Source organism: Metopolophium dirhodum, chromosome 3 (assembly GCF_019925205.1).
Source record: "Metopolophium dirhodum isolate CAU chromosome 3, ASM1992520v1, whole genome shotgun sequence".
In the NCBI taxonomy this organism is placed as follows: domain Eukaryota; kingdom Metazoa; phylum Arthropoda; class Insecta; order Hemiptera; family Aphididae; genus Metopolophium; species Metopolophium dirhodum.
In genome coordinates this window covers 12,788,565-12,855,979 of record NC_083562.1, presented here as the reverse complement: position 1 = coordinate 12,855,979, position 67,415 = coordinate 12,788,565, and the positions used below count along the sequence as shown (strand labels likewise).

The 67,415-nt window shown below is 29.0% G+C and overlaps 4 protein-coding genes and 2 long non-coding RNA genes across 6 annotated transcripts in view; 4 read left to right on the top strand and 2 right to left on the bottom strand.

Moving 5' to 3' along the window:
* Positions 1-4,104, top strand: part of LOC132940320 (dual specificity protein kinase splA) — a 19,149-nt gene extending 15,045 nt beyond the window's left edge. Inside the window, exon 3 of the mRNA XM_061007845.1 lies at positions 826-4,104. Coding sequence (XP_060863828.1) covers positions 826-1,317 — 492 coding nt within the window. The 3' untranslated portion in view covers positions 1,318-4,104. The remainder of the gene's footprint in view (positions 1-825) is intronic.
* A 4,904-nt stretch (positions 4,105-9,008) lies between these two features.
* Positions 9,009-11,602, top strand: LOC132940217 (uncharacterized). Its single transcript, XR_009664071.1, has 2 exons — positions 9,009-9,622; positions 11,236-11,602. It is a non-coding gene; the product is annotated as an uncharacterized LOC132940217 (long non-coding RNA).
* Positions 11,603-15,180: 3,578 nt separating this feature from the next.
* Positions 15,181-21,186, bottom strand: LOC132940215 (sodium/hydrogen exchanger 8). The gene is made up of 7 exons (XM_061007691.1): positions 19,818-21,186; positions 19,420-19,731; positions 18,478-18,620; positions 18,341-18,424; positions 18,116-18,259; positions 15,728-15,899; positions 15,181-15,658 (listed from the first exon to the last, which is right to left on the bottom strand). Exons 1-6 carry the CDS (start codon positions 20,857-20,859, stop codon positions 15,759-15,761), a joined length of 1,866 nt encoding a protein of 621 aa, XP_060863674.1. The 5' UTR covers positions 20,860-21,186; the 3' UTR covers positions 15,181-15,658; positions 15,728-15,758.
* A 191-nt stretch (positions 21,187-21,377) lies between these two features.
* LOC132940216 (aurora kinase C-like) lies at positions 21,378-24,885 on the top strand. The gene is made up of 2 exons (XM_061007692.1): positions 21,378-21,672; positions 22,885-24,885. Exon 2 carries the CDS (start codon positions 22,921-22,923, stop codon positions 23,848-23,850), a length of 930 nt encoding a protein of 309 aa, XP_060863675.1. The 5' UTR covers positions 21,378-21,672; positions 22,885-22,920; the 3' UTR covers positions 23,851-24,885.
* Positions 24,886-26,530: 1,645 nt separating this feature from the next.
* Positions 26,531-31,774, bottom strand: LOC132941673 (uncharacterized). The gene is made up of 7 exons (XM_061009816.1): positions 31,686-31,774; positions 31,511-31,572; positions 31,326-31,407; positions 31,115-31,236; positions 28,357-28,395; positions 27,791-27,844; positions 26,531-27,729 (listed from the first exon to the last, which is right to left on the bottom strand). The coding sequence occupies exons 1-7, from the start codon at positions 31,757-31,759 to the stop codon at positions 27,656-27,658; spliced, it is 507 nt and encodes a 168-aa protein (XP_060865799.1). The 5' UTR covers positions 31,760-31,774; the 3' UTR covers positions 26,531-27,655.
* Positions 31,775-46,743: 14,969 nt separating this feature from the next.
* On the top strand, positions 46,744-49,008 carry LOC132942130 (uncharacterized). Its single transcript, XR_009664230.1, has 4 exons — positions 46,744-46,785; positions 46,860-47,094; positions 48,012-48,176; positions 48,704-49,008. It is a non-coding gene; the product is annotated as an uncharacterized LOC132942130 (long non-coding RNA).
* The last annotated feature ends 18,407 nt before the right edge of the window (positions 49,009-67,415 follow it).

The following is a 67,415-nucleotide window of genomic DNA, read 5'->3' as shown; positions in this document are numbered from 1 at the left end:
GTTCGCGTTTCTTCCTATAAAATTTACATAATCGGTTTTTGTTATTATTATTTTTTCCATCCGTCTGGGCCCGCCGCGGCCGTCTATAATAAATTGGTACCATTAGAGCAGCCACTCAGCGACAGTGTTATATATTATAATAAAGTTACTACTTAGTTTCATCAAGGGCGTCCCCGCATCATATTATAATCCTCGAGAGATGCGGCGGCGTGTTCAGTTTACCGGCGGGTTACTGAAGCGATGGAACGTGTTGGGGAGGCGTACGTTGTCATCCCGCCACACCGCCGTCGTCATATTTGATGACATCCGTCATTCCTTTGTTGTGGTGGTGGTGGTGGTGATGCCCCGCATTGCGTGTTACAAATTACAATTATAAACATCCGTGGGAGTGGTTGTTGTCGCGCATTGTTCCCCACCCCTCCACGCACAAACAAACACTGCATTGTCACATATATATACAAAATACAATATTGTAATTTATACTATCGTTTATTATATCGTCGATATATATTATTTTTGTACGCGTATATTATAATATTGCGTGTATACGTGCGCGCGCGTCATATCAATAGCGTATACAATAGTCAATATATGTACGGATTTGAATATTAATCACGTCTGAGTTGTTGTTAGGAAGATTTCGCGTTTAGGAAAACAAATCGTGTCTTCGGCTAGACTGCAGCTAGAGCGTTGAAACCACTTAAATATATAGTAATAGTAGGTACACGCCTCACCAACTAAAATGTAGACAATAATAATAATAATAATAATAATTTGAAAACGCTTGTCGCGGGAGGTTTAATTAATAACCGTTTTTGTTTTTAGATCGGCAGTGACAACAAAAAGACGAATTCAGTAGCGGCCATTGCGGCCGCGACGTCCAAGTCACATCAGGTGGAAATGGAGAGCGGCGCAGAACACCCGTACTTCGTGTTTGGCCGGGGCTGGGCGTCGTGGAGCCCGGCCAAGACACTGGCCAAGTACGGGCTGACGTGCCAGCGACTGCAGGTGGGCGATGTGTGCGTGTCGCTGACAAAACGATCGTCGGCGGTAGCCTCTGACTCGACGACAACGACCACGACAACGCCACCGCACGGAAAACGACGGCAGCAGCATAGCGTCTCTGCAGCCGTACAACAGCAGCAACAACAACAACAACAACAACAACAGCAACAAAATCTCCACCATCTCCATCAACATCATTCGGCGGCCGTTCAAAAAGCTCAGCTGCAGCTGCAGCAACAGTCTGTGGACGACGACAAGAATAGCAGGAACAAGAGACGGTGGTCCGCCCCCGACCCAGAGCCCGGTACTTAAGAGCACAGTTAATAAGAAGAAGACAAATCTCTGTGCCTAAATGGTTTTTTTCCGCGTCTCGGCCTTTCTCAAATTTTATGAACGCGTAAACGATGTTCACGTCTACATTTATGTTATCGTTTCGCGTTGATTTTTGTATATTTATTAATATAAAATATTTGTACGCGTGAGATTTTACGGGACAAAAGCGACGTCCAAAAATCTTCTAGTCCCCTACCCCATCCTCCTTTTTCCTTCCATCAACGACGTGACATAATGTTTCGTTTTGTTTTTTGTACACTTTTATTGTTTTCGCCATGCCCAACCCGAATCGAATTGATTCCAGTCTCTCGTGGTGGTGTTTAGTTTGACAGTTTTGTAACGATTCCCAACTTCGCGTTCGCAGTAACTTTTACTTCAATATAATGTGTAATCGTAATGAGACTGAAAATTCTTGGAAGGTTTCGAGGGATTGTTTTGCATATTTCGAACACTCGTGGTACAAAAGGTATATACATTAATAATTATAACCACGCGATTTTTGGCCAGTGAGGATCAGGGCAGGAATAACTAAAAACTAAAAAAACAAAACGTAATGATAAACTTTAGGATTCACTCGTTTTCTCTCAATATTGTGGAACATATTTAAATAAAATTTGTTATGTGTAAAAATGAGAAATACCTATTTTTATCATCGTTATTTTGTTAAAAACTCAAACAAAAATTTAGATACATGTTATACATTCACTATTAAAAGTCTATAAAATGTATTTTTTTTTTCGGAAAAAACAATGTAAAAATCAATACTTATATTTCGTGTTTAACTATCTATAATAATATATGTAAACCACTTTTTAATATTAATACGCTTAAAACTAAATGCCATACATTATATTGTGTTATTATTATGTATAAGTTTGCAGTATTTCAAAAGCTCTAAATTTATTTCTGGATAGAATGATCTCATCGCGCGTAAATGAACAAATTTTTTTTCAAAAAATTTTAATTTCTCCTGTCTTTCTAAATTAAAATTTTTACGCATGTGATATTTTAAAAATGAGGTGGAAATGACCTTTTGATTTTATATTAAAATAATTATAATGGTATATATATTATAAAATAACTTAAAATAATATTACTATATACGAACATTTGACTCTCAAGACTATAGTTAAAAAATAATATATTTTTACTATGATAATTTTCTTTTAATAATTATTAATTATATACTTATAACTATTTTTGTTAAAAATCTGATAAGTTGAAGAGACTGATAAGTACATGATAATCGCGGTTGAGTTTAACCACTTAATTATTATATTTTTTCTCTCAGGTCTAAAGACTGTAGATGTGAAATTCTTTTTACCTCTCAACGATATGATATTTATTTATTTATTTTTAGCCCATGCTTTTTCATGCACATATCCTCATTTTGCCTAATGTATAAATTATAATAATAAACGTATTGATGTATGATTGAAAATAAAATTGCCGATTTGTATTTATATATTTTATTGTATAAAGTGATACAAAAATGGCAATAATACTTTGAGTTTACCAGAATGTTATTTTTATTTTTTTTTATTACTTTGCCTATATATTATATATGTATATTGTATACATGTTTATATTTTTTATGTTTTTGACTATTTGATATTTTACATGTACCGGATTAGTTACAATGTTTATTACCTTTTAAAACGTGAACTTTGATTGTATTGTGTTAAAAAATAATAATATTTTGTTGAGTCTATATTATGTACAAATCATACATTGTTTTTCTTTTTTACACTCGTTTAGACCATATATACTTATTTATATTATATCTTTATTTTAATTTATATATAAAGGTGTCCTAATAACATATGCCATAGTTGTCTTACGTATGATTACAATATAACATTATAATTTTAAAATTCATAACCATATGCGTTTGTTGTACGTTTCGTAGCATGGTTAAAATTTAAAACATGATGAGGATGTCAGTGCGCCATTTGTTTTCTCTCTCTCTCTCTAACCTACGTGCAAGTGTGCAACACAACATATTATTTGTATACAGGAGTATGCTGTTACCTTTAATATTAGAATGAATTGTGACCTATTATCAAACTTAAAGATAGGAACGTTATCTATGTTTATGCGTTGGATCTTGTCATCTTGGATTGTTTACGATGTTTCAATATTGTTATGCACTTTATGAGTAAAATAGCTACGTAATACAAATACAGATAATGTACTTAAATTTAACTTAGAATTAAGATCAATACTAGAATTTACTTTAATATTAAATATATCAACACAAGATGGCTGAACGCACATTTTCGATGTTGCGCACGGGTCAAAGAATATACTCGGACAAATGGTGTGCTAACGTCCGCGTAAAGGCGTGGGAGTGCTTGTATCAAGTTATAAACCTATGAGAGTTCGGATCGTTCAGTATATATTTGTATTTTAATTGTTGAAAAATGTCTTCTTGCGTATACTCTAAAACTCTGTTCTGTGAAGAAGTAATAGTTATCAAAGCATGTGCATTTCTCAAATAAATTTCATTTGTACATTTAGTGAACACATGCGTTTCAATTTTAAAATTATATACAATTTATATGTTAAATTAGATAAAATTATAAATGAGAAATTATAATTCATAGAAGATTGTTATTTTTGATGTTTTACTAAAAACTCAATGCCAAAAAAGTACAATAATTATATAAGCTTATTACCTATTTGGTTTTTATTGTGTTTATTTAACAATGTTTATGGATATTATATTTGTCATAACTCATAATAAAATTGATATTTAATTGATAATCCACAGTATGTAATTGTAATTTATATGAATACTATTATAAATTATAATTTATTATAATATTTTTGTTATTTTATGTGACTTATTATAATTCACGTGTATATTATAGATATTAAGTTTAATTTATAATTGACACTAATTATATTGCATACAAATTCAGTATAATATTAGGAACCTATAGTTTGCTAAATGAAAAATGTTATCGAAATACAATACAAACTGATTTTTAATAAATTGTTCGATACATTTTTTTAAATTTTAGTCTCGCTAAATAATTTTATTTGATGATTTATGTTATTATATTCACAAAGATTTTCCTATTGAATAATTACAATTGCACAACATATTTTATATTCATACAATTTTGAAGCACCTATGCATTTAAATAATTTGGAGTTGAACATAAATTATACGGAAATGAATAACGAGACGTGAATCATAGATCTAATAATACACGTCTTTTAAATATTAATTATTATTGATGTTATTAGCCCTATATTATGATAGAAAAATTATTTTACTTCGCATTTTTAGCAAACTGATTGGGTAGGTACTTATATAAAAATAATGTTCAACATAATTTATTATAAAATAAAATTATTAGTTACTAGTTTGTAGCATAGGCTAGTTAACATTTGGATTCATAACCAGATATCATGTCTTAACAGTTAATGTATTATCTTATTCATTAAAAAGTAATATGGATTGCAGTTGATTTTTGTAAGGGGGGGGGGGGGGGTGTTAATTATAAACATATTAAACAAAAAACATTATACATTATGTCAGTTTATGGTCAATAGATAATAATAATACAAATAGATTACCTATAAAATAAAAACAGTGCTTCTTTTTTGATTCAACGACAATTGTTCTATTACCTCTTCAACTGTCACTTCGACTTCGCGATGAATATTTAAAGATGCTAATCCATTTACTCATAAGATTCGTTTTTATTAACTTTAATGTAGAAAAACTTCTTTCTGGTTCACACGATGTAACCGGTAATGTTGCAAATATTTAAAGGAGCTTAAAAACATTTAGAAACAGGTTTTTATTGAACTTGTCAAGAGCGTCAAGAATACCGTGTACGCTTAGTTTTCAAAGGATGTATGCCATAACTTCACCTCTGTTTTAATAACTTCTTGATCAATGTCATTTGAATAAAAATCACTTAAATCTTTGATCGCTTGTTGATTATAATTTGTATTAGAAATGAGAAAATTAAAGTCAGCTATAATAGTTTTGTGTAGGTATTATAAATAGATAATTTAATTGTTACACTAAACTGTCCCTAATTAGAAGGAATACATTTATTTTAAAACATTTTTCAAGATCATCTGTATGATAATTTGACATTTTGACCTATGTATTTGTCGTTTAACCATTCTAGGAATGTTGATTTCCAAATCCACTTTCTTTGATATTTCTGTTAGTTCTTCAAAATACTAATGAAACCGTACCTCACAATTATTTCTTATACTTTGAATTTCAGAAATTATAATGTCAATATGGTTTAAAGCTTGAAATAAATCTATATTTTTTTTTATAAATATACATAATATATACAAAAATGTTTTGTGTATTGAAATACTTTATAAATGATAATAAGACTTACATTGAATTCTGATATTTGAATAGCTGAAAGTAACTTAGGTGCTCTTGATTTGAAGGCAATATAATTTCTTAGTAAAAAGATACCTATAATGACTGGTTGAAAATCATAAAATACATCCATTGAGTATTTCAGTCCATCGAGTAAGACATAGTCTTTTTAATTGTTTTGTACAAATATAAACTCAAATTGTCGTTTTGGAGTATTGAGAAATGCATATAAATACTTTACATTTATACTATAATATATGATACGGCTCAAGGAGGTGTCTAAACCCCAAGCACTCCCTTTTATATGCCACTGATGGATTGGATGGCTTAAGTTTTGAATTACTTTAACTGTTTAGGATTAACAGGTACCGACGTACGCATATTTAGTACTTAGGATGGTTCTGGTTTAATGTTGGTTATCGGTTATGATTTATCAGAAAGTTATTTTTAAACTTATTTGGTAGATTTTATATTGAGTTTCAGCTATTCAGCATATTAACATGACATTATTTATCATTAGTCATTAATGTTTTCTTTTACAAAAAATCTTTTATTTTTAAACTAATAATTTTATAAAATGTTGATGATTTTTCAGAAATTTAAATCATTTTTTATGTTCCTAACCTGCAGGGGTTGGACCATCAGGTCATCAGGATACCCCCGGTTGCGCCCACGGGTGATTATAAACTCCGCCAGAATACCGGTTAGATAAAAGGGTAATGAAAAGATCTAATGTGTAAACGGGCGGTGGTAAACTCTCCCGATTGAATGGTAAACTTTCCCGAGTTGTTTTTAAATGTTTTTTGCTACTCTATGAATTGGCTTTACTGCAGAGATTGTGATTGTTATTTTAAATTTTTATTGTCAATTGTATTACTGCAGTTAATCTGTATTTGTTATTTAAATATTAATTATTTATACCTTAAGTGTTAAGTTTTTTTTAAATCAGTGTGTTCCAATTATCATAAAAAGTAGTATTTTGACTAAAATATTGCTCACAGCAACAATGATTTTTATTATTAACTGAATTATTTTAGTGTTTCTAACTCTGTAATACGAATAATTCCCCATGCTCCTCTAGCTTAGAAGTACTGAAGAAGACCTGGGAGAGTTTACATATCATTAATATCGGGAGAGTTTACAATCTCCCGTGTAAACTCCGCCGCAGTTTTATTTTCTTACCTTAAATGGGCCATATACCTTCATATGGAAACTCTGCCAGTGTTAAAACCTTGCTTATGTAAAACTAAATTTTATATCTCAACAAAGTTAACTCAGAAATTCATAATAAAAAAAAATATATGATGTTAGATAACACTATAAATAGTTATAATAATGGATTTATATTACACTTAATAGTTAGAATATCTACAAATTGTATCACATAATTTTAGTTCACAGTTCAAAATATTATAAGTTATAACATATAACGTGATAATATGACATACCTAGTATACCTACATATTTTAGATTCTGAGCGGAGCAAGGAAGCTAGTGGTTTTACAAAGGTGTTTTTTTTTTTTTTCATATCCTGTATACAAAATTTCTACCAGAAGAAGTGCTTCGATTGCAACATATAGTACCTTATCTTTTAGCAAATTTGATCAAAATGGTACTTTAGAGAGGTCATTTTTCAATTTTCTCAATAATTATTAAATGCCACAGAAAAAACTACTGACAAATTACGAAAAACCGCTTAAAATGGGATTTTAATTTCTAACGATTTGTATATCACCGTAGCAACGAATAAAAAATTATAATATTATAATATTAATTCTACTTAAAGGCTATACCCACGGACTATGATTAACTTATGTAAATCTTAGTCCGTGGCTATACCTAATAAATAATAAAAATTTAAAAAATCCATATTGATAAACCGTCTCCGCTCAGAATCGTTTTTCTTATACAAATACAATGATATTATATCATTGAATTCAAGTTTAATACAATCCATTATACATTGTCCCACTTGTAACCTACTGTACAGCAGAGTAACATCCACTTACCCGCTTTTTTGATTATTACAATTATATATCATGATTTATTAACATAATACCTACTGGCCATTACAATTTGTATGATTTGTAATTATTATATTTATTTTTATTTAGTTATTTAATGTTCATTTAATTTCAACACATTCACGAGACCCATAGAACTTGCAATATAAAATGCCTAGTTTTTACTCCTTAGAATGGATTACGCTCCAGCCCCCTTTAATTGTATACTGTTATACTTGATTTTTTTCACTGGTGGAGTTTTGATAAACCCAATTTTACCTGTTTTATTTTCCTGGCGGAGTTTACACTAAAAAAAGGTACTCGTGGCGGAGTTTACATGCGCCCGCGCCCACTTACCTGTGGAATCGTGTATTTTGACCCAATTAAATTTTGCCCTGCACGGCTGCACCTGTATTTGCAAGGATGTATGTTTGTAGCTTTTATAATCAAAAACTACTTGACCGAATTTGTGAACATTTCAAATTGTTCTTAGAGATATCAGGATAGTTTAGAGAGTAGTTACTAGTTTGAACTACTTTCGATTTATACCAAGTGCTATATCCAATCTGCTACAGTCGAATTATCTGTCTCGGTCGAATTAGTTCACAAATACAAGTATAACAACACCGATTTTCCAAAAACTAAATCATTGAGACTGTTGGAGCCTGGAAGGTGTTTATAGCTTATTTATCATCTCCTATAGGTAGCTCACATGTGAATTTTTTTCGGCTAACGAAATAAGATTATTTTTTTGGTTTATTTAGATGGTTGCCATTGGTTACATATATTATATTACTATTATAATTATTAGTATAAAATATATGGCATATATATTTTTTACAAATATATTCATAAAAAGACCAATCTTCGGCACAGGAAACTCCGGGCAGAACAGCTATAAGGCATTATGGTAGGTACCCACCTATACATAATAACGACAAAAGAACAAGACGAAGGGAAATAATAAACGATAGGTATCGCTAATAATATATATTATATTTCGTTTGTACCTACATACATTTTTTTTTTTTTTATCAAAAAACCAATATCAATGCCAAATCCTATAGTTATTGCATGTGTTTCATTTATATATAGGTATACCTAAATAAAGTAAGTATTATTATTTATAAATAATATTATGTACACATATACAATATACGTAGATACACATGTATATATAGGTAGGTACACCGTACACGATTTCAAGGCTAATACACACGCACTTAAATTGTAAGTACGTTTGCTCGTACGTAAAATTTTAATACGGACATCTGCCTATATAATATTATTAATTATTAAACTGTACGCGTATAAAAAACTGGTCAACGCGGAAGAACATGCGCGCAAACATGTAATTTTTAACCTAACTCAATAAAACCAGTACAGTTTTATGTAATATCTTAATATAATATAATATAGGTATTATATATAATATTATATGTCCGGGTTCTGTAGTGCTCTGTGTTTGAACTCTGTAGTTTGTCGTAGTGCGCCATAGGACGAAGGTGTCTGAACGATACACATTTTATAATATTATACTATTATATAGGTAAATTGCAGGTGTGATTGCCACAAAACTATCGTTTTTTGTATTAGGGTCATTATTGTATTATTGGCTTTTTCATCGGCTTAAAACCATATCGATACACAACGGGTAAACTACAGAAAAACTTCACCGTCGAATATAGAATATCAATAATATAGAATGACAACCAAAATCGATTCATCCGCAAAATTTATCGATAGATTCGTCGATTTGGGCTCGAGGATTCTAAACTGTCAAAAGTACCTGGACGTGAAAAAAATTTTCAACTCAATTCTGGAGATTTTATTAGCTTGCGCCAGTAGCTGCTTCCCAGCGATAGATTCGTTCACCGACGACGAAGACGACGATACACAAACAGAACTAAATAAGGTAATGGAAAAGATAAAAGGTAATAAATACACTCTTCCACTACCAGGGAATGTTCAGTATCTAAAATATAAAAATGCCTGTATAGTAATATTTGTAAAAGCATGACGTAGGCAATGTAGAAATAATACGGTCCATTAATTAATAATTGCTGTCACATTGCGTCATAAACTCATATTGCGACATTACTCAATGGTATCCGATTATGTTTTTTTTAAACGTGAACCATTCGGCGGCACTTTGTAATCTCCGTCGACTATTTTGTTGTTGTACAAGACAAATTATTTTACGGTTAATTTGAAATAATAGAACACAACAATTAATGTTTTACTAATTCGTAAGGTTTTAAATTTCTTTTAATGACAACAAATTATATTTTATATTTCATAATCTGAAACAGAATAGTTTACCTAAGATTTAAAAATTTAAAATGTCAACGTGTATAAGTAAATATATTATCATACAAATATAGGTATTTTTCCCTATTTGGGATTTTTATGAGGGTTTCAATTGTATGGGTCATATTATTCATAATTTTGATATTCTTATTAATATTTTTGTATTAATGTAAATTTCTTTTATAAAAATACTATGAAAAACTGATGAAAATTTCAATAATTTATATTTTTACATTATATTATAAAATGTATGGTTATAGTTACAACGTGAAATGATTAAATATAAAACTTTTAAATTATGAATGGATAATTCATGCTATTTTAAAAATTGCTTATGATTTATTCTTTTTTAATCTACACATTTTTAATGCATAGTTTTAGATTTTTAGAGCATATAACTGCATGTCTTGGTACCTACTTTTTAAGGCACATTTCAAAGCATACTTTGCCAATTTTTAGTGCATAATTCAATAATTGGATGCTTATTTAGGAATTTTTCAGAGTTTGAACTAACAAGACCTGGACTGATAACAATTTAATAACATTTTTATTTAAACTTAAAAAGCAATATATTATATTTATAATAAAATATACATAGTAAAAAGTAAAAACTGCTAGTAAGTAGGAAAGACAATTTCCGATATGAATTTTTCGTATTCAATTTTTTTTATTTTTACAAGATATTTACAATCTATTCATAGAACAATAAACAAATTAGATAAGAGTAATAAAAAAACATGAGTAATATGACGGAAGAAGCCACCCATTGATGACACTACCTATTTTGTTTAGTTTATTAGGGGAAATTTGATCTAGGAATCAAGCATTTAGCAGGTCACGACACCACGTATTCAATAACTTATAATTTAATTCAAATTTAATACATCCATTACTGGATTGTGAGGTGAACTCGAGACTCGACAGCAAAACCTACTTGCTCACTGGTCTTTCTTCTTTTTTTTGTCGTGAAATGGGAATAAATACCTAAACCAATTTGTTACTAGAAACCCGGAAACCACCCTCAAAGTTGAAGATTAAAGCATTTTTACTGCTTCAAAAGGTGATGATAATCACTAAAAATCACCTATCATTGTAATAAGTACATCTTTAAAGCGTAAATTTAATAAACCACTGTACTTTAAACGTGCCATGACTCGTGTATTTTGATGTATTATCACAATATAATTTATAAAATTAATTTTATTGTAATTGTTACAGATTAAACAAAACTGAAAATGTACCTACTAAAGCAGTCGACTAGAAAAAAATGAAAAATTCTTCGGATGAATGAATAAAACCGATTGTTTCCTGATGTTTTATGTATTATGTATTTTTAATAAATTTTAAGTTATTATTTTGTAAATACCTTAGCTTTATTCTTCATGAAAATTACCTGATGATTTTAGAAACCCAACTACTTAAACAATACTATATGATTGCTGTATTTCTAAACAATTGTATACTGTTCATTACAAAAATCATTTTACTATAATATCGAAATTTTTAAAAATTATGACCCCCCCCCTTAACCATGTCTGTGAAGCCGCCCTGTATGATATAGATTATAGAAACAATTTATATTCAATGCGTTTACTAATTTACTATCTGGTTGAACGAAGATATATTATAAGTAGGTGTATCGGATATATTATAACATTATATAATATTATGTTATATGTATAAGTAAAGGAGAAGGATATAAAGATTAAAGAATGACATTTTAAAGTCCGCCCAGGCCCCAGAGTATCACTGAATTGAGGTCATCAGCGAATAATAGGAAGTGACAGTGACATATTATATTTTTTATGTCATTGATGAACAGCGCAAAAAGTAGGATGGAGAAAAATGACCCCTTGTGTTACACCCGAAATAGTATTAACTATACTGTAGAGAATGCTTCTTGGATTTAAACAAATTTATTGTTTACGGTCATATAAAACAAAAGTATAGCATTGTTGACCAAATCGTACTCTTTGGAAATATCTGTATACAGGAATTTTACTTATGAGTAAGGCCAACAATTATATGCCCTAGAAATCTATAATATATGAAAATTACCAAAATATGCCCTTAAAATATGCTCTAAAAAAAATGTAATTGTAAAAAATGATTAAATGATTTATTTTTTTTATGTATTATACAATTTATACTATAATACAATTATTGCCAATGAATAATGATGTACAAAAATGTTTGGTATTAAAAAATATTAAAAATTTAAGTAATAATTAATAAATAATAAGTTAAGTAAAAACATGAGAGATGTAACTATTGATACGACTAGTGTTAAAAGTTTTCACTTTTACCTCTTTTCATAAATGAGTTGAAATACCCATAATAAGGTATATGAGTGAAACAAATTAATATTTTGTAATTCCCGAGTTTTTAATATCTTAAATATGCTCCAAAAATATACTAAATGCTAAAATATGCTCTAAAAATGCAAAAATATGCAAAGTAAAATTTCGTATACAGTCCCGTTATAGGTTATAAAACAAATTTTGGTATAAACTAGCTATTTTTTTGACCAAACAATAAAAATATGCAAATGCATACAAGTGTTGGCCTTACTTATGAGTTATGAGTGATCAATGAACGCATAAGTACCTAATATATTAGTTATTTAGAAAATAAAATGTTGAAACTTGCAACTTGATATGTAGATCTGACATATCACCTATAGGACAAAACCAATGCTGCTCGTCTATTAGGATAGCGTTAACTGATGGCTGAATATTGTGCATGGCAAGAGATTTGAAAAATGTACCTACAATGCTATATGACTAAGTATCGAAATTATTCTACAGTTTAAGACATCAGTAATATCCCCTGACTTGAATACTGGTGCAACTACATTGAGTAGTCACCCAAAAAACATTTGGCACATTTTATAAGCAGACGGAAACGTGCAATTACTAAATAAGAAGCCGTCGTAATTTATAATTTGCACCCCCAACGCAGATTTACTGAGCGCCACTAAGTTCTGAAGTGTGTTTTAGATTCTGAGCGAAGCGATGAATGTATTGATTTTACAATAATGTGTCTTTTTTTTAATTTTTAATTTTTATTTTTGTGTCTGTCATCACCTTTTAGGACAGTAAAAATGCTTGGATTTTCTTCAACAATAACTTTTCTGATAGGAAAATGAATCTAGTTAGTACTTTGGGGGGGGGGGGGGGGGGGGGGGGGGGTTCAAAAGTAAAAAATTCCCAGTAATTTTCAAAAGCGACATGAAAAACAAAAGAAAAAATAAGGAAAAACGGGAATTTTTATGCAAAATCTGTTTTTGAGAAAATCGATTTTGGTTTTTGGTGTAACTCGTAGGCACATGAAATTTTGACTGGATGTTTATATAAGCATTTTTTATACACCATAACATTTTCCAAATATTTTGATTTATTTTGAGCTGTTTACGGACATTTTCAGTTTCCATTTTTTTTTAGTTTTTTTTTTCTATAAATATCAATAAAATTTTATGTGTTTGGTAAAAAAATGTGAACATTTAATGCAAGTCTCCTGATATATTGTTACAACAACAGTTGAAAAATATTAAAAATACATAGGCACAATTTTTTTTATAAGCATTTAAAGTTCAAATTTTGACAACATTTATGAAATTTATAATTTAATAATTATTTTGTAGTTAAAAATTTAATAAATGTTTAACTTTTATAGCTAAAGATTGAAAGTTTAAAACAAGGCTCCACGTAAATAGGTGCCCCGATTTTATACCTATAATATGCAATGATTTATCATTGAATTCAAATTTGACACATCCATTATAGTACACCACTCAATGGTGATGTACAATCAATTTTCATTATCCCAATAGCTTATGTTAATTATTTTAAATGAATTATTAAATTCCAATGGCAAAAATGATAATATAAAATATGCATTTAAGTCTTAGTGATTACTGATTTATAGGAAATCTTCTTGGAAATACCAGATTATATTTGATTATACCAGATTTGATTTAATTTTTTCAAATAATTGTGAGGTCTGGAAGTCAGAAAAAAATGAGATTATTAGATTCCTGAACTTGTAGATTTAATATTGTTATTAATATAAAATAACTTATAGTCATATCATATATCACAGATAAATAAAGTCTATATAAAATACAATATTTACAATACCAAAATCATTCATTTTTATGATTGTAGACACTATATTACATCTATAATTGTGAAAGCTTTGTTACTTTGCATTATATTATTAAACTGTATATAAATTAAATTGTTGTTTATTCATAGAGCCAAGATGAGCCGTAGACACCGGTGGGGGGGAGGAATTCAAACCCATTCTTACAACATGGAAAGTATATAAATGTATTAATTTATTTATTACATAATATGTAATTATTATGATAATCCCCCTCCCCCCAAAAAAAATATTTAATTCCTGTCTACGGCACTGGAGTCAAGATGAATTATATTTCGATAATACACATAATTATGTCACAAATATGAAATAGATAATAAATTAAAAGTATTAATGGTATTAATATTAATCTTAAAACTAACAATCACGCATGTATTCAACAATTTACTGTAATCTGTTTAAGCTTAAGCATTCATAATCATTACAAATATAATTCAACAAAACAAAAAATATAAATCATTTTGTTTTTGATAATGTTTATTTTATATCACAATAGAATAATATATCAACAAAATAATATGATACATTATTAATACATTATATTGAAAGTAAACTAAAATAAAAAGGTAACATATGAGTAAAAGTACTGCCTATTTGTTTAATTTGCTTTAAAAGTCAAAATAAGGAATTTATTTTTGTTACTTCTAACCAGAAAAAAAGTATTTACAAAAATATCTGTAAATACTAAAAAAAAAAATGAAATAATGCAATAACATTTTATAGTTTATAAATATCATGCATACTCACTTATATAATATTATGATAGTTGGGAAAATACCCTAAATAATGTATTTATATTTTATTAATTGTAACAATAAAAAATATACATGTCATTCAAGCAGAAGCCCAGGAAAGTAGTTATGATATATTTATGTTTGTGTATTAATAAAAGAGCACTTACTAGAATAGTATACTTGTGTGCTTATTATAAGAAGCTCATTTTATACATCATTATAATATAATTAGGTATAAAAAAATAATTATTAAATGGCACACACAGGCATTTTTCAAAATATATATATTATGTAGTTATTAATTTCAAGGCAGTTACTTTCATCATATAGAAATAATTATAAATATAAGATAAACTAAATATTTAAACGAAAACAAAAAAATAAATAGAATGTTATGAACTTTACAAAAGTACATAAATTATAATGACTATCACACTTGTTTTTAAAAATTCTAGAGTATAACATTAACAGTATAAATTTGTGCAATTAAATGTGTTGTTTATATTCAGACTTCAAGTGTTAAAGTACATTTCAATTACACCAAATTTTCCGAGTCATAATTCACAATAGTCATTATAGATTTGTGAATTAGCCATCAGAATAGTTGGAATAAATTCTGTTTATATTTGTAGTATACATTAAGTACATTGAATAGTAAAGTTGTTAAAATTATTGCGGTTGGCTGGTCGTATGTGGTAAACTCGATGCAGACAAGCTCTGAATGTCACTTAACAAATTATTACCTGTAAAACAAAACCGTTATATTTTGAAGTTTTGACGGTGTATCAAAGACTGCGTTTCCCCTCCATTACTTTGCCTCACAACTGGTGGTTGCTGTAATTGTCAACTAGATTGACGGCTAGATGTCTGGGGCTGTCCATTGTTTGCAGTCTTATCATCATCTGATGCAGTTGGTGATATACGAATTGCCTGATACCATTGATTAGTTAAATCGGTCATCTGTGTTTTACAATCTTTCAATTCCTAAAATATTTTTTTTTTTCAGTTTTTCAAACAATATTGTACATCATAAAGATTAATAATTTTTAATTAAAATTATATACAATTTTGTATACAATAATGAAAACTTCATAGTTAAATATAATTTTTAATTTACTTCTTATCTCAAAGTTAGTCTTAAATCCCCCCAAGAAATTGATGTAGCCATAAACAACCTAACAAATGTAATCCAATCTGCAGCATGGGCAGATATTTAGGTATATATATATATATATATACTATATTTCATACCAGAAGGTCCTACTAAAATACAGTATTCAAATGTTGTTCAATTCCCAAACATATTCGTAACCTTATATCCAATAAGCGTAGAGCAAGGGCTGTTTACCAACATTCATGCCTTCCATCCTATAAATGTATCTATAACAATTTATCCAACTCGCTGAAAAAAATACTTGCTAAACATAAAAATCAATCTTTAGAAAACCATCTCTCAAACTTATCACCTAATAATGGCTGTCTCTGGACAGCTACCAAAAGTTTTCTAAAATACAAACCTCCGCTCATTCCCATAAGAAATCCCCATGCTGGATTTGCTTCAACTAATGTTGAAAAAGCCAAACTATTTAAAGAACACCTAACTGAAACTTTCATACCTCACCCGGATATAAAAATAGCTTAACATACTGACATAGTAAATCGTTCACTTGATATCCCTCTTCCTATCTCTACTGGCGACGTAAAATTTACAATTCAAAAATACAGTCTCAAGAAATCTCCAGGGTTCGACCTGATAACTGCAGAAGTGGCCAGGTCCCTCCCTAAAAGAGCCATTGTTCGTATTGTTGTATATAATGCGTGTCTAAGATTTTCATATTTTCCAATGCTTTAAAAATTCTCTGTAACAATTATTCTAGTTATAAAACCTAATAAGTCTCCTGACATATCCTCCTCCTACCAACCAATAAGTCTCCTCCCCTTCTTCAGCAAAATTTTAGAAAGATTAATTCTTAAAAGAATATGTCTTTAGATATCTTCCAGTTCCATATTACCAAATACTTAATTTGGTTTTCGTACCACTCATTCCTCAATACACCAACTGCACAGACTAGTCAATGCTATCTCATTCTTCCTTGAAAAAAAAAGTTGTTGCACCCGTTTCTTCTTGGATACATCCCAAGCTTTCGATAGGGTATGGCATGAGGGACTGCTATATAAAATAAAGCCTATATTTCACCCAATCTACTTATTAATCAAATCCTACCTCACAGATCATTACTTTCAGGTCAGAGGTGGCACATCCTTTTCTGGCTTAGCAAAGATTAGTGCAGGTGTTCCACAGGGAGGCATCCTTTCTCCTCTATTATACAACATATACGCTGCCGATCAACCCAACTCTCAGTACACAACTGTTCCTTAGTTTGCCGATAACAAGGCTATTTCTATGATAATCCTCACATAGCTTCCCTCAATCTTCAACTCCACCTTGACCTCATGGCTGATTGGTATAAAAAATGGCATATCAAAGTCAACCAATCCAAATTACTTCATACAACTTTGACTGTTCGTCTTCCTCCTTGCCCTATGGTGTCTCTAGACAATATTCAAATCCCTTCCTCTCAATCGGCTAAATACTTAGTTCTTTTTTTGACCATCGACTTACATGGTCACATCACATTAAAAGGCTTGCCTTAAATGCACGACTCCGCATCCTCAAAACTCTAATTTCCAAAAACAAACATAACTAAACTCTTAATTTATAAATCCTTGTTTAAGCCTATGTGCAATGTCAAAAAATCCAACACTAATAAAATTCAAACCTTTCAAAATAACATCCTTGGTAAAATCATAAATTCTCCTCCTCATATCTCAAACCTAACTTTACACACCGATCTAAAAATTAAAACAGTCTACGAAGAAGCAGTAACTATTTACAAACGATTCTACTCAAAACTCCCATATCATATCAACCCCCTCGTTTCAAACCTTGCCACTTTAACAATTCCTGGGAACCCTCCCAGGAGGCTCAGAAGGAAATGGTGTCGAGATCTTCTCAATGAGTAATTAAAGTATAGCAATATACATTGAAAAAAAAATCATCAAGTAAGGAAGTGTTACAACTGGGTGACTCCTCCCATCAAGTTTTCTGTATATATTTTTTCTATTATCTCATATTCTTTTTGTTCCTAAAGGTGTTCCTTTTTTTTAATTGTATGTACTGTATAAAAAAAAAAAATTACTTCTTGTGTAAAACGCCGGGTGAAGAATGGTATAAAGTATTTTATGTCCATTTTAGCAAATCCACTGATTCTTGATTGGATGAAATTAACTTCCAATTCTTCTTCAGTCAGTTCTGATAAATGTTCAGAATCAATTGCTTGCCCCTAACATAAATGTGTACAAATAATTACTAACGTAATATAATAGGTAATTAAAACCAACTAATTTGTATTTTTTGAAATTACCCATTCTTTTGTTTTACTAAGAGATATAGCTTTGTCTTTTCTTCGACGGCGAGTGCTTCTCCCAGCTTTTGATGATTGCAAAATCTGGAGAGAAAAACTTAAGTATTGGTTTGATTTTTTAAGTCAAGAAAATTTACCTTCATTAGTGGCATTGTTGAACCACCAAACAACAAAGTTGTGACTAATATTATGCACAATGTAGTTGTGATTATCACATGTCTTGTTTCATTACTGAATTCTAAATGTAATGACAATGCATATGAAATAGCTCCTCTTAAACCTAGAAACAAGTTATTATTTAAAATAGAAATTATCATTAAATAGTAATTACTAATTTCCCTCAAAACAAAAAAAAATAATTAAACAATCATTCAAATTATTTTTTATAATTCATTATTTTAGCAATCGATTGTGCAATCAAATAAATAAGTTTTACACTGAACACTACAAATACACAAGAATATGAATAGGTTAGTAGAAGGAAATTTACATTTTTAAATATTATATATAATACCTAATTAAAGTGTAATTTCTAAGAAATCTATGATATGTAGAATCATTATTCATTACCAGAAAATTTAGCAAAGCAGAGAAAACTCAACTAAGACGTCACTCTAAATAATTATTGTTAAAATATTGTACTTTTTACAAAGACCAAAAAATAATAACAATAATGTGGCCAATACACTAATATAGAATAACAGAATTAAGTACTTAAGTAGCATTTGATTACTTAATAAATACAACCAATCAAAGTCATAAATTGAGAAGCCTCAGTCCCCCTCCTCTCACCAAGTATTTCCTAACTTAACCCTAACAGAGGCATAATAATTAAGGAGAGAAAGGAACAAAATTGAAAATATACTGATGATTGATAAACAAAGGCACAGCTCAAATGTTTTTTAGGAAGTTTTCTGCATATCTGATCTATTCAATTTATAATAATAATTTTATTTACCTTAATAATTATAAACGGATATTAATTTCTCAAACAATCTGCATTATTTTAATGAATTTAACTACTATTTAAAGTTAACACTTATATAAAAGATGATACTTCATATTGATGTGAAACTTACCACTAAACCACATAATAAACATCATATTTTTCGTAATTTGATGTTCTCTGAATTTATTGCACAAATAAGCCAATGGGAATATATTGCAAGCTCGTCCAATCAAACACAGAATTAAACTCCAAATTACTAAAGCCGGTTCAAAGTGTAATCTGAAACTGAATAATGCTAGTCCAAGATAAGCAAATACACAAGTTTCTGCTATAAATGCCAATGTTCTCATTGTCTGTTGCATTGTAATTTGTGTGACTGTCGACAAATTGAAATGAGTGTAATGTGACATGACAATTCCATTAAACAGAATAGCCATTATTCCTAAAAAAAAATGAAATTATTACAATTTTGAGACAAAATATAAAAAGTGAAAATACGTGAAAGTGAAATATCAGGTAATAATTTACCCGATAAATGAATGCCTTCAGCCAAGACATACGGTGCATAAGTGAACACCAACATCATAGCAAATTCTAATGAAGGTGTTTTCCTTAAGTCTACATATTTCAATAACAGTGCACTTATTAATGCAAATATTACTCCAATACCAGCTGAAGCAAAAAACATCAAACAGAACTGCTTGATGCCTGTCAGTACAGCTTCAGAAGTGCTCATAGCTGGTCCGTTGGACTGTAATACTGATGTAGTCAATACGATGGCAATTGCGTCATTCAATATACTCTCTCCAAATACTAACATATTTAACACAGGATCTACATCCAACGCATGGAAAATAGCTACTGTGGCTACAGGGTCAACAGCTGAAATTAACGATCCAAACGCAAAGCTTTCAACAAAACTTAATTTGTACGCTATCTCAGCTAGGCCAAGGACATAGATACCAGCACCAATAACTAAAGCCGATATAGTGGTGCCAATAATAGCAAACACTAGAATAGAACCGATGTTTTGAAAAAAGTTTCCCTTATGTAAATTGTAACCAGATTCAAATATAATTGGTGGTAACAAGACGAGAAAAAATGCTGTTGGAGAGAATGCTTCCTCATTGCGCCAATTAGCAATATGCTGTTCAGACATGAGATTAATAATGAGACCAATAACAGCACCAAGAAACACAATTACCACACTTTCAGGTAGGTACTGAAAATGTGTGGACAACATGAGATGAATGAGCAGTATGCCTAGAGCAAGAACACTGAGCACAAAGAAAATGGCGATTGAACTGTTGCGTTCTTCTTCAGCAGATCCTTTTTTTGGCAATACAGGCTCACCGGGTGTGACGACTGTTGATTTTTCAGTCATATTGGTATTCGTCTCATTGGTCACGACCGTCGACACTTCTGGGGTAGTTGAGGAATTTGAAACATTCTTGACTTCATTGTCAGCTGCAATCGGTGGGGAGGAATTCAGTAGAACTATTTTTGTTTCGCCATTATTGAGTCCCGTGCCGCAAAGCACAAGAAATAGAATACATATCGATGCCTTCATTGTGGACCTCTAATATCACACTCGATATTAAAAATGAATAAATAATACAGCTTCGCGAGAACGAAACGCTCGACAGACAGTGCGCAGCGATCACATATGCGAAACTATTTTGGCGCGTCTGAGAATTAAGGTGGCGATTTCCACATCGTACACTGTCATGTACAATTCAATCGACCGTTCATTTTGGGCATTGCGTATTACGATTTACAATTTTTAAGCGGAAAATGACGATATAATGACGATGGAGAACGATAAAATATGATAATTGATAATGCGTCTGACCGTGTAAAATGCAAAAACAACTATAGGTAGCCGGGTGGCGGGTGCGAACTGCGAACTGCAAAATAAAAATTCAACAGCCCTGACCCTGAGCCTAAATGGTGATAAGCAAAACAGACAAACAGTCCGTGTGATAAACGTCGAAATCCATGGATTCGTGGACCAACGGAGACACGGTATTTCGAAGGCGGCCGAACAAGCCCGTCTCATTGGCCACTGACTCAAATCGTCGTCAAACGGCTTTTTCGTTATTCATTTAAATTTTTTAAATTTTAAGTGTTCGTCCGTTCCACTTCCACAACTCACTATAAAAAAATCGTTACTCGTTACTCGCTAATATATTCTTTGCTCTATGCGCAACTTCGGAGTTCGTCAGTCCGGACTTCCACTAGGACAAGACGTGACTGTCCGACTGATTGAGCAGTCACTAATTTGTAAACACAGACATATTCTTGTCTATGGTTCAACTTAAACGTCCGAAACTTCAGAGGCCGAGTGGGAAAGAAACACGGAGTATTACACAATTTGGTTCAGGTACAGTTTCACTACTACAAATTATGAGTATTTTTAATAATGAAAACATAGACTTGTTGACTAGAGTCTATCGAGGCAGGCACTGTAATAACAACGAGACGATTGTTAAATTGTTTCGTAATAGTCATGGTCTGGACTAGAGAGGCGAGAGCCTTAATTTATTAATATCTGGTCCAGATGATAAATATTGTTGTCCACGTTAATCATTTTGCATGTCCCAAAGTCTGCTGTTTCTCATTTTTTCTTCAATTAGCTTTTCCAATCAGTGGCGTAAATTATTACCGATTAAAAATCTGACACACGATAACAGTTGGTTCAAAGTTGACCTACCAGCTGCCTACTCAGTTCTCATATTGTCCTTGAACAATGGTAAGGTATATTTGTCCAACTTTATTAAGTGTTTGAATACATTTTTTTGAATAATACGGTTTTTGTATTTATTCTAAATACACAGTAAAACTTATGTATTACGGTAACAATGGAATAAAACTTAAAAGTAACAAACCAAATTACCATTACCATCCGATCAATTAGATCATTCCTACCACAGTTAGTATTATGAAGTGGAATGACAAAGTGATGGTGTGATCTAGATATCTAGTGGAGTAAGTAGGAACTCTAAAGTTTATATGAGCAAGGAGAGGTAAGCCATCTATCAACTTGCTCAAGAATAATAAATTAGTTGACACACGTCTGACATCTGTCTGCTAATGACTGAAGCAATATACTTTAATGCTAAAGCATCACTTTGACTTTAAGCTCTTATTTATTGAAACTATAATTGGTAACAATATAATAACAATCAGACAGGCACTGAAGTTTTAATGTATTTGATAAAATTTTTCATAATTTTTCGTAATAAATTATGTAAATTTTGTAGGTTTCTTTAAACATAAATAATTTAATTAAAACAAATGTATATTATATAAGTGCAAATTTTGTTATTTTTGATACAAGATATATCAAGCTAAAGCACATTAAGTTCAAAGCCCTGCTAATAACCATTGGTCATTTAGATTTATTTTGTTCCAATATGATTGAATTGAATAATTCGAGGAATAATTAGACAATATTATATTTTATTTTATTCTTCGTCTTCTAGTAATTAATAAATAATAAATCGTCTTTGTTTTTAGATTTAACACTGTATGGCTGCTCAATAATTCTAATATTCAATTCATGGATTCTAATATATTATTTTTATTGTTTCAGTTTGTATTTTTGTTACTCTTCAATTATATTTGTATAATGGCTGTGGTTGAAGAAAAACATAAAACTGAATCTCAAAATGAAGTCGTTCAACACATAGAAAAAAAAATGAAGGAAATTTATTCTAAACGACCTTCAAATCATCAGTGGAAATTAAGTGATTTTGAAATTGGAACACCACTTGGTCGTGGAAAATTTGGTCGTGTATATCTTGCTCGGGAAAAAAATACGGAATATATGGTTGCCTTAAAAATGATGTTTAAATCAGAATTGGTAAAAGATCATATGGAACATCAAGTACGACGAGAAATAGAAATTCAAACGCATCTTACCCACCCCAACATTCTAAAAATGCTGACTTATTTTTGGGACGAAAAAAAAATATATTTAATTTTAGAATTTGCCCAAGAAGGTGAATTATTTAAAGTATTGAATTCGCAGCCGCATAAACGTTTTGATGAACCAACAGCTGCATATTATTTACGACAAGTAGCTGATGCTTTAAGATATTGTCATTCACAAAGTGTTATTCACAGAGATATAAAACCAGAAAATCTCCTATTGTTTAGTCATCATGTTATAAAGTTAGCAGATTTTGGATGGTCTGTCCATGCACCATCCAAATGTAGAAACACCATGTGTGGCACTATTGACTATTTACCACCAGAGATGGTTGACTCTCAAACATATAACGAATATGTTGATAATTGGTGTTTAGGAGTGCTGTGTTATGAATTCTTATGTGGATCACCACCTTTTGAGAGCTCAGAACAGGCAGAGACTTTTAGAAAAATTCGTGCTGTAATGTATGGTTTCAAACCTTATATGAGTGAGAGCTCTAGACATTTGATTTCAAAGCTTTTGGTTAAAGTTCCAAAATCTAGATTACCACTAACTGATGTCATTGAACATCCTTGGATTAAAAAAAATAGTGAAATATTTACTAAAACTAAGCTAAAATTAAAATAATTTTATTTATTATCTACTACTGAAGAACACAATATTTGAATACTATACTCCTACTCAAAAGAGAACATACCGCTTTCGCGCATGTCAAATGATTCGATTGGTGCGTCGATAACCACATGATCACGCTAACAATGGGAAATTAGTGGGGGATGCGCACTGGCGAACATAAATTGGTCGCCGGTATGTTCTGTTTTGAAATGTAGTATATTATATTATTACATAATATTATAGTTGTACTTTTTTCTGCAAGTATGTCATTCTTACAACTATTTTTAAACGTGATATTGTTTTCTAACTTATTAATATTTGTACATAAAATACTAATGTATAAATAACTATAATGTAAATGTTAACATCTATTTCTATTGTAAAAATTTGACATGCGTGTTAATTAATTTCTACAATTTTTTATATGACTTGTGCTGTTTTGAAAGCTTAATATATTGTATTGTAGTTTAGGTTGATGTAACATTTATAATAAATAAGTATAATATGTATTTACAAAAATAGTTTAATACATAGATATTCTGTAAATTATATTAATTACAACGATATAATTTTGATTTTGAAAAATTTTGTTTTAAAAATGTATGCAATTTGTACTTTATTTTATAATATTATATTGATAACCCTGAAAAATGTCAGTGCATTAAAATGATTAAAACAAAATGAATAGTTATTTATGTGTCTAAAGTCACTTTTTGGAGTAGTAAATGAATCTAGTTTGTATTTTAATGGGATCAAAAGTAAAAAAAAATGTCTTTCTTTATAAAAACTTAATCTTACATGTTAATACTATCTTCAATCAGAATTGTCTTTTGTCAGCAATTATTTATCATTGAATTCAAATTCATAGGCGTGCTTACGAGGGGGAGGCTGGTTCGGCACTAGCCCTCCCAGCCAACTGTTCAACAAAATGCCTGTACAAAAAAAAGTTGAGCAGTCTGTACTCACATTTTGATATTTGTTTTATATTTTGTAATTTTATAATCTTGTTTTATTGCTGTACACAAATAATAGAACATTTTATTTTTATTTGAGTTACCTATTTCTTAATTAGTGATTATATTATTATATATGCTCATCAATTTTTATAGCTACGTAACATGCATATCACAGGTTAGATGGTACTATAGTTTATTAACCATTAGTATCAAACGAGCATTGGCAATAAGTGTAAACTTTGATGATGTCATTGAGTCTTTAAAGTATTGAAACCATATGAGTGAAGAATGGATTTCTAAACACTGTTTTTGTCAACAATTTACTATGTTATGCAAGTATTTTTATTTTAATTTTAAATGTATTTTAGATCATGAAGCGATGAATAAATTGATTTTAAGTAATCAAAATAATGTTTCGATTTTCAACTTCAGTTACTTTTCCGGTAGGAAATCTAAGATTTGAAAATGTAATACAAGATTCCTCATAAGTTTTTCTACCTTTATCAAAAAAAAAAATGTCTACAAGAAAGTTAAATTACATTTTCATGAGCGTTTGAAGTTCATAGTCTTACAAGTTTGGATATTCACTCGATTTCTCGTATAGAGATTTTCTTATTTTGTTGTTATTTAAAAACGAATAAATAGATATATCAAAATGTACAGTTACAATTATAGCAGTTTAAAAATATTAAAAACACATAAGCACAATTTTTTTTTAATAAAAAATTTTAATGAAGGATGGTAATAGATATAGTTATTTAATACTTAAACTTTTTTTCTGGAGGATATCTATTATTATTTGTTAATTGTTATTAATAATAAACCAAAAAAAACACAATATTCACTTGGATTTTACACTGTATTAAACAATGAACCAAATGTTTTAAATTCATGTTTAAAACTAGTTGTTTAAAATATTGTGTCTTAAACCTAACAATCATGCTTTTGGCCGCTTAAAATTGTCTTTCTAGTAATCGAGTTTCAGACCCTTGTCCCTGTGAGCTGTGGAGTTTTGTAGTGCACGCAGTAAGGTGTCAACTATTGAGCACAATTTTCTGAATTCCCGATGGCCCAATCCGTCCCTGATTATGCTATCTCCATTGAGAGAGCATGCTGATTCTGCCCATCCCAATACGTCACCCTGACATCAAAACTGTTTCCACTATGGAAACCAAATGGGTTCTATTTGTTATTAGAAACTACTCTGAAAGTTGAAAATCAAAGTATTTCCTTTTATACTTTGTACAGCAAGACTACACGCCGTAGAACAGCAAAAATCGGCTCTTCTGCACATCCCCATGCATCACCCTGTCATCATAACTGTTTCCACGATGGTGTGGGGATACTGATTTTTGTCAGTCTGCGGTGTGTAATCCTGCTGGACCAAATGTAGTAGACAATGCTTTAATTTTCAACTTTTAGGGTGGTTTCTAATCACAAATAAAACCAAGTTGGTACTTTTGAGGTATAAATTGAAAATTCCCAGTATTTTAAAAATATAAATTACAATTCTATAATACCTATCTATTAAATTATATAGCAAAATATTTAAATAAACTACTCAGAGTCAAAATTGCGGCATTTAAATTTATATTATATATTATGGTTTATGCTTTACAAAATCTTGAGAAAACTTACAATATTATTTGAACACTAATTACCAGCTATTAATTTTTTTAAGAGCTGTATCAGTTATAATATGATATAGGTACTAATAAATAATATAGAACTAAAAATAACATTAAATTACTATTTATTCATTCAAATAAAGCAAACCAATTTATAACATTTTTCAGTTGTACATAAAAACAATTGATGCATTTATTTATAAGATGTATGTAGCAACCTTGGACGCCTATTTACTAAATACAATAGTCATTACCAACAATTAAACAAAATAATTTGATCATCTAACACTTATTGTAGGCATACAAGTAACAGTATCTAATAACAATTTATAACAAAAAAGTTAATATTAGTATACCAATTCAAATGAAGTTTTGGTCTATAATACGAGATTTTAAGTAGGTGTATTTTAAAAGCTTGTCAGTCTTTGCTATGTATTAAAAAAATAATTGAATTGATATACAAAAATAAATTCCTAGGAACTAGTTGTTTGTTATTACTTATTACCAAAGCAAGTAAATGTTGATCAGGCAAAAATTCATAATTACAATAAATTTTTTATTTTGTATGTTCCCTTTCAATTTTTTTAATATTCAAAAAACAAATAATGGATAAATGAGGAAAAAGTTGTTTTTAAACAGAAATTTTACATAAATGAGACAAAAGGCCAATATTTAAAATCAATGGGAATTAATTATTATATAATATTTTTACAAACAATAAAAAAGTAACTTCAAACTTCAACAAACAATAAGTATTGGCTTTAGGTCTCATAATATTCAAAATAATAAGGATTAAAAATAAAATAATCGCTCATAAAGTAATTTTGTTTTATACAAATTTCAGTCTTGTTCAGATAACTCACAACATAAATTTGTATAATGTGGTAATAATAATAATAATAATAATAATAAAAAATAATAATAACTATAAACAAACAAAAGTTCATTATGAGGAAACAACAATTCACTAAAATCAATACTTTTACAATAATATTTAAAAATTGGTATCTTTATAACATTGAATTCTACTACTAGGTAATACTACTTAACTACTAGTTGCCATATTTTCCCTCCTGTCCCATTCAGTGTTTAAAGACATAGATTCATTTCTACGGTTTTTGACACAATAATGACTAATCATTCGCGCAAGTGTTCATGTGTCTTTGATACATTGTGAGCTATGGGCGAGTCTGGTAAAATAATTTCTAAAAAATAATTCACTATACCAACAACTTATGGCACTGACTTAGTGATATTATTGTATAAACGTTTGATCCAATATGTGTCTAAATCAAATGCTTGAAAACCTAAAAAAAAAATTCAAATCTGATAAAAATTACAATTTTTATTTTAAGTAAGTATTTATACCATTTAGAACTTCTGCAGTGTTTTCAGGTTTGAAGTAAATAATTTTTTGTGAACCTAATAAAATCATAAAATAATATTATTACCTACAAATGTAATTTAAGAGGATGTCAGCGCACTATTGGTTTTCTCTCTCTGGCCCACGCGCAACATAGACAAAACGCATTTGCGCAGAATCGTTTTTTCTATGTTTTTAAGTAATCTTAGAGTAAAATCACCCATTACAGAAAAAGATAGAGAATAATATTTTTGAGGGAATGTCATATCGATTTCTCTAAATATTGTAAACAATTTAACATCGTTTAAATTTACAACATTTTTTTGTTTATTTTGAAACTCAAATACAAAGTCAAATAACAATAAAATATAAAATCAATATGACATTCCCTCAAAAATATTATTCTCTACCTTTTTTGTAATGGGTGATTTTACTCTAAGATTACTTGAAAACATAGAAAAAACGATTCTGTGCAAATGCGTTTTGTCTATGTTGCGCGTGGGTAAAAGAGAGAAAACAAATAGTGCGCTGACATCCTCTTAATTACAAACAATCAGTAAAATGAACATACTTATAGATGATTCTTCATCTTCTATAACCGAGTGCCAAGCTGAAAAATATAATTCTGAGGTTAAAGTAGTAAATAAAGGACAATACAAATAATATTAAGTAAAAGAATTAAATTATTTGATTATATTAATAAAATATATTGATCTAACGTTTCATATTTTGAATATTAAAGTTTTGAGTATTTAGAACCACGCTATACATTTTATTTAGTATCTGTTTCTAACGCAACATCTTGGGTAAAACCCAGTTGATGAATCAACGGAATGTTGCGAACTAGCTATATTCATATTGATGAGTTTTTAACAGCTAACAGATATTTTTTCACTGGTCCATTGGGAACCAATAAAAATAGATAGTGTCTCTGACACTATAGATAAAAACAATGTATTTTAAAATTATTTTTAAACAAATATACTCATTAAAATTTAACTTTATAAATGTCATATAAACATTTTTACACTCCAAAAGCTAACCACGCTTTTTCAGATAAATAAATGTAAATTAGAATCTAAAGAAAATGTATTAAATTGTTTAAATATATTTTTATTATAAAAATTTAAAAATGTTTAATTTTTATAATTATAGCTTGAAAATTTGTATACAAGATTCTTTATAAGTTGATACATTGGATTTAAAAAAATATATTTGACCTAAAGCTATGTGCTTGTTATAATATACAGCATACTGGTGGAAATTGTCTGCTATACCTAAAAACCAATGATGGCAATTGACCTAGATTTCAACTACTAATTAGTTCAACAAGATATGTAAATGTAAAACTTAAAAATGTGATAAATGTTGTTAGTGATTATTGTTATGGAATTAAAGTTAAATCATTTCACTAAATAAAAAAAATTATTAATTTATTAAAAATAATATATGGGGCTAATGTACTGGGCTTGAAAGCACACAGATGTTTAAACTCTAAATTAATTAACTAATAGTTGAGTATAGAATAGCTTGCAAATTAAAATGGAATGGAACTTTATTAATATGTTACATCAGAGATGTATAATTAATGAATAAAGGTCTAAAATAGATACAACAATCATAATCCCTGTATAGCTATATGGTTTGTTATCGTCAATGAACAAAAAATGTTTTCATACATAATACTATAATAGCATTGAGTATAGATAAGTAATATTGAGTAACTATTAATTCAACTTAATTATAATAATTATCTCTTTTGGTTACAAATTATTTATTTATTTATTTATTTAAATACAATATACTTATTATATTTAATAATAAATAAGTATTTCTGATAAAATATGTATTTATAAACTAAAAATAACAATACTAACATATATATGTATGGAACAATTTAATTTAATATTATTTTTGTGTTTATTTAGTATTGTGTACAACCTTATTGAAGTTAAAATCTTAATTATTAATTACTAAAGATAACATTGAATTTATTTTTTATTTAAAATTTAAAAAATGCATATTGTTTAAAACATTCAACAGGTACACAATAAAATTGTATTATATGGAATGTCCAGTGTCCACCCTTAATAAAAATTAAACAAGAGATCTATAAATAAATTTGGTTTAAATATTTGTTTTAAATAATAAATTGACATAGATACTTTGATTTTTAAATATTTTATTTTTATTATTTATAAGGGACGTTCTTACAATGTCCGGTAAAGTGTTGGTTAATGCTAACCGACTGATAACAGATTTTATTACCGGCAGGATTTGGCCGGTTAAGTGTCGAATCACTTTAACCGGACATTGTAAAAACGGCCCTAAGAATTCAAGTCTTGACGGCATAACTTATGCCAAATTACAAATTAAATAACTATGTATAGTTATGAAATGATAGCAATTTATTTTAAAATCAGTGGGTCTCAAATAGTTGTAGGCAGAAGGGTGTTTTGTGGTAACTGAAAAATTAATAAATAAATACAGATCTTATACTATTTTATGTAATACATAGATACTAAATAGTAAATACTGTTGAATGTAGCAAAATTATTATTAATAAAAATGTATATACATTTTGAATAGTTCTATTTTATCATAAGTTATACAAGACTGAACAGTATTATGACTAATACATATTTTAGAGCCTCCGATTTAAATCAAAGAAAAATAAATTGAGTTATATTAATTTGTAGATGGGAACCTACATTATGACAGAGTAATTTTATAATTTTAAATGAAAAAAATAATTAAGGATGGATTGAGTAATGTTTTTCTATATTCAATAAATCTACGGTAATAAAGTTGTAATTAATACAAGCTACAAAGGCAAGTAAGCTACTAAGTAGAAAAGTACAAAGCTTATTCAGTATTTATCTTGGTATTTATGTAAAGTCTAAATATAATAAATTATTGTATATTTGTATTTATCATACACATAACAATTATAGATACTACTGTACTCAAATTTATATTAAACAGTAATAGAATAAATTATTTAAATTGTATTTTTCTTTTAAGTTTATGGGTAGGCAGTATGAAGTACCTAATATAAACTAGAACTGATACTAAAGTCTGAAACATGATAACATTATAATATAGGTCTATCTGAGAATATTTACTTTTTAAATATGATTAGTTTGAAGTACCCAGTCATATTAATTTTACGTTTAATATTTGTACTTATAAATATCAAAAAAATAAAGTAAGTTTCTAACAAAAGTATCTATAAAAAATAAGGATTTAAGTTTACATTTTTGATAAAAAATTATATTTTACACATTAAGTCACAAACATAACTTGAAAACATAGACAGTTATACTTACAGTCATTGATATAGTGTATGAGTTTTTCATGTTGGGGACTTAAAACATCTTGGGGTGATGGAGGACACTTGTTTAAAGCCTTACGATGGCCATTAGAATGAAATACTGGCTTTGGTTCAGGACTTAAAGACATAACCAACAATCACATGTACAATAAACACATTTATCTGGCATTATTGTTTAAATAATAAATTAAGTAATAGGTACATACGATGGTAGTTCTTCTTCTGTACCATTGACTTTTTTTAAGTTCTCGCGAAAAGAATCCAGCCGATCAAAACTGTGGCGGATGCCTGGGAGAAAAATGTAAAAATAAATTATTTTCGGATACCTAATTAATGTTTACGTTATAAATAGGTAACCTTCCGAGTATTTTAAATAATAAAATTAACGCACCTCTTCTGGTTTTCGCTGTCATATATTTGCTGGGTGTTTTTACGGCGTACATGGCGTCGTGTCTGGATCGAACGTGTTACGAGTAAAATTGATGAAATTGGAAGTTTAAAGAAACGAAAAATAAATTAAAACCAATAGAATTTATTTGAATAACGTACTAATGTGAAATGCTTACTTCTTAGGAGTAAGGAAGTAGGAAGTAGGAACATCCCCTGGATTGATAGTTGATAGTCGGTGAAAAAATTTCATGTATTAACTAAGTAACGACATCTGATTAAAACCTAAACGATTATTATATTGATGTTAGTAACAAATTATTCTATCCCATGACATACCCGGGCTTGTTTAAACCATAGGACATGTTTGAATATCTGTGGTATTATGGTTTAAACCTAATCTATAATAAACCATGACCGTGGATTAAACAATAACCATACAACGATGCTGGGTACATATAAATGTACGTGAATAGTTATTTCTATGAAGTCCATTATAAAATAAAAAATTTATAAAAAAATGTATTTAGTCTTATGGAGAATCTTTAAACTCAATATACCCTCTCGGTTTTCCAAGCAGTCGATAATATGCCATTCGACGATAAATTCGTTAATAAGCGTGTTAATTAACTAAGGATTACGTCAATATCGTTCTTCATCTTGGCCATGTTCAAAGGTGTCATTTCAGTTTTTATTAGACTATAGGGCAAGTTTTCACTGTTTTTCCGACTCAACATTTTTTTCCCACAGATTCTCATACAATAGTGCCATAGAGGTTAACGGGGGAGGGGGGGAAGGGGGGGGTGCGCACGGTAAATGGGCCGACTTTTTAGGTTGGACTTTGTAATGTGTATTCCTACAATAGTATTTTTTTTTAAATTTTATTTTGGTTCCTGAAATTGTATTTGCCTGCAGGCGCCAACGCCTCTATTCAATTTTTTTTTTATGATTTTAACATAAGCCAATTTTTCAATTATTGATAACCTGGTGCCATACGAATAATCCATCTTTAATGAACTAATTTTATTTTGACTAGTTGAATTTTTTGTATAGACTTGAGAAATGATAACTTGGTGCCCTATGAATAAACCTTCTTGAGTGAACTAAATATGGGTATTAGTTTTTTCTGTTTAGGATTCTGGGCATTTTAGTTTGTACTTTGTAATGCGTATTCCTACGGTAACATTTTTTCCACATTTTTTTTGGTTTTATAAAATGCATTTGCCTGCGGGCGCCAACACCCTCTTTCAATTTTTATTTTTGTTATGTAACTCTAGTTGAATTTTTCGTACATACTTTATAAACATTGATAACCTGGAGCCCTCTGAATAATCCAACATTAATGAACTAAATATTTTGAATAGTTTTTTCTCTTTAAGATTCTGGGCATTTTAGTTTCAAGTTTTTAATTTCAATTTGTTTTTGTTTTCTAACATGCTTTTGCCTGCAGGCGCCAACACCCTCCTTCAATTTTTTTTTTTAGTTATGTGACTAGTTGCATATTTTGTATAGACTCGAACAATGTTGACTTGGTGCCCTATGAATAAACCTTCTTGAATAAACTACCTATATATTTCTATTAGTTTTTTCTGTTTAAGATTCTGAGTATTTTAGTTTGTACTTTGTAATGTGTGTTCCTACTATTTAATTTCTTCTACATTTTTTTTTTTGGTTCCTGAAATTGCATTTGCCTGCAGGCGCCAACACCCTCTTTCAATTTTTTTTTTTTTGTTATGTGACTAGTTGAATTGTTTGTATAGACTTGAAAAATGATAACTTGGTGCCCTATGAATAAACCTTCTTGAGTGAACTAAATATTTCTATTAGTTTTTTCTGTTTAAGATTCTGGGCATTTTAGTTTGTACTTTGTAATGCGTATTCCTACGGTAACATTTTTTCCACATTTTTTTTTTTGTTTCCTGAAATTGCATTTGCCTGCAGGTGCAAACACCCAAAAAATAATAAGCCACTAATATAAACGGACAGTTCGTTAAACCGTACATATTATAATGTAAGTTTTAATACAAACTCGCAAATTTCATTATGATCAGGTTATTTTCATAAAGTATTTCGATACTTTCAAGTTTCAGTTCATCGGAGTGAGATTATTTGATGGAGATGGATGAAGATAGCTGTTTCTTCGGCGATGGCGGCACTCTAGCTATGTTTCACCGGAAGAGTAGATGTTTACGAGTAAGTTTGTTTTCATATTATTACCTACTATTTGACATTTACTTTTTAGACTTAAATTAGGCGTAAAATAGGAATTATTCTTGTTTTTTTAAATATTTTTTTCGAAAAATATATGTAACATGTATAGCTCATACAATTATGAATTTATAGTTAATAGAAAAAAATACCTACAACTAAACTAAACTAAAAATAAACATATGATTACATATACTGAGTGCCTATAAAATAATATTATATATGAAAATTGAATCTTTATTACGAATACTTATCGTTTACACAGACCACAAGAAAAAATAATTAAAAATATTAAAAATAAAGAACAGATCATTGTAAAATTAATACAGTCATCGATCCGCTCAGAATCTAGAATTATAGACTTGGAGTTTTAGAAATCTAGTTGGTATTATAGTATTTGATGAATTTACTGTATACGTTGATGGCTTTATGTTAACTCTAAAATCCAGTAATCACATTTTTATTTAATAATTCATAAAATACAATATGCTCTTAAAAAAATATTCTTGTGCTTCTGATATCTATTCTCTACCTTAATCAATAATTAAATTGATAAACGAAAATAATAATTTAAATAATACCTATATCATATTATTATAATTCAAATTCAAAATTGTAAACTATTTTGGTTTTATTGTCATATCAAATTTCAATGAACAAAGTATTGTTCCTTAACACGGAACTCTTTGATATAAAAAGTTGCATTATATTATATCCGTGGATTCATCATATTGATGTACCTAGTATAATATCTATCATTTATTTATTTATTTATGGCAAATCTCAAAGTCGTTGCAGAAGACACATTCGACTAAAAATTCTAAAATTTCAATAAGCAAAGAAGATATTCTAAGTTCTGTTTCTGGAGCGTTTCCTCATCGGCGTCGCAGTTCACACACGTCACGGATTCCGCCGAAAGAGTCGATAATTCAAGCAAGTTTGTTTTTATATTCTTTTGGGGCTTAAATTTACTTTTAAGACTTAAAATAAATATTTAATGTCACGAAAAATGTGCTATCCAAGTGTTGTAGGCTATATTTTAGTTCCGAACTAGAAATGTATAAAATACGTGAGATATAAACGTCGTCGTCATTTTTCCAGTCCCTGTTCGTAGAATAATTATAATTAATAGGTGCATACCTTTATAGGGTACTCAATATATATATTATATATATATATATGTTTTGGTTTAATTTATAGAAATATATGTTATAACTTATAACTGATAGTAGTCATAAGATACAATTTTAATTAATAACTGGTATTTTTTTTTCCAAATACAACGTTATAAGTTATAGGTAGCTATTAATTTAGTGTCACATACTTAACTTCTATTGTTCACGTAATATCTATATTCTATAGCATAGGGATTAGGGCCGTATAACCATGTACACATAAAAGTAATATTCACGGAATGGTCAACTGCTTAACCTGACGTGTAGTGCGCACTTATGAATAATATACCTACTCATATACTCGTATAGGTATATAAATAGTGTAATACTATATACACGAATGTGTTACCTATTATGTCCTTAAAAGTTCAACAGTTATTATTATATTTATTTATTTTTTACATACAGGTAGGTACATTACAAGACTCTAATTAAAATCACATTTATTTTTATTTTTCGAACACAATGTTTCAAAATAATATTAATTTATATATAATTTATTGGTATAGTATTAAATTAATTAATGAAATAAAACAAACACACCTACTATAATTATTAGTAATAATAATATATCTATGTATAAATTATTAAAATACAAAATGAACAAACGAAAAACGATTCTGAGCAAAGACATCGTTAACTAATAAATAATATTGAGATTAAAGTAATTTATTTTACTATTAGACATTAGCACCTACAATAGTAGGTTAAAGTCATTTTTGCCCAAATAATAACATTGCCAATATGGAATTACTGTCGAAATTTTTTATTTTATAATTATATTAATCAATTTAATTATAGCATCTGATTGACTGATGTGCTATTATGAAACTCAAAATATAACGAATACACTACTTATACACCTATATAAATTCTATTTTATGTTCGTTTAAATTGGACTTTTAATTTTTCTGGACATTTTACTAAGCTACGAATTTATTTAGTTATTTTGTTATTTAGGTAATACATATTAATTAATAGGTATTTCTTAAATTTTTTTTATTATTTTATTCGAAACATTATTTTTAAATATTGGGATCAATAAAACTATTTTTATTCAATTACTATTTTATATCAATTAGAATTTGTTAATAAACCAAGTAATAAATGAATGGTTACCAAGTAAAAAAACCGTTATCTATATTATAAATTTGAATTCAATTTACCGCATTTGCATCTAGTAAAAACAAATAAATGTTTTTTTGAAGATAATGTAAAAATATCCATCATCCATCGGTTAGGACCATATATAATATTATTTATATATTCTATGATTAGGACGGTGAGGTTATAATTATAAATAATCTATGGTAAATGACAATCGTCTGAGACGAACAGCGATTCCAATACTTACTCACATATTTCGTTCCATTCTGGTTATTAAACTAGGTGCCTGTTTTTATAAATGTCATTAATCTCAATACTTCCAGACTGAACTTTTGGATCGGAGATATGAAGACGCGCGCTGCATTTTCCTTGGCGGAGATGCACAGCTATGACACTAGACAATATTATACACTCGAAGGGAACGCGTTTCGTCGGAAGAATAAATAATTACGTAAGTCTTGTCCTTCTACTCTGTTGAAGCGGTAGACCTAATGTAAATATTTATTGTCAGACAACTTTATATAACCGCTAGACGTAGAGTAATTTTTAAAATCCAGTTTTTATAGGTGTGCAAAAATTATGAAAAATACCTTAAATTATAATACTTTGCCTACAACTGTTAATTTATTGTTATAGTAGAATAATTTTTAAAATTTGAAATCAATGATTAGGCAATGCTTTTATAAGTAGGAAGGTAGGTTTTTATACCTACCTAATAAAATAAGAAAATACATAATGATTAATGTTATTTAATATGATTTGTAAGTACATAGCAGATCATACCTAGAGAACATCTCAAACGTACGTTTATTTTTTTTGTGTGGGGGGGGGGGGTGAGGGGGGTTTACGGGATATACCTAAGGGAAATTTTCTTCAAATTTTCACATTTCACTATTTGATATTGTGATATTATTTGTGCCTAGGTTAAGTTTCTGTTTTAGAATCGATCGATAGGTTACCTAGGTATATCACATTCTTTAATTTAAATTCTGGTAGTCGAGTATTGGACAAGTACCTACGTAATTTATAATTCGTATCGTAGTTTAATTACTAAAAAAATATATTTTCCCCAACAGTGTCACCGGCAGAAGAATACATTATAGAATGTCTATAAACTTGTGGTCTAGTATATGGTTAAAATTGGCATGCGACCAACAACTGGGGGCTTGTTCTGGAAAATTTAAATGATCTAATAAGGTTTATCTCATTATTTTTTAATTAATTTTTAACCGATTGTTGTGTTAGTCAATTTTTTAATTTATTTCATTCGACACACTCGTCTCAGTTTTCTAGTACCTCTAGATTTCTCACGAAATTCATATCGATCATCTCACAGCTTTCATATTCAAAACCAAAAAAATATGTATTTTTAGCTTATTTCAATATTTGTCATCGCACAACCCCCTCTGAAATAGAAAACCAGAATATATTACAGATCATAAAGATACTAGTATTCTATACTAGATAAGTGTCAATGAGCGATATGTAGAGAGAGATGGAGATGGAGCGAGATGTAGACGGATGAAGATAGCTGTTTCTTCGACGACAGGGTGTGCTGCAGTACAGCTAGGTTTCACTGGAAGAGTCGATGTTTATGCGTAAGTTTGTTTTCATATTATTTTGGGGCTTAAATTTACTTTTTAGACTTGAATTAAATATTTGTTGTCACGAAAAATCTGTTAACTCGGTAACGTAGAACCACATACGTTTACTACTAACTACCTACCAAAGGATGTATAATAATAATAAATTATAAGCCGCGCCAGTTCGAACGATCCAAACGCTGTCTTAAACGTAGTCGAGTTCTAGTTGATAACTGACTTGTGAATAAATATAATTTTTGTTAGGTATACAAATAAAACTAATAAATCCTTGAATACAACATTTAAAAATACAAACTCTGTATAATAAAAATTAATATTAGGTATTTATTGGTAGGTTTATATAATTTCTGTAGACTGTAACGCATAGGTTATTAGAATATTGTAGAACATTTTACTGCAAGATGCGTGTTATTTCAGAAATGGTATTCGTCAGTGAACATTTTCCAATTGGGAATAATATATCATAAGCAGACTGAAATGTGTGAGCGTTTCAGTGTTTCGAAGACTAAGTTTCGTAGGAGATTTTGATTTCGTCACGGGGTATGTATTTTCTTATTTTTCAGTAGGTTTCTTTTTATTATTGTTAATTGATCAGGGGATGTATTGCCCGAAACTTTTCAATTATTTGTATTGTAATTATACTGGTATAACACTATTCCGGCTATCAATAAAGTCGTGTTCAAAATTAGAAAATTGGTCAGGTATGATATTTTATTAACTAATTCTTTCGAGTAGGGAATTAGCTCAATTATATTTAAATATTTTCACCGATAATCAAGTACGATGACTTGTAGGTAACTAGAGACTGAGTGAATATGAATTAGGAAGTGTGTGATATGGGGCATATAAGGAAATGGGTCAACAGGATTTCAGAATGCTTGGTGTATGAAACGGAAAGATGAAAAAGAATTGTAAGGTTAGGGTAGGTAAGACTGAAGAAGAGATGGATAGACAGAATACCGATCATATGGAGGTGTGGAATGAGAGTGGCTGAACCTGTATATAGCTGTGAGAGACGGGGGAAGAAAAAGTGTAAAGGTAGAATAGTTATGTTAACAATGCCGAATACGTAGGAAAAGATTTGGAATTGCAAAGGCCACTTGACTCTTTGGCTGAAACTACCGTTATCAGTTGATATAGGTTTACGGCCTTGACTTATAGGATAGAATAAAAAGATCTGTTGCTGGTTGTGATGTCAGCGCACTATTTGTTTTCCATCTTTGATCCACGCGTAGCATACCAAATGTACGATTAAGAAAACACTAAAATGATTGTGCGTGGGTCAGAGAGAGAAATAAATGGTGCGCTAAAAATCTGACATCCTCTTAAGTGTTATCAAGTTGAAGAAGCAGTTGATTGTTGATAATTTGACATCTAAAGGTAAGATTATTATCTAGGCAACCTCATGGGCTTTTTATTATATTTTAATTTTAACGCGAGTTATGAGTATTTTAAAATTGTTAATTTTTTATACATTTTAAAATAAGTACTCATAACTCGCTTTAAAATTAAAATATACTAAAAACCCATGAGGTAGCCTAAATAAAAATCTTACCTTTAGATTTTATAAGAGGTCAATTCACTCTAATTTTTAAATTAACGAGCTAAACATGTTTGGCTGAGCGTAAAATTTGCTATGTTACGCACTTGTAAGACGGAGACAACACATGCGGGTATAACGTCCTCTTAACTATCATGATTGGAAGTAAAGTTGATTAGCAGGGCTGTGAATTTAATGCAATGAAAAAGTCTTAAATATTTGTCTGCATGTATGCACTTAAAATTCAAAAAAATACTGAATGAAAACGTTTTTATTAAAATTTTTTTAAATTAATAAATAATAATTCAAATTGGTTTACAAAAAAAAATTCTTTATTTACACACTTGGTAGGTAGAGACCTATTTATTTTTCTAAACGGATGAACCGGAGAAATCATGAAATCATGCAATTAATATGAACTAACCCAAAAAAAAATATTATGTAAAATAAGATTTTGGCCGAATCCGGTGTAGCAAAAAAGCATGTAAATGCATTTAATTCACAGCCCTGGTAATAAGTTATGATTTATCTGTAGTGGGAACCGGGGTACAGTGAGACGCATATTGGTAACAATGTTGTAATAATAGGGATCTCCCAAAAAAAATACGTACTAATAGTTCAAACAAATCATAAAAGCCAACTGTAATAAATATTAATTTATGAAAAAGTATGTTAAAAAGCATTATTATTAGAAATTAAACAAAACTATGAACTATGGACCCTAACATAATATAGTTATTTCTATATTTTTAGCTCTATAATTTCTGTTAAAATATTAGGAAAATGTATTAAGTTTAATTTAACTACAACATTCTAGTAGAGTCTGAACAAATTTGGTTCCACGACTCTGAGCATACAAACTTTAAATATACTAAACTACGGGCCTGAAATTTAATTTATACAGATCTAAATAATCCAAAACATATATTGCTTCAAAATATAAAAATAAAGTGTCTTGTATTGTAGTAGGTAGGTAACTATCAAAAAAAAACTAAAAAAAATCATACTTGAAATCTATGTATAATATACGTATATTGTAATAAATGTTCAAATGTTTACTATAGTACAATATAAAAAATTAACTTAAGTTCAATATAATACATTATAACAGGTGTTCAAATAAACATTTCATACCACAAATTTTGTTAATTCACACAGTCTCTCTTCAATTTTAAATTTTTCTTCAAATTATCTACAAAACATAAATGTTTAGTAAATTGGAAGACTTGATTAAGTATTTAATCATTTATCTAAAAGAGACGTGCCGGGTCGCCACATTACTATATCGAGGGGCCATGGTGCAAGTGTCGTCCATAAATATCATAACATATATTATATTAGAAATACAAACTTAATATTTCACTAACAGTAAATATTATAAAAAAATATTACGAAATGTACTATACTCATAAAAAAACGATTAATTCAAATATAGAAGGTACTTATATCATATACTTTTATCAAAGTATGATTGTGTTAGTGGCAGTCTTGTGTAAATGATATTGACTTAAGTTCTCCCAATCTAATTATACAAAATACTGAAAATTAATGAAATCACAAATATTAATACAATAGAGAGACCGTGCATAGATTTACAAATTTGTCTTAAATTTACTTTTTGCATAGAGAATATGAAGGTGGGCTGGGCTTTTAATATCAGAGTATGGGGGACAGGGCTGGGATTTCATATAATGAATTGAAATATTTGTGGAGACTGGACGACCAAAAGGGCCATCCTCCATAGCATGTTTCAATAAGTCCAAAATAAAATTAATTGAATAAGTTATAAAGTTGCTCTCCCATGCTCGACATTATCCTGGAATTTTTTAAAAAAAACATGAAGCTAAAAAAAATCATTAAAAATGTTGTTTTAAAAAAAACCTTTCATGTGCATGTGTTGTCTCCAAGTGTGTGTTGTGAGAGGATAGATGCTGAATGCTGATAAATCATTAATAGATACTCGTTGATCTCTTTTATGTGTTTCAAATTGTTTACACGAGTGAGCAGGATATGGCTCCACCATAGATAATAAAGATATGGATGTCCTATCATAATGGTCATATCAGCGGTCTTCGAGGGGAACAATTGAGGCCAAATAAAGTATACCTATATCGAGTATCGACTATCAATATAAAGGAGCCTCAATTTGCCTTCCCCTCAGCATGGATTAAGGTGTCAACAATCAAAGAATCAACTTGATAATCAAACACTTAAGTTCAGCAACCTGCAACTCGGGATCTTTTTATTCTATGTTTCCTAATAAGTCATACGAAGGTCATACTAGGTAAACCTATGGTTAGTTGAAGCTACGGTGATGATAGACGACTATCATCACTGGTCGTGAGCTTTGCGATGATCTTTTCCTACTAACTATCAAGGTATTCGATATTGTAAACATAACATTGAAAGAAAATATTTAAATATTATTAATTTGGTTAGGTGAGGAAAGGTGAGGATAGGACAGGAAATTCGACGTTAACTAATTATCATAGTTTTTAACTCGGTCTTAAAGACTGTCAGCTAGAGTTGTACCAGTATAGTTATTAAAAACTTAAATACAGCCAACATTAATTAATGATTTTTTTACCACAACAAATTATAAAATGTAGATAGATATTTGACTATGTTTTTATTTGCATTTAGATTTTATAGTTCGTAATTTAATATTGTGTTTGACTGTACCCAGCCAAACACAATATTATTTTAAATTAAACATTATTTTATGTCCTTCATAAATAACAATCACATAGTAGAGTCCGTACAGGACCTTTTTCTCATTTAATTTCTTTGCATCCTTTATAAATTACATTCATTTTTATACATTTTCTTATACATATATTACGGTGATACACCTCTGATCATAATAATTGTTCGTATTATTATAATGTAAGCAATACCTAGTTTTTGGATTGTAGTTGACATGTATTGCAGTATTTAGCTTCCATTGTATTCTTTTGGTTAGTGTTATTTCACCCAGGTTTCTCAAACCATTTTTTTTTTTCGATTCATTGAACTCTAGTAGATGTTTTTGTATAAATATTTTTCGACAATAACCGGCTATACCTGGGAGTACACTGAGTACCTGTGTACATACTATATAATTTGAAAAAAGGCTGGCTAGGTTCTCTCACGTTCCCCAAATTTTGTAAACATTGACAATCTGGTGCCCCATGAAAAATCCTTGTTTAATGAACTAAATATTTTGAATAGTTTTTTCTGTTTAAGATACCGGACATTTTAGTTTGAAGTTTGTAATGTGTATTCACACAATATAATTAATTTCAATTTTTTTTTTGTTTTCTAAAATGCATTTGCCTGCAGGCGCCCACACCCTCCTTCAATTTTTTTTTAGTCATGTGACTAATTGAAATTTTTGTATATACTTTTTAAACATTGATAACCTGGTGCACTTTGAATAATCCATCATTAATGAACTAAATATTTTGAATAGTTATTTTCTGTTTAAGATTCTGGACATTTTAGTTTGAAGTTTTTAATTTAAATTTTTTTTTGTTTTCTTAAATGCTTTTGCCTGCGGGCGCCAACACCCTCATTCAATTTTTTCTTTTGTTATGTGACTAGTTGAATTTTTTGTATAGACTTGAACAATGATAACTTGGTGCCCTATGAATAAACCATCTAGATTGAACTAAATATTTCTATTAGTTTTTTCTGTTTAAGATTCTGGGTATTTTAGTTTGTACTTTGTAATGTGAATTCCTACGATTTAATTTCTTCTACAATTTTTTTTTTTGGTTACTGAAATTGCATTTGCCTGTATGCGCCAACACCAACCTTCAAATTTTTTTTATGATTTTAACATTTGCCGAGTTTTTTAAATATTGATAACCTGGTGCCATACGAATAATCCATCTTTAGTGATCTAATTTTTTTTCTTTTTAAGATTCTGGGCATTTTAGTTTGTACTTTGTACTTAGTTTCCACATTTTTTTTTGGTTTTCTAAAATGCATTTGCCTGCAGGCGCCAACACCCTCTTTCAAAATTTTTTTTTTATAATGTAACTCTAGTTGAATTTTTCGTATTTACTTTTTAAACTTGATAACTTGGTGCTCTATGAAAAATCCTTCTATAATGAACTCAATATTTTGAATAGTTTTTTCTGTTTAAGATTCTAAATGTTTTAGGTTGGACTTTGTAATGTGTATTCCTACAATAATATTTTTTTTTAAATTTTTTTTTGTTTTCTGAAATGCTTTTGCCTGCGGGCACCAACACCTTCTTTCAATTTTTTTTTATGATTTTAACATAAGCCGAATTTTTTAAATATTAATAACCTGATGCCATACGAATAATCCATCTTTAATGAACTAATTTTTTTTCTTTTTAAGATTCTGGGCATTTTAGTTTGTACTTTGTAATGTATATTCCTACAGTAACGTTTTTTCCAAATTTTTTTTTTGTTTTCTAAAATCTATTTGCCTGCGGGCGCCAACACCTCCCTTCAATTTTTTCTTTTAGTACTGTAACTCTAGTTGAATATTTTGTATTGACTTGAAAATTGATAAATTGGTGCCCCATGAATAATCATTCTTTAATGAACTAAATATTTTGAATAGTTTTTTCTAAATTTTTTTCCAAATTTCTTTTTTGTTTCCTAAAATCAATTTGCCTGCGGGCACCCACACCTCCCTTCAATTTTTTTTTTTATGATTTTAAATCTAGCCAAATTTTTTAAACATTGACAATCTGGTGCCCCATGAATAATCATTCTTTAATCATTCTTTAAAATCATACAAAAAAAAATTTATATAAATTATATTGTGGGAATACACATTACAAGCATAAAACTAAAATCTCCAAAATCTTAAACAGAAAAGATTATTCAAAATATTTAGTTTACTAAAGAATGATTATTCATGGGGCACCAAGTTATCAATTTTCAAGTCAATACAAAATATTCAACTAGAGTTACAGTACTAAAAAAAAATAATTGAAGGGAGGTGTGGGCGCCCGCCTGCAAATTGATTATAGAAAACAAAAAAGAAATTTGGAAAAAAATTTACAGTAGAAACACACATTACGAAGTTCAAACTAAATTGCCCAGAAACTTAAACAGTAAAAACTATTCAAAATATTTAGTTCATTAAAGAATGATTATTCATGGGGCACCAGATTGTCAATGTTTAAAAAATTTGGCTGGACTTAAAATCATAAAAAAAAAAAATTGATGGGAGGTGTTGGCGCCCGCAGGCAAATTGATTTTAGAAAACAAAAAAGAAATTTGGAAAAAATTTTACAGTAGAAACACACATTACGAAGTTCAAACTAAATTGCCCAGAAACTTAAACAGTAAAAACTATTCAAAATATTTAGTTCATTAAAGAATGATTATTCATGGGGCACCAGATTGTCAATGTTTAAAATATTTGGCTAGAGTTAAAATCATAAAAAAAATGTGTGTTTCTACTGTAAAATTTTTTCCAAATTTCTTTTTTGTTTTCTAAAATCAATTTGCCTGCGGGCGCCCACACCTCCCTTCAATTTTTTTTTTTTTAGTACTGTAACTCTAGTTGAATATTTTGTATTGACTTGAAAATTGATAACTTGGTGCCCCATGAATAATCATTCTTTAATAAACTAAATATTTTGAATAATCTTTTCTGTTTAAGATTTTGGAGATTTTAGTTTTATGCTTGTAATGTGTATTCCCACAATATAATTTATATAAATTTTTTTTTGTATTCTAAAATGCATTTGCCGGCGGGCATTAACACTATCCACTAACTTTAGCCGAATATTTTAAACATAGATAACCTGGTACCATACTATCCTTCTTTAATGAACTAAATATTTTAAATAGTTTTTTCTGTTTAAGTTTTGGGACATTTTAGTTTGAACTTCGTTATGTGTGTATCTACAGTAAATTTCTTTTCCAAATTTTTTTTTCGTATTCTAAAATGCATTTGCCTGCGGGTGCCAACACCTCCCTTCAATTTTTTTTTTTTAGTACTGTAACTCTAGTTGAACATTTTGTATTGACTTGAAAATTGATAACTTGGTGCCCCATGAATAATCATTCTTTAATGAACAAAATATTTTAAATAGTTTTTTCTGTTTAAGTTTTGGGACATTTTAGTTTGAACTTCGTTATGTGTGTATCTACTGTAAATTTCTTTTCCAATTTTTTTTTTTGTATTCTAAAATGCATTTGCCTGCGGGTGCCAACACCTCCCATCAATTTTTTTTTTTTATGATTTTAATTCTAGCCAAATTTTGTAAACATTGACAATCTGGTGCCCCATGAATAATCATTCTTTAATGAACTAAATATTTTGAATAGTTTTTACTGTTTAAGTTTCTGGGCAATTTAGTTTGAACTTCGTAATGTGTGTTTCTACTGTAAAATTTTTTCCAAATTTCTTTTTTGTTTTCTAAAATCAATTTGCCTGCGGGCGCCAACACCTCCCATCAATTTTTTTTTTTTATGATTTTAAGTCCAGCCAAATTTTTTAAACATTGACAATCTGGTGCCCCATGAATAATCATTCTTTAATGAACTAAATATTTTGAATAGTTTTTACTGTTTAAGATTCTGGACATTTTAGTTTGAAGTTTTTAATTTCAATTTTTTTTTGTATTCTAAAATGCATTTGCTTGCGGGCGCCAACACCTCCCTTCAATTTTTTTTTTTTAGTACTGTAACTCTAGTTGAACATTTTGTATTGACTTGAAAATTGATAACTTGGTGCCCCATGAATAATCATTCTTTAATCAACTAAATATTTTGAATAGTTTTTTCTAAATTTTTTTCCAAATTTCTTTTTTGTTTTCTAAAATCAATTTGTCTGCGGGCGCCAACACCTCCCATCAATTTTTTTTTTTATGATTTTAATTCTAGCCAAATTTTGTAAACATTGACAATCTGTTGCCCCATGAATAATCATTCTTTAATGAACTAAATATTTTAAATAGTTTTTTCTGTTTAAGATTCTGGACATTTTAGTTTGAAGTTTTTAATTTCAATTTTTTTTTGTTTTCTAAAATGCTTTTGTCTGTGGGTGCCAACACCCTCCTTCAATTTTAGATTCTGAGCGAAGCGATGAATGTATTGATTCTACAATGATGTGTGTTTTTTTTTAATTTTTTTTATTTTTTATTTTTATTTTTTTATTTTTGTGTCCGTCATTACTTTTTAGGACAGTAAAAGTGCATGGATTTTCTTCAATAGTAACTTTTCTGATAGGAAAGTGAATCTAGTTGGTACTTTGGGGGGTCAAAAGTAAAAATTTCCCAGTAGTTTTCACAAGCGACGTGAAAAACAAAAGAAAAATTAAGGAAAAACGGGAATTTTTACGCAAAATCTGTTTTCGAGAAAATCGATTTTGGTTTTTATATAACCTATATAACAAGAAAAGCATTACATATTAATTTGTATTTCTAATATAGCACAAGCATCTGCGGCGAGATCTGCGGTATCCAAGCAATTATTTAGACCAGATAACTTAAGCCAACCGTTGACTACTTGTTAGTTTAAAAATATAATATAATAAATTATAACTGTTCAATGATTACAATTTACTAGGATTATGTTACTTACTTATTGTATTTTCTTATATTATGTTGCAGTATTAGAAAATAAATAAAAAACGCCTCCAAAACCAAATAAATTAAAAAATTCTTCAGGTATGTAAAAATAGTAACCTTCTAATGTTTTATTTTTAAATGTTTTAATTATGATGTATAATATATAATTTCAGAAGATCAATTTAAGGAACTCATTTTATACAATCTTTTAGTATTGAAACACAGCATTAGAAACATCAATGAAAAATTGACATTGGTTGTCGAAAGGCAGATTTCACACAATTATAATGTTGAAGAATCTAATTATCTTACATTAGAATATTCTGATTTGGACTGCTTATTACCAATTGATGAAGAAGATACATTCGACAATATAGAAGAACAGATAAGAAATACCATGCATCATTGGTAAGTAATTTCATTTAGAATTAGACTTCATAAAATATAGACAATTTTTGTCTTAAATTAATGGTTTTTGAAACAATGTTTCAAGTTCAATTATTTAGACTAAATCGATTACAAATGTATTTTAATGTTTACAAAACGTATAACAACTATATACCTATATTGTTAAACATATTTTCATTATGCATTCATGCCTAGTTTTAATTATGATAAATCATTGTTATGTAATTAAATACTCGTTAAATAAATCTGTACCACAGAAGTCATGTAACGCAAGTCACAAAAATGACATTTTTACTGGAGAGACAATACAAAAATGTTTGTATTGCAATGCACTTACAATTGTATATTTTAAAAATATTATTTCGCTTTACTTTTCTTATGTATCACTCTAGACATACGTTTCTATACTTCTATCATAGTTTAGGACTTAAGTTAGTATACTTCTTACTATCTATAAATTTATTGTTAATTGGACTTATGTTAAAATACAATTAAACAGATCACAAAAAGGATATTCCAACAATTGAACTGACTCAATATTTGAAAAAATGGACTTGCGTTAGTTGACTTCTGTGTTACAGAAATATGTATAGCTTTTATTTATTGAATGATTTGAAAGGTTAAAATTAAAAGTTTTTACTAAAGAATAAAATGATTTGACTTAGTAACATTAAATACATATTACATTAAATCTATATATTTTTTATCAAATTCAAATTATTAAATGGTTATTAAACCATCCTATTATTCCTATTCTACATTATTTTAGTAGGTCCTTAACTTAGGTAACATGTAAATATATTTTTACTATAGATATAATCACTATATTATAATAATATACATACTTATAGTACTATATGGAAGGTTTAATATTTTATGACATTAAACTTTATTATTTTGTTTTTATTACATTTTAGACTAAACAGTTAGCTGGACTTGGCGGAAAAAGTATCAAAGTCATGGTCAAAAGAATCATGGGATATTTGTTCACTGACAACATCTTAGCCTTATATTCTTTTAATGGCAGAGCAAATAAAAAAAAAAATATTTTGCAAATCTATCAATTTCAAAAGTTATATTCAGTAAGTTATATATGTTGTAAATATATTATTTATTTTTACGTACTAATATGCAGTCATAAATTCTTCTATTACTTCTCTTTATCTATTATATTAAAATATTATGAATAACTGGTAGTATATAATATAACTAACAATTTGTTATACTCTTAAAGTCTTATATAACAGCTACCTTTTTAAATTAATAACTTTCATTATATATTTTAGTCAATAAGTTATTTATGGAAGTTAATAATTACTAATATTCACATACAAAATGTTTAATTCCAAAACAACTATTTTAATAATGCTATAATTATGATTTAATACTTTTTCTTTGATTCAAGCAATTTAATCCTATATATTTGATATATTATATTATCTAAAATAATAATTATACATATAAATGTAATATATGCCGGTCTATATGAGTTTAATGGATGGAATATGAATATGTGTTTAATATATTATAATAATATGCCTTCTACCATTAAAATGCAATTATTAATTTTGTTTTTATAATTATTATTGTTATTTGTTTTATTGTCCAGATGCTGTTAAACCAATTAAACGATTGAATAATGAATCATCGACCGATGAAATTGAAAAATACATTAAGTATTATCTCATTCAAGCACCATTCAACATAAAAAGAAAAAAGAAATGTTTCATTGAATATGAATATCATTTAATTTTGTAATTATTATGTACAATATAATATAGCTAGGCTAGGTTTGCCTTTTAGTTATATCATATTTCAACTATATAATATATACTATTATATTATATTCTAAATTAATGTATATTTACATTATGTTTTTACTATTATTATATTGTTATAGGGCCTAACAATATATGTTGAATATGTAATACATTAAATATTTTGAATATTTTTTAAATAATAAAGATAAATTTTATGCAATTATTAAGTTTACATTTTAATTATTAAATATTCTATTAATTAATTGTATAAAAATTGTATAAAAATTGCTGTAAATATACCTATATAATTATTTTTTAGAATATTTTAGTTAAAAACCGACGATCTGCTCAATATTTGACAAACATTTATCAGAGGTGAAAAAAGTTATATGAACGGTTGATTGGTGTTAAAAGAATATCTATTTAATATTAAACAATATTAAGGAATGTTTAAAGAGTACTTAACGGACCTTGACGATTAAAGGTTTTTTAAAAGTATATATACTTATTTCATATTCAGTTCCATGTCATTTCATATTTATAGTGTGTTAAATTAACATTAATTCAGTTGATATCCAATTGGTTGGCAATACTAATTCAGGGTTAAACATTGACTTGCCTACTTTGATTTTGTTTATTTAATATTTGCATGCTATGTGGGAGCTATCTACGATTATTTGACTTAAAGTTACACCAAAAACTAAAATCGATTTTGTTAAAACGTGATATTATTGGTAGGTTAAATTTCTATTTTATAATAGATCAATAGCCAATAGATTACCTATAAATCACATTTTTTTATTTAAATCCCGGTAGTCGAGTTTTGGACAAGTACCTACATAGGTAACTTATAATAATTCATATTGTAATTTAATTAGGTACCAAAAAAATATAACTTCTCAAACACTGTGTCTAGAGGAACTGGTGGGATAATGCATTCGAATAATAAAATGTCTATAAACTTGCGGACCAGTTACGCATAGTTAAATTTGGCATGCGAACTATAACTGAAATAGATAACCAGAATAGGTACATTGCTGATCACATAAGTACTTTCTGTAAAAGTACATACGATTTAATATTTATCAATAGACTGTATAGATAGTATAATATAAAGTTCTATGGATTTATCATAGTAAATAATATATTTTATAATATCTATGGCAACCGTCAATTGTCGACATTCGTCGGCGACGATAAACAATTTTAATAATTTCAGTGAACAAATAAGTAATAAGCCATCGATATAGACCGACAGTTATGAGCCGTATACATTATAATGTAAGTTACAACACAAACTCACTCATTTCGTTATGATCAGGTATTCAGGTTATTTTCATAAAATATTTTGATACTTTCAAGTTTCAGTTCAGAGCGAGATGAAGATGGATAAAGATAGTTTCTTCGGCGACGGCGGCACTCTAGCTTGGTTTCACCGGAAGAGTCGATGCTTACGCGTAAGTTTGTTTTCATATTATTACTATTTTACATTTACATTTTAGGCTTAAATTAAATATTTATTGCCACGGACAATCTGTTAACTGGGTTACGTAGAAGCATTTATAAGTTTAATCTTCCAAAAAAGCAATGTATAAAATACGCGAGACCGTCTTCGTTTCACCACGCCAAGTTTAATACGCAACTTTTTGCATGTTATACTATACGCCGGGTATCACCTTAGGTTTGCGCGAAGTATTTAAAACAATGTAATGTTATTAGTCTTAAAACAACTCTTTTCTGGACGTTTTCAAAACGAATTGTGTTTAAAAAAAATTGCACAGTTGTCGTAGCAGTGAGTTGCTAGATCAACCCGTGTGGCCGCGTGAAATAAAATAGGAATTATTCTTGTTTTTTTAAATAATTTTTTCTAAAAATATATTTATATATGTAACATGTATAGCTCATACAATTATGAATTTATAGTTAGTAGAAATGCGGATGTTTTACTTCATAGATATTTTTTTATTGAAATCGTGTAAATAATTTGATTAAACAATCAGGTACCTACCTACTCATCACTAGTATCAATTTTTTTATATTACGTGTAAAATCACCAACACAAGGTGCAGAATGCATTTAAAAAATTAAATCATAAAATAAAATATAAAATAATGTTGTAGTAGAAGCTGGAAACTGTAGTTTATTCTAATTTATAATCCAATTAATGTAACCGAGAATGTAACTATTAAATTCAGAGATCACTTCGGGATAAATGCCAAACGTATAAATGTAAATTAAATTAAAAATAATTAAAAAACATTTTGTGAAAGGAACAAGATTACTGCTAATATTTAAGTTTTAATTATTATTAACAAATAAATACAAATAATAGATATTTTAATAGCTTTTTATACTATTAACATATTCGGTGTAAATATAGTTTCTGATCGACTTACCTATAAATAAGTACCTTCTATAAAATAATTATTCATATCAAATAATCCTAACAATTTAATGCAAAGATTCTCATAAATTGATCTTTCAGCAGCCTTAAAACACCAAAAATACATTTACACAGACCACAAGAAAAAATAATTGAAAATATTAATAAAATAAAGAACACATCATTATAAAATTAATACGGTAATCGATCCGCTCAGAATCTAAAATTATAGACTTAGAGTTTCAGAAATCTAGTTGGTATCATCAAATACATGCATTTACTGTATACGTTGATGGCTTTATGTTAACTCTAAAATCCAGTAATCACATTTTTATTTAATAATTCATAAAATACAATATGCTCTTAAAAAAATATTCTTGTGCTTCTGATATCTATTCTCTACCTTAATCAATAATTAAATTGATAAACGAAAATAATAATTTAAATAATACCTATATCATATTATTATAATTCAAATTCAAAATTGTAAACTATTTTGGTTTTATTGTCATATCAAATTTCAATAAACAAATTGGTCCTTAACACGGAACTCTTTGATATAAAAAGTTGCATTATATTATATCCGTGGATTCATCATATTGACGTACCTAGTATAATATCTATATCATTTATTTATTTATCTATGGCAAATCTCAGTCGTTACAGAAGACACAGTCGATTAAAAATTCTAAAATTTCAATAAGCAAAGAAAATATGAGCAAAAAACTTACTGCGTTTCGTATAATTTTTTTTTTCATAAATTACAATATTCTAAGTTCTGTAATCTGGAGCGTTTCCTCATCGGCGTCGCTGTTCACACACGTCACGGATTCCACCGAAAGAGTCGATAATTCAAGCAAGTGTGTTTTTATATTCTTTTGGGGCTTAAATTTACTTTTAAGACTTAAAATAAATATTTAATGTCACGAAAAATGTGCTATCCAAGTGTTGTAGGCGCATATTTTAGTTCCGAACTAGAAATGTATAAAATACGTGAGATATAAACGTCGTCGTCGTTTTTCCAGTCCCTGTTCGTAGAATAATTATAATTAATAGGTGCATACCTTTATAGGGTACTCAATATATATAAATATATATATATATGTTTTGGTTTAATTTATAGAAATATATGTTATAACTTATAACTGATAGTAGTCATAAGATACAATTTTAATTAATAACTGGTATTTTTTTTTCCAAATACAACGTTATAAGTTATAGGTAGCTATTAATTTAGTGTCACATACTTAACTTCTATTGTTCACGTGATATCTATATTCTATTAGGGCCGTATAACCATGTACACATAAAAGTAATATTCACGGAACGGTCAACTGCCCAACCTGACGTGTAGTGCGCACTTATGAATAACATACCTACTAATATACTTGTATTGGTATATAAATAGTGTAATACTATATACACGAATGTGTTACCTATTATGTCCCTAAAAATTCAACAGTAATTATTATATTTATTTATTTTTTACATATAGGTAGGTACATTACAAGACTCTAATTAAAATCACATTTATTTTTATTTTTTCGAACACAATGTTTCAAAAATTATTAATTAATATATAATTTATTGGTATAGTATTAAATTAATTAATGAAATAAAACAAACACACCTACTATAATTATTAGTAATAATAATATATCTATGTATAAATTATTAAAATACAAAACGAACAAACGAAAAACTATTCTGAGCAAAGACATTGTTAACTAATAAATTATATTGAGATTAAAGTAATTTATTTTACTATAAGGCATTAGCACCTACAATATAGTAGGTTAAAGTCATTTTTGCCCAAAAAATTACATTTGAAAGTGTCATCGTGTATATAAATTATAATAATATACTCTAAAAGTTTCATAAATCCGTGAATACCTACTATTTTTAAATTACAACAAAATAACTAAAATCGTTATTCTTGGTTTTAATATGTAATTTCGTCCAAATTTTAACTTATAATATCTGTAAAAAGGGACTGAGCCGGCGGGATACTGGGAACTTTCCCGGTGGGCCACTACTCAAAAATGATTTGTTATTGCTATATATTTATAATTATTATTAATATAGAAGATCAGCATATATCGGTAGAAAATCGGTATAAATATGAATTATAAATATTTTTTATTTTCATACCATGACGCGTGTGTGAAAAATTGTTTATATTAAGTGCTTAAGATGTTAGATTTCGGTACGGCTGATTGTCCACCCCCCTCACTCTTCAGCATCAATGCATCAAAAATTATTATTTATAATTAGGCCACGGATTTAAATATAAACTGCATTTTCTGAATTTTCTATGACATTGCTTTCCAAGCAAAGTATTCGTTTCATATATTATCAACGAATTGAAAAATGAAATTAGAACATTTATATGGGTTGAAGTCAAATATTTCAAGGAATTTTTCTTGTTTTTAATGCATTTAAATCCACGTCCTATTTATAACTTAAAGTTATATTGTATTTACCAATCGATTAGTGTACACAATAAAAAATATAATATTATTGATGGGTTAATAACTATAACTATAACTATAACTTTTATGTAGGTAGGTACAGTTTTGTATGTTCAATGTAACGTTCTTAATTCAAAAGTTAGCTAAATGAGTCAAATGATTTTGTCAAGGGGGGTGGGGGAGGAGGATATGGCTGATTTTTTAACCTTCACAATTTAAAGTGTTCATACCCTCCTACTCTACTCTAAGGAGAAGTGACACAATTTCGTAAGAGAGGAGGCGTGAAAATGTTTAAAAAAAAACACGAATTTATTTAGTTATTTTGTTATTTAGGTAATACATATTAATTAATAGGTATTTCTTAAATTCTTTTAATTATTTTATTTGAAACATTATTTTTAAGTATTGGAATCAATAAAACTATTTTTATTTAATTACTATTTTATATCAATTAGAATTTGTTAATAAACCAAGTAATAAATAAATGGTTACCAAGTAAAAAAACCGTTATCTATATTGTAAATTTGAATTCAATTTACCGCATAGAAACAAATAAATGTTTTTTTGAAGATAATGTAAAAATATCCATCATCCATCGGTTAGGACCATATATATATTTTCTATGATTAGGACGGTAGACTTAATGTAAATATTTATTGTCAGACAAACTTATATACTCGCTAGGCGTAGAGTAGTTTTTAAAATCCAGTTGTTATAGGTGTACAAAAATTAAGATATTATGATAAATACCTTAAATAATAATACTTTTCCTACAACTGTTAATTTATTGTTACCTAGGTATATCACATTCTTTAATTTAAATTCTGGTAGTCGAGTATTGGACAAGTACGTAACTTATAATTCGTATCGTAATTTAATTACTAAAGAAATATTATTTCCCCAACAGTGTCTAGGGCCACCGGCAGGATAATGCATTATAGAATGTCTATAAACTTATGGTCTAGTTACGGTTAAAATTGGCATGCGACCAACAACTGGGGGCTTGTTCTGCAAAATTTAAATGGTCTAATAAGGTTCATCTCATTATTTGAATTAAATTAATTTTTAAGCGATTGTTGTGTTAATCATTTGTTTAATTTATTTCATTCAACACACTCGTCTCAGTTTTCTAGTACCTCTAGATTTCTCACAAAATTCATATCGATCATCTCACAGCTTTCATATTCAAAACCAAAAAAATATGTATTTTTATCGTATTTCAATCTTTTTCATCGAACACCAGAATATATTACAGATCATAAAGATACTAGTATTAGCGAGATGTAGAGAGAGATGGAGACGGATGAAGATAGCTGTTTCTTCGACGACAGCGTGTGCTGCAGTACAGCTAGGTTTCACTGAAAGAGTCGATGTTTATGCGTAAGTTTATTTTCATATTATTTTGGGGCTTACATTTACTTATTTTTTAGACTTGAATTAAATTTTTATTGACACAGAAAATCTGTTAACTCAGTAACGTATAGAAGCATATACGTTTACTACTACCTACCAAAGGCGCAATGTATAATAATAATAAATTATACGCCAGTCCGAACAATCCAAACGCTGTCTTACTCGTAGTCGAGTTCTAGTTGATAACTGACTTGTGAATAAATGTAATTTTTGTTAGGTATAAAAATAAAACTAATAAATCCTTGAATACAACATTTAAAAATACAAACTCTGTGTAATAAAAATTAATATTAGGTATTTATTGGTAGGTTTATATAATATCTGTAGACTGTAACGCATAGGTCATTAGAATATTGTAGAACATTTTACTGCATAAGATCCGTGTTATTTCAGAAATGGTATTCGTCAGTGAACATTTTCAAACTGGGAATAATATATCATAAGCAGATTGAAATGTGTGAACGTTTCAGTGTTTCAAAGACTAAGTTTCGTAGCAGATTTTGATTCCGTCACGGGGTATGTATTTTCTTATTTCTCAGTAGGTTTTTTTTTATTATTGTTAATTGATCAAAGGATGTATTGCCCGAAATTTTTCAATATTTGTAATGTAATTATACTGGTATAACACTATTCCGGCTATCAATAAAGTCGTGTTAAAAATTAGAAAATTGGGAGGTATGATATTTTTTTAAGTAATTCTTTCGAGTAGGGAATTCGCTCAATGATATTTAAATATTTTCACCGATAATCAAGTACGATGACTTGTAGGTAACTAGAGACTGAGTGAATAGGAATTAGGTAGTGTGTATATGGCGATGATAAGGAAATGGGTCAACAGGATTTCAGAATGTTTGGTGTATGAAATGGAAAGATGAAAAAGAAATGTGAGGTTAGGGTAGGTAAGTGGAGTGAGAGTAGCAGATATGAGAATAATAAGTTAGGTGTTAAGGTACAAAAGAGGATAGAATAAGAAATTAATTAATTAAGGGTAGTGTAGGTTAGTGTACATATTGTAGTGAAAACAAGAGAGAATAGGTTTAGGTGGTTCGGTCACTGTATGATAAGAGATAGTGAGAGTGGCTATATAAGTTAGTGATATGTCACTAATTAGTTAGTGATATGTAACTATTAGTCATATGGAGGTGTGGAATGAGAGTGGCTGAACCTGTATATAGCTGTGAGAGACGGGGGAAGAAAAAGTGTAAAGGTAGAATAGTTATGTTAACAATGCCGAATACGTAGGAAAAGATTTGGAATTGCAACGGCCACTAGCTTCAACTAACCATAGGTTTACCTAACTAATCTTCTTATGACTCATTAGGTCACTTTGAATAAAAAGATCCTGAGTTGCAGGTTGCCAAACTTAAGTGTTTGATTATCAAGTTGATCCTTTGATTGTTGACACCATGGATAGTCCACGCCTATGTTAAATACATTTCAGGTCGCGTTCCCGGAGGGGAACGCAATTGAGGCTACTTTATATTGATAGTCGATACTCGATATGAGTATACTTTATTAGGCCTCAATTGTTCCCCTCGAAGACCGCTGATAAGACCATTATGTCCTATCCATATCTTTATTATCTATGATGGAGCCATACCCAGCTCACTCGTGTAAACTGGTTGCTAGGTTGGGATGTCAGCGCACTATTTGTTTTCCATCATTGACCCACGCGTAGCATACCAAATGTAGGAATAAGAAAACACTAAAATGATTGTGCGTGGGTCAGAGAGAGAGAAATAAATGGTGCGCTAAAAATCTGACATCCTCTTAAGTGTTAAATATTTGCCTGCATGTATGCACTAAAAACAGGCAAATATATGCACTGAAATATTCAAAAATATTCAAAAAAATATTGAATGAAAACGTTTTTATTAAAAATTTTTTAAATTAATAAATAATAATTCAAATTGGTTTACAAAAAAAATTCTTTATTTACACACTTGGTAGGTAGGTATGTAGGTAGGTAACGGATGAACCGAAAATATAAAAACATTTTAAGAAAATAAGCATAAATACGAAGAAATTATGAAAACATGCAATTATATTAACTAACCAGAAAAAAACGCATATTGGTAACGGTGTTGTAATAATAGGGATCTCCCCCAAAAAATACGTTCTAATAGTTCAAACAAATCATAAAAGCCAACTGTAATAAATATTAATTTATGAAAAAGTATATTAAAAAGCATTATTATTATAAATGAAACAAAACTATCAACTATGGACCGTGATATAATATAGGTATTTCTATATGTTTAGCTCCATAATTTCTGTTAAAATATTAGGAAAATGTATTAAGTACCGTAAAAGTGTTAAATTTGAGTTATTACTTAAAATATTATATTCATAATAAATTATAATAGAAGGTTAGGTACTGTTATTCCACATACCTATTATAGTTTAATTTAACTACAACATTCTAGTAGAGTCTGATAAAATTTGGTTCCACGACTTTGATCTTACAAACTTTAAATACTAAACTATGGGTCTGAAATTTAGTGTATATAGATCTAAATAATCCAAAACATATAATATTGCTTCAAAATATATAAATAAAGTGTCTTGTATTGTAGTAGGTAGGTAACTATCAAAAAAAAAACTAAAAAAAATCATACTTGAAATCTATGTATAATATACGTATATTGTAATAAATGTTCAAATGTTTACTATAGTACAATATAAAAAATTAACTTAAGTTCAATATAATACATTATAACAGGTGTTCAAATAAACATTTCATACCACAAATTTTGTTAATTCACACAGTCTCTCTTCAATTTTAAATTTTTCTTCAAATTATCTACAAAACATAAATGTTTAGTAAATTGGAAGACTTGATTAAGTATTTAATCATTTATCTAAAAGAGACGTGCCGGGTCGCCACATTACTATATCGAGGGGCCATGGTGCAAGTGTCGTCCATAAATATCATAACATATATTATATTAGAAATACAAACTTAATATTTCACTAACAGTAAATATTATAAAAAAATATTACGAAATGTACTATACTCATAAAAAAACGATTAATTCAAATATAGAAGGTACTTATATCATATACTTTTATCAAAGTATGATTGTGTTAGTCACAGTCTTGTAAATGATATTGTCTTATGTTTTCCCAATCTAATTATACAAAATACTGAAAATTAATGAAATCACAAATATTAGTACAATAGAGAGACTGTGCATTGATTTACAAATTTGCCTTAAAGGTGGGCTGGGCTCTTAATATCAAAATATGGGGGACAGGTCTGGGATTTCATATTATCATTAATAGAGACTCGTTAATCGCTTTTATGTGCTTCAAATTGTTTACACGAGTGAGCTGGGTATGGCTCCATCATAGATAATATAGATATAACATAATGGATAGGACATAATAGTCTTACCAGCGGGAACGTGGCGTCAAATGTATATAACGTAGGCGTGGACTATCCATATCTTTATTATCTATGGGCTTCATCCATAGCATGGATTAAGGTGTCAACAATCAAGGGATCAACTTAATAATCAATCACTTAAGTTCGGCAACCTGCAACTCAGGATCTTTTTATTAAAAGTGTCATAATAAGTCTTAAGAAGGCCAGTTTGGTAAACCTAAGATTAGTGGAAGCTATGGTGATGATAGACGACTACAATCACTGGTCGTGAGCTTTGCGATGATCTTTTCCTACTAACTATAAAGTTATTCGATATTGTAAACATAACATTGAAAGAAAATATTTAAATATTATTAATTTGGTTAGTTAGGTTAGGTTAGGATAGGACAGTAAATTAGACGTTAACTAATTATTATAGTTTTTAACACGGTCTTAAAGACTGTCAGCTAGAGTTGTACCAGTATAGTTATTAAAAACATAAATACAGCAAACATTAAATAATTTTTAACACAACAAATTATAAAATGTATTTTAAAATATAACAAAATATAATTTGTTTAGGATTTTATAAGGTTTTTAATACTTATGAGCTATTGTAAATAGAAAATGTATAAAATCTATAGTTTTGATTTAATATATAGTTTTGTATTTTAATATCCTACTGTCAAAGAATTCTCAGGGTTTTCATTCCACATTTTTTTATATTGTACTAAATCTAATTTTTTTCCGCACATATTTACAAAGACTTAAACAGATATCTGACTATGTTTTTATTTGCATTTAGACTTTATAGTTTGTAATTTAATATTGACTGTAGACCCAGCCAAACACAATATTATTTTAAATTAAACATTATTTTGTGTCCTTCTTAAATTACAATCACATAGTAGAGTCCGTGCAGGACCTTTTTCTCATTTAATTTTTTTGCATCCTTATAAATTACATTCGTTTTTATACATTTTCTAATACATATATTACGATGATACACCTCTGATCATATTATCATAATAACTGTTCGTATTATTATAATGTAAACAATACCTAGTTTATGGATTGTAGTTAATATGTATTGCAGTATTTAGCTTCCAGCGTATTCTTTTGTAGTTTTGTTTAGTGTTATTTCACACAGATTTCTCAAACATTTTTTTTTTTTTTCATTGAACTCTAGAAGATTTTTTTGTATAAATATTTTTCAATATTAACCGGCTATACCTGGGAGTACGCTGAGTTCCCGTGTACCCCTAAAGCGTGTTCCTAAAATAAACATTTTTCCACATTTTTTTTTTTTTTTCTAAAATTAATTTGCCTGCAGGCGCCAACACCTCCCTTCAATTTTTTTCTTTTATGATTTTAACTCTAGCCAAATTTTTTAAACATTGACAATCTGGTGCCCCATGAATAATCATTCTTTAATGAACTAAATATTTTAAATAGTTTTTTCTGTTTAAGTTTCGGGACATTTTAGTTTGAACTTTGTAATGTGTGTTTCTACTGTAATTTTTTTTTTTGTTTTCTAAAATCTATTTGCCTGCGGAAGCCAACACCTCCCTTCAATTTTTTATTTATGATTTTAACTCTAGCCAAATTTTTTAAACATTGACAATCTGGTACCCTTTGAAGAATTCTTTAATGAACAAAATATTTGAATAGTTTTTTCTATTAAAGATTCTGGGCATTTTAGTTTGAACTTCGTAATGTGTGTTTCTACTGTAAATTTTTTTTTTGTTTGCTATAGTCTATTGGCCTGCAGGCGCCAAACCATCCCTTCAATTTTTTTTTTTTTAGTACTAGTTGAATTTTTTGTATTGACTTGAAAATTGATAACTTGGTGCCCCATGAATAATCATTCTTTAATGAACTAAATATTTTGAATAGTTTTTTCTAAATTTTTTTCCAAATTTCTTTATTGTTTTCTAAAATCAATTTGCCTGCGGGCGCCAACACCTCCCTTCAATTTTTTTTATTTTAACTCTATCCAAATTTTTTAAACATTGATAACTTGGTGCCCCATGAATAATCATTCTTTAATGAACTAAATATTTTAAATAGTTTTTTCTAATTTTTTTTCCAAATTTCTTTTTTGTTTTCTAAAATCAATTTGCCTGCGGGCGACAACACCTCCCTTCAATTTTTTTTTTTTAGTACTGTAACTCTAGTTGAATATTTTGTATTGACTTGAAAATTGATAACTTGGTGCCCCATGAATAATCATTCTTTAATGAACTAAATATTTTGAATTGTTTTTTCTGTTTAAGATTCGGGACATTTTAGTTTGAACTACGTTATGTGTGTTTTTACTGTACATTTTTTTCCAAATTTTTTTTTGTTTTCTAAAATTTATTGGCTTGCAGGCGCCAACCCCTCCCTTCAATTTTTTTTTTTAGTACGGTAACACTAGTTGAATTTTTTGTATTGACTTGAAAATTGATAACTTGGTGCCCCATGAATAATCATTCTTTAATGAACTAAATATTTTGAATAGTTTTTTCTAAATTTTTTTCCAAATTTCTTTTTTGTTTTCTAAAATCAATTTGCCTGCGGGCGTCAACACCTCCCTTCAATTTTTTTTTTTATTATTTTAACTCTATCCAAATTTTTTAAACATTGATAACTTGGTGCCCCATGAATAATCATTCTTTAATGAACTAAATATTTTGAATAGTTTTTTCTAATTTTTTTTCCAAATTTCTTTTTTGTTTTCTAAAATCAATTTGCCTGCGGGCGCCAACACCTCCCTTCAATTTTTTTTTTTTAGTACTGTAACTCTAGTTGAATATTTTGTATTGACTTGAAAATTGATAACTTGGTGCCCCATGAATAATCATTCTTTAATGAACAAAATATTTGAATAGTTTTTTCTATTAAAGATTCTGGGCATTTTAGTTTGAACTTCGTAATGTGTGTTTCTACTGTAAATTTTTTTTTTTGTTTGCTATAGTCTATTGGCCTTCAGGCGCCAAACCATCCCTTCAATTTTTTTTTTTTTTTAGTACTATAACACTAGTTGAATTTTTTGTATTGACTTGAAAATTGATAACTTGGTGCCCCATGAATAATCATTCTTTAATGAACTAAATATTTTGAATTGTTTTTTCAGTTAAAGATTCTAGACGTTTTAGGTTGGACATTGTAATGTGTATTCCTACAATAATATTTTTTTTTAAATTTTTTTTTTTTTTCTAAAATGCATTTGCCTGCGGGCGCCAACACCTCCCTTCAATTTTTTTTTATGATTTTAACATTAGTCTAATTTTTGAAATATTAATAACCTGGTGCCATACGAATAATCCATCTTTATTGAACTAATTTTTTTTCTTTTTAAGATTCTGTGCATTTAAGTTTGTACTTTGTAATGTGTATTCCAACAGTGACATTTTTTCCACATTTTTTTTTGGTTTTCTATATTGCATTTGTCTGCGGGCACCAATACCCTCTTTCAATTTTTTTTTTGTTATGTAACTAGTTGAATTTTTCGTATATACTTTTTAAACAATGATAACTTGGTGCCCTATGAAAAATCCGTCTTTAATGAATTAAATATTTTGAATAGTTTTTTCTGTTAAAGATTCTGGGCTTTTAAGTTTGTACTTTGTAATGTGTATTCCAACAGTGACATTTTTTCCACATTTTTTTTTGGTTTTCTAAAATGCATTTGCCTGCGGGCACCAACACCCTCCTTCAATTTTTTATTTGTCATGTGACTAGTTGAATTTTTTGTATAGAATTGAACAATAATAACTTGGTGCCTCATGAATAAACCTTCTTGATTGAACTAAATATTTCTATTAGTTTTTTCTGTTTAAGATTCAGGGCATTTAAGTTTATACTTTTTAATGTGTGTTCCAACCGTAACATTTTTTCCACATTTTTTTTTGGTTTTCTAAAATGCATTGCCTGCGGGCGCCAACACCTCCCTTCAATTTTTTTTTATGATTTTAACATAAGTCGAATTTTTGAAATATTAATAACCTGGTGCCATACGAATAATCCATCTTTATTGAACTAATTTTTTTTCTTTTTAAGATTCTGGGCATTTAAGTTTGTACTTTGTAATGTGTATTCCAACAGTGACATTTTTTCCACATTTTTTTTTGGTTTTCTATATTGCATTTGTCTGCGGGCACCAATACCCTCTTTCAATTTTTTATTTGTTATGTAACTAGTTGAATTTTTCGTATATACTTTTTAAACAATGATAACTTGGTGCCCTATGAAAAATCCTTCTTTAATGAACTATATATTTTGAATAGTTTTTTCAGTTAAAGATTCTAGACGTTTTAGGTTGGACTTTGTAATGTGTTTTCCTACAGTATTATTTTTTTTTTGTTTTCTAAAATGCATTTGCCTGCGGGCGCCAACACCCTCTTTCAATTTTTTTTTTTGTTATGTAACTCTAGTTGAATTTTTCGTATATACTTTTTAAACATTGATAACTTGGTGCCCTATGAAAAATCCAACATTAATGAACTAAATATTTTGAATAGTTTTTTCTGTTTAAGATTCTGGGTATTTTAGTTTGTACTTTGTAATGTGTGTTCCTACTATTTAATTTCTTCTACATTTTTTTTTTTTGTTTCCTGAAATTGCATTTGCCTGCAAAGGCCAACACCCTCTTTCAATTTTTTTTTTTTTTTATGGAACTCTAGTTGAATTTTTCGTATATACTTTTTAAACATTGATAACTTGGTGTCCTATGAAAAATCCAACATTAATGATCTAAATATTTTGAATAGTTTTTTTCTGTTTAAGATTCTGGACATATTAGTTTTAAGTTTTTAATTTCAATTTTTTTTGTTTTCTAAAATGCTTTTGCATGCGGGCGCCAACACCCTCCTTCAATTTTTTTTTTTTGTTATGTGACTAGTTGAATTTTTTGTATAGACTTGAAAAATGATAACTTGGTGCCCTTCTTGAGTGAACTAAATATTTTGAATAGTTTATTCTGTTTAAGATTCTAGACTTTTTAGGTTGGACTTTGTAATGTGTATTTCCCAATTGCCCCCCTCCCCTCACTCAAATAACGCCACTAGCCATGTTATGTGATTTAATGTGATTTTTGCGGTATAGTGGAAAAAGTATCTATTGCACTGTAGGAGACAAAATTGCAAGTGAATTATAAAAAAACAATCTCGGTCTAAACAGTCACTGCAAAATACAAACATTGCCCAGACGACGGGCACAACGTCGTTTATTGCTAGCCAGCGCGAGTACGACCGCGTTGTTCATTTAACGGCTTATTTTCCCAAACATCATTATTATTGATATACTTTACTTATGCAGTTATGCCTTCACGTAGGGACCTATAATAATATAATATTACATGTTAACGAGGATACGTATTCAAATTGTATTTGTGCTCGTCTTATACTTTTAGGTGAAGTCTTTTAGATTTTGGGCGGAACGATGAATGTATCAATTATTTTACAATGACGTGTTTTTTTTGTGTACGTGTACAGTACACGTTTTAGAGTAGTAAAAATGATTCTCTTTTTGAGTGTATGGGTGATTTCTAATAGCATTTGTATTTAATTGGTACTTTTATAAGGTGTCAATATATTCTTTGTCCTGAACCTATCGATTACCTATAAATATCAGCAGTTAGAACTTCTGTACCTCTACAAATATTGATTTTTTCAATTTTGCACCTATTAATAAGTTCATGTAGTATAGATATTCACATCGGCACATTATGCTAAAAACCTGTAGATTAAGCTGTATGATAAATTAATTACATGGTTTGACGGAATCCGTTTGACGATGTGTCAGTTCTCACTGTTACTTTCTATACGCACATAATACGACAGTAGCTGATGTCGACACTGTGTTTTTTTAAGTTTATTCGACAAGGGTTTCCCCGAAGGCGTATAACAATATAATATCACGTGGTTGTGTGTGATTAATTTTTACGAATGGATCACGTCGCATAAGAGTTCGGTTTTCTAGAAGTCTGATATTTAAAACGCTTGTGATATATTATAATATTATATGTACGATGTAACTATATATATGATGTATTGTATATTAATTTCTGATTGTGTAAAACGCACTCGTTGAAAAATTAAATATATTTTAGGACGTCATACACCCGAGGTTATTTTTTTTTCTGTATCTCACATGTGTCTTTACATTTTTTTTTTTTTACTTAATTCAATACAACATTACACACACGGTTACTAAAAAATGTACACTTTTAAACTCCGAGCCGATTCTTATTTTAACGCTATTCCGTCGTGTCCGAGTATTTTATCGATCATTATAGAAATGTGTATTGCCTGTATAAAATATGTTTTTATAATATTACCGATCATGCATTTCATTGGACTATATTATTTTAAATAATTTAATATATTATTATATGAAATGCTATTACAGAAAAAAAGTAATACCGAACCTTCGCTCCAGTTGTAAATGATGTTATATAGGTATTATTAATCGCTGTTCAAACGCGTACAGAGTACATTTTCTAAATACCTTTGCCTTGAAAATTCCGTCCGCACGACTACAACGCACATACCGGTTAGAAAGGTTAAAACATAGATAGTTACATTGAGTAATAGAAGAATACAGCAAGCTATAACTAAGTAGTATTGCTATCTAAACGAATTAGTGAAAAAGTGGATGTTCCGGACCTATTAGCCGGTATAAGTTCAATTTTAAGGTCCTTAGTGCAAACTATTACGACCATCTTCTCCATTCCGTGTCCCAGTGTGTGCAGCTATTAACTATATTTTATACAAATCGCCTGTCCTGCGCATCGTGACAAAATTGGCCGATGAGGCCCAACTTACCTACTGACCTATACTCCCGAATAACCGTATTTTTTTAAAATTAAATCTTATCTTTTGTTACTAATAATAATAATCGTTGCCTGTATTGTTTTAATTTTTTTTTTTTTTTTGTATGGGTGCCTATAAACATCATGTTGTGTGCCGTATAATGTACAATTAATATACAAAAGGATTGTTCCGTAAATTTATAATAAATAAAATATAAATCACCAATTAAAAAATCGGTAAACTGGTAATGCACATCTTACCCAAACCGCTGTATAATTAATTTTGTATCGTGACGGGAAATATATTTGTTGAATAATATTGTAAATGAGGAAGTCAAAAAAAAAAAAATGTTTAAAATTCTTCAGAGAAACGCAACAAAAGTCACATTTTTTTATTGATTGATTCGTAAAAAGAATATGCTTGTATAAAAATGCGTATTCATCGTGCATCTATAGTCTATACACCATCTTGATAAATAATCAAAAAAATAAATGAAAAAATAGTGGGAAAGTTTATACTTTCTGTACAGTAGATTTTGAGTGGGTCATAGACTTACCACTCGTTGACTTATCGAATTTTTGTTCTTTTCAGATATTCCGCTGTCTACAATACCTGGTACAATATATTATTATGTACCATTCATATGCTCTGTTTATGAAGAGAATGTGGTTAGTTCGTGTATATGACTTGTGTTCAAAAGTGTGGCTTTAGATTTTGCGGCGGGGTATGAAGCGTTTTTTAAGTGTGCAACAACATTGCTTTGTCGAACGGAGTGGCGATAAAGTAAAATAATGTAATTATAACAATATTAAGAACTGCAGTAATGCACCTATTTTGCCTATACTATACGCCGGGCAACACGTTATGTAATATTATTATTTATTATTTATATTTATATTTAAAGATTATGGGATCAGTACGTCATTTTCAGGTAGATATTTTATTGTTAATTTGTGCGAGGGAATATTCAATGTTTAACCTCAAACGCTCGTAAAAAATTAATAGTTCATATCATATTAAGCCTATTAAGCTGGTTGTTGTATTTTTTCCATCCAGTTTCCTACTTTTCCGTTGGATTTTAATAAAACTGTTTAATTGTCTTTCATACAAACTTTGTCTTGACATTTACGAATGCAACAGTAAAAAATCAGTCATATCGGTGGAGCAAAAATAATAAAATAAAAATATCGCATCATATAGTATATAAAGACTATGTCCGTTATCACTGTATCAATACTATTCTGAAAGCCCTTTTAACCCGGTAGCCACGGGACGGTGGCGAAGTATGTACGACTCATGACGCTATATACGATAAGTAGCATGGGCCGGGGGTTAGCCCAGGGCGCTCGCGAGTCAGGCGAGTGTCCGCCCTCGGAATGCTTCTCAGTGGAGGGTGTGCCATAGAAGTTGCCAAGCTGCATGTGTCTCGGATACGTGTGGGTTTGTGGCTTTCGCTAGTGTAGAACGCCGGGAGGACCGGACCCGGCGGGTTGGCTCTGGTGCTAGCGCCGGAACGATCCCACGGTACACGAGATGCGGTAACCGTGGCGGAGCAGTCCGTTTTGATTGCGTGGATGGGAGCAATCTTGTCCACTCACCTCCGTGGCTCGAAAGTAGCGCTCAGCGCTAAAACACGGTCCGACAGTTGTAACGGCCTCGGCGATTAAACAATAGACGACTTGTATCAATACTATATAATATCTAGCGGCACCGGTGGGAGACTGTATTTTAAAATTTAAAAAATGATACAAAGTATAAAATGTTGTTGTAGTAGAAGCTAGAAACTAGAATCTATTCTAATAGCTTTTAACTATTCAAATGCATTGTAATTGATTGTATACTCTAACCTAACCTAACCTTTTTTTTATTATAGATAGTTTTTTTTTCAGAAAAAAAAAGCATAAAAATTCAATGCAAGGATATACCTAAGTTGTTCTTTAACCTGAAAATACCAAAAATATATTTTTACACATTTTATTATGCTTACGCAGTTACACATGTCAAATTAAAATTTTAACGAAAAATAACGATTATGCAGGTAGTTCCTTTTTTTGTTGAAGGTACAACATACAATATAAATATTAATAATAGATTGTTTTAAATACTTCGCTCAAACATAAAGTGTGGCCC

Bases quoted from the DNA above. Each gene is read 5' to 3' on its own strand.
- LOC132940215 (XM_061007691.1), bottom strand. From the start codon at position 20,859: ATGAAGGCATCGATATGTATTCTATTTCTTGTGCTTTGCGGCACGGGA. The intron at 18,425-18,477 runs GTAAATTTTCTT...TTTTCTCTCCAG, and splicing joins CAACAATGCCACTAATGAAG to ATTTTGCAATCATCAAAAGC. The intron at 15,900-18,115 runs GTAATTTTTTTT...AAAATATTTTAG, and splicing joins CCCGGCGTTTTACACAAGAA to GAATTGAAAGATTGTAAAAC.
- LOC132940216 (XM_061007692.1), top strand. From the start codon at position 22,921: ATGGCTGTGGTTGAAGAAAAACATAAAACTGAATCTCAAAATGAAGTC.
- LOC132941673 (XM_061009816.1), bottom strand. From the start codon at position 31,759: ATGAAATTTTTTCACCGACTATCAACTATCAATCCAGGGGATGTTCCT. The intron at 31,573-31,685 runs GTAAGCATTTCA...CGTTCGATCCAG, and splicing joins TACTTCCTTACTCCTAAGAA to ACACGACGCCATGTACGCCG. The intron at 27,845-28,356 runs GTATGTTCATTT...TGATTTTATTAG, and splicing joins AGATGAAGAATCATCTATAA to GTTCACAAAAAATTATTTAC.